We start from the raw sequence: 72,089 nt of genomic DNA, 5'->3' as shown, positions 1-72,089 counted from the left end.
CAATAGAGCTTTACTAATTGCTGTAACTTCCACAGTTGTCTAAAATTCTGGCAGGTCCTAAGAGAGCATTTCCACCAGATTCTGACCAGAATGGAATGAGAATATATCTTCTATGGCCTCACAGTTGTTCTGGTTCAACAGAACCACCCTTCTGGAACTCCACCACATGATAAGATGTCACTAAGTAAGAAACCTCTGCTTATAAACACTTCAACCTGGGAAGCAAGTAAAATCCAGAACAAGAATTAATTTTACACCTATTCATTTGGAATCAAGAAAGTTATTTCCTAATAATGGGATCATTATGATGAAAATGAACAAACAAACAAACAAACAAACAAAACTATTGATTCCATTGTGTGATTTCTAGAGTTTCAGTGACTCATTGCTCCCAGTTGCATCCTCATTCCTTTGTTAATGTCTAAACTGTCACATTTTAAAATAAGGTTAGACAATCGCAATGTCCTTCAGAAGGTGAATGGATAAATAAACTGTTGTATATCCAGACAAAGGAATATTATTCAGCACTAAAGATAAATGAGCTATCAAGCCATGAAAAGACATGGAGGAACTTTAAATACATATTACAAAGCGAAAAAGCTCCATGTGAAAAGGCTACATACTGTAGGATTCCAACTATATGACATTCTGGAAAAGGCAAAACTATGGAGAAAATAAAAAGATCAGTGGTTGCCTGTGGGGAAGTCAAGGGGAAGAAATAAATAGTTGGAGCACAGAGAATTTTTATGTAAGTGAACTTTTTCTGTATAATATTAAAGTGATAGATATATGGCATTTTATATTTGCCCAACCCATTGTATGCACACCAAGAGTGAACTCTAAGGTGAACTATAGACTTCAGCTGACTACGATGTATCAAGGTATGCTCCTCATTTAAAAATCTACCATTCTGGTGAGGAATGTTGATAATGGGGAAGGCTATACACGTTTGGAGGCAAAGGGTACGTTGGGAAATATCTGTACCTTCCTCTCAATTTAATGTAAACCTAAAACTTCTCTTTAAAAAAATCTTTAAAAATAAGGCTAGAAATATTATTCCTAATCTCTATGACAAAGTATAAATGACTAGTATCAGATTAGGTGTTCCGATGAGTAGGGCACGTGGTATGGAAAGAAAGAGAGAGGATTATTTGTGCAGAAGTGTGACTCTGCAGAGGGGTTGGGCATTAAAAGCAGAAATAAAGAACCTGATATATAACTCTCTAACCATCTCAAAGGCTCCTTCTATAGTCTAGACTAGGAGAAGTCATGACCTTGGCACATGTTAATTATTTTCATCAACCGCTTTTTCTCAAAGATTTCAACTATGTTTATTACTGTCTAGCATCCCAATGCTTGCTCATGATACTATCTAAATTTATGCATAAGCTTTTGCTTATATACTTTGTGATTCCTATTTTATCTAATGAATTTGATTTCAAGTGAAGCAAGAACAATGCCCTCTATCTTTTTATATTCTCCACACCGTAAAGGACAGTAGTTAAAAAAAAATGAATAAGTGCTTGTTGAATGACTTCCTGATATAATCAACAAACCAAACAAAGAAAGTAAAAACCAGAAACATATTTAGAGACTAATAAAAACCCTGTTCTGTATTTTAAAATTCAGAAATGTTAAAAAACTTGCCCTAGGTCACACCAGTAGTTGGTAATCATCAAGGACAAGAACCTAAATGTTCTAACTCCCAATCCAGTATCTTCCATTATATCATGAGCTGTCTCATGGGAGACTAACAAATTAGGTCTCAGGAATGTTATGCGCTCTATTGTCTTCATTTTTCTTTTAAATTTGGCACACGATTTTTGTTCATTGGACCATCTAAACTTTTACTTTTCATTGTTTAGAGGAATTGTCCCAGAACTATCAACAAAAATGACAGAGATATCTATTCGTGTGCTATTCATTCATCATGTAACACGGTGCAGTTATTTACATAGCACCGTGACACTAGTAAGGAAACACAGTGGAAAAAAAGAGAACGAGGAAAGGACAAAAAAGACATCTGGGATTTTTATGAGCCATTTTCTTTACAGTGTGCAGTACCCAATAAGCCTAATGTATACAGTAGGTGTATCTGTCATGGGCTATATGATGCTTTGGTGATAGTGCCTTTGCCATTATCGATAGAGCCATTACAAAACACACTCCCCCAGCTTCTGCTGAGATACGTACATTGGTACATTGCCAAACAGTTTCATGTGATGTAGAAATCTGCAACAGTTTTCTAGACATTACTATACTGACAAAAAAAAACAGTAGAAGCTTTTTGCTAAAGAAGCAAATAAATCCCCAGAAAAAGTGCCTCTAATTCAAATCCTTAAACTGACGTCTTGCACCAAGTTGCTAATAAAACGAATTCTACGGTGGATCTGCCTTCGTTTCATTAACACCATTCCACATACACAAACATACTCTTATATACAAACACAAGCACACACAATAAGCACAGGGGCATACACACTTTCAAAGCCTTAGAACTAGGATTTAAGACTGCTAAGCCAGTATCCAACTCAAAGCACTGCTCTCAGAAAACAAGGTCTTTTCTCTCTCATGTGACTTCTCAAAACACCAATAAAATGACTGAGCACATAGTCGGTGCTCTGCAAAGTGACTGAAATATTGATTGTTTTTTTAACTGTAAAAATCTCTGCACATTTTGTTGTATAGCCATAGAGAAATTCTATGGTCATCAAATGATGATCAATTTCTTCAAAGAAATGAGTTAGATATTGAAGGAAAGGAAGGTGATTTGGCAGTTACAGGATTTTTAGATTGCTACTTTGTCTTTTTTTTTTTTCAGACAGTGTGTAAGGTGGTAGAGTTGAAGGGAATGGATATTCTGTTTCATTACTGATAACTGTGTTTCTGTCCCATAAATCTGAGAGGAAACGAGCCAGCTCTAACACATGCTCCTCCTCCTGTCTCCTCCAGGACCATTCCTCCATCCAAACAAACACACTCAGGGGTCCAAGCTGGACTTCAATCAGAGTGAACCAGAACAAAGGCTTTCCCAATCTTCTAGGTGGCTAAAAAATAAATATTCATTAGAAATATATTTATAAACTCTAATGTCTAGAAGAATCATAAAGAAGAAAAGAAAGTAATGTTGATGATAGAAATATTTCCCCCTTTGACTCTGGTGCCCTCTTTACTCTTACAAAGATATTATATTATGCATGATCTATTTTGGATATGCTTTATGATTCTTCATGGAAATCTCTAGAGAGGTACTAGAAGTAACTATTGGAATTGATTTCTGTTAGCACCAAAATTGCTATTTATTTCCATCATTGACCCATCATAGGGACTGCAATATGATATTCAGGATGTTAAAAGCTGCTGGGTAAGTAGCTCACCCACTGGCCTGCTATGGGGTTAAGTTGCTATAATGATATTATTCCTTAAGGGTTTCTAGTAAGGATATAGTTCTTTTTTTCTTTTTTTTAATCTGGGTCAAGGCTAATGTGTTATCCTAGAAGGGTTCATATATTAGCTAGTTAACATATTAGCAGGGGTTATTGTCTCTGATTAAGCCATTACCACCCACTGTTCTGTAGCAAAGGAAAAAAACCCAGGAGAATAGGGCGCATGATGGACACATTCTGATAAAAGAGAGGCAAAATTAAAAGCATGAGACTAAGTTTGAGGCTAGTTAAAAATTTTGGTACCATGGTTTCCAGGCACTATATCATTGAGACCGGGCCTTCTAAAAAGCTAAATACTCAATTTATTATTTTTTTCAAGAGCCAGAATTTGCTTATATGTGGGATTTCATAGGTAGTTCAGCATGGGGCTTATGTAAAAAAGTATTATTGTTAAGGCACTTTATAGTCCTTTGCATGATTTAAAACTAGTGGTTAAACTTCCTCTTTATCAAAGAAACTGCTTCTTTTATCATAAACATACAAAAATAATTTGGGAAAATTTCTTTCAGTTTTCACTTAATTTCATATATATACATTCATATACACATACATATATTCTAGAATAATTTTCTATTTAAAATTAAACATCAGTTCTTCATGCTTCTTAATATTTTTGGGCCCTGGAAAAAATTCATCTCATAGACCTAAAGCTGTAAGATGATAATATTGAAATGCAAGTCACAAGCTTCAATTAGGTACAATCAGAAATCATGCGGTGACTTCATTAAGTATCATTAAGAATGATCAAAATATTGCTCTTAGGAAAAATACATCAAAAGCATTGCATTTACACATTGATTAAACAGGATCTGCAATTTCTAAAATCTGGTACGAGAAAAAAGAATGGAGTAAATTAAGTGCTCATATCCCACTTAGCAACAAGGGAGTGCTTAGCAACTGGCAAAGGAAGAAATAAAGGGAGATGGTGGAAAACAAAATATGATCAGCCTCTGAAACTGGGGGAGGAATCAAAAAATGACAATGTAACTAATTGGGGTTGGAGGAAAGGTTGCTGTCCCGGGAACAGTGGGCAAGACAGCATCAGCCTGCTTTGTGTAAGGTTTTTATTTTCATATTTAGCTTTAGGAAATTGAACTCATAATTAGGAATCAGGATCACAGGAAGGACTCTCATCAAATCCAAGATTGTGGCCACAGTCATTTTTGGTGACATGCGTGTACCTGTTTACAAATCTTTTCTTTTCTTTTTTGTTTTTTTGTATACTCAGATGCATAGCTTAGATCTCAGTTCCATAAGGTCTTAAGCCTTAAGGAGCTTAAAGAAGATTTGCTATTGTGTCCTTTTGAGAACTCTTTAACAGTATTATGATTCTAAGCCCACCCCCTGATCTCCTTTCTTTGCATTTGATCTGAATTCCCTGGGGAGTCTCATTCACCCCATGGCTTCAGTTCCTACTGTACACTGTTAATTCTCAACCCTTCTTATCCACTCAGAGACATCTCTTCCATGTGCATAAATCTGTGCCCTTGGATCTTCCACAGGCTACTCAAACCTACTATGACAGACCTCATTCTCCCCCTCCTCTTGCTCCCCGTCTCCGTTTGCCACCTTAGGAAGACCATTATTCAAGCAGAAACCCCATCCACGAACCACCCTGTATCTATCTTTTCACTACTCACTTCTGCTGATAGCTAAGTTTCTTGGTTCTTTCCCTGAAATATATGTCAGACTCACTCTTTTCACAATCTGAGATAAAACATTAATCTTTCTCCCCCATGAGCAAAATTCAAATTCTTAGCATCACGTGAAGGTTCTTCACAATCTGGCTAAGCTGACTTGTCCTTTTAACCTTGGTTCTGCCACTTCCTATTTGAACATAAGTTACATTCGGACCATTTCAAATGTGTCTTCATTCCTGGAATGTGCCATGTTTGCTGACACCGCTCATCCAAAACTCGTGGTGTGTGCTCTCTACTTGGTATGTCTTTTCCTTTTTCTAAAATGTGAAAACTCTCAACGTCTTAATGCTTACCTCTTCATCTCATTTCAGTACTGGGTAGATGGTAAAGTTCCATGCTAATTTTTGTTTATCAAAGAAAAATCCCAAGGGAACAGACATTTGGAATTTAATTTCAGATATTACAAGAATTTATCACTGGGAATAGTAAATAGTCAATAACTATATTTAATTGAGTTAAATATATGGACAAAGCTTCAGTATTCCCCAATTTAGAACCTAAAAAGGCAGAGTTGAAATCTTTTTTTTCTGTAAAGAAATAGTAAATATTTTAGGCTTTACAGGCCATGTAGTTTCAGTTGTAAAAACTATATACTTCCATTGTAGCATAAAAGCAGCTATAGACATTTCCTGCCTCCATCCTCCCCCCACCCAAATTGAGCATGTCTGTGATCTAATAAAACTTTATTTATAAACATTGAAATTTGAAATCACATAATTTTTAGATGTCATGAAATAGTATTCTACTTTTGTTTTTCAACCATTTAAAACTGTTGAAATAGCTCAAGAACCATAGAGAAACACTCAGCCAGCTGGATTCAGTTCCCAGGCTGTGGTTTGCTGAACTCTACTCTGCTCATCACCTGTTTCAGCTCCTTATTTGGCCAACACTTTATATGAATCTCATTTGGATTTTTGCCATCTACAGTTTGCTTAGTATATTTATCATTTAACATAATTCATATCAATGTCATTGCCTTATTCTGACAGTCATTTAAATTGCATCCCAACCAGAAAGTCTATAAGGCCACTGGTTCAGATATACCTCCTCTGTTGGTAGTGTGTTAACTATTGACTCCAACACTTGTTAAGATGTATCTATTGAATAGGCAAAGATCTTGGCCTCTTTTTGTCTAACAATTTTAGAACAAACACAGAGCCTCTGTGCGATCCAGTTTTTGACAGCCATTTACTCCTTAGACACATCCCATATTGTCATAATTAATTTTTCAGTAACTAGGAACTTGCTTCCCGATAATCCAAATTTTTTACCCTGAATTGCCACCAACTCATCTGTCAAATTAATTTATTCTCTTATCTAAAGCATTTTAATTTTTTTTTAAATATAGCATCATTTCTACTCTTACTAATATTACTAAAGCCATTTTACTAATCTTGCCTCTTCCTCCTCCCCATCATGAAATCATTAATGCATATAACCTTCTATGGTAATTCCTTTTCTCACACCCCCAGTATTACGTAGTTATTAAGATACATGATAATTCTGACCTTAGTGCATTCAGGCTGGTGTAACAAAATGCCATAGACTGGGTGGCCTACAAGCAGCAGAATTTTTTTTCCTGACAGCTCTGGAGGCTGGAAGTCTAAGATTAAGGTGCTGGCAGATTCGGTGTCTGGTGAGGGCCCGCTCCCTAGTTCATGGATGCCCGTCCTCCTTCTGTGTCCTCACATAGCAGAAGGATATGAGGGGACTGTTTTGGGCCTCTGATAAGGGCACTACTCTCATGCTCGAATCACTTCCCAAAGGTCCTACCGCTAAATACGGTCATACTGGCAGTTAGGTCTCAATATGTGAATTTAAGAGGATGCAACTATTCAATCCATAAAGAATATATATAATTATATTCAAAATAAGGACAATGACAAGAGAAAGAAAGAAGAGAAGGGGAAATAGAATGAAGAGAATAAAGGAGAAAAACAATAAAAGGGAGTAGAGATCAAAAAGAAAGAAAAAAACAAATAGGAAGATTACACCATATATTTTCAAAAATTAGAATTTATAAAACTCATAAATATTATCTCATATGAGCTGGGAAACTGGAAAAATTACTTTTTTTAGAATGACCTAGAGAATTTAATCAGTCAAAAAGAGAAAAAAGACTCAAATCAGATTTTTTAACCCTTTTTTTCTGAATCATACTCTGTGGGAAAATCTTATAGAAGATATTTCAAACTGACAGTTTCTCCTTCTCAGGTTCCATCTGTGTTCAGACTCTGGGCATCCAGGTCTTTTTATCTGGATAGAAATCAAATCCTAGTACAGCATCAGAATGTTCTAGCCTCTTGCAATGGCATTTAGATTCCTCTGCTGCTATTTCAAAAAACGTCCAAACCTATAAATATTAAACTACATTTTTGGGCCCTAACCTTGATGGAGGGCAGATACCATTTAATATTGCTAAAGGAAGAGAAAAGGTGCAGGTGTAGGCAAGGGAAAGAAACAAAAAATAAACCAAAAATGTCAAATCTGATTGATTAAAAACTACGTAGGCAAATCATCAAGGGCTGGTCCAGCATCACTGGAGAGCGAGGTCAGACAGGGCTGTTTTAAAATTATTTGGTATTTTCAGAAATTGATTACTTAGGGAGAGCATTAAGAAGTAGCTGTGCACATTCATTTAATGGGCCAGTGCCTCTTGTACAGAGCTGGAATCGTCACATTCAATCTCATCTACTCCTTGTTAAGTTGTGCTTTCTTCTGGAGCGGAGCATGTTTATTTATTACAGATGCTATAAGCATAAACTACAAACTAGAATAATAAATAATTTCTTAGATGGGATTTTGTGAGCACCACCTCCCCGCCCATCTTTCCATTCCCAACCCCCAATGTGACAGGCACCGCAATTTATGGGCCTATGAATGTCTGCGGGCCTGAAGAACAAGTCCTTTTCTGTCCTCAGGTGCATTTCCATGATTAAGCAGCAACTTATGTGGAGAGAACTGAGGGACACTGGGATGTTGTCCTGTTCCCCAAAAGTGCTCTTTAGTAGTCCACTCCTTAAAGAAACATTCCACTGGTTCTTTGAGTTAGGAATACCCTTTGCAAATATAAACAGTCTTAGGAGATGTGTCATACATTATTGCAAATACACACACACACACACACACACACACACACACACACACACACACACACACACAAAACGTGATGTAAATTCATTTTGTTGATTACTCCTAGCCTGACTGTCAACTAGAAACAGGCCCCAAAGAAAAAGTTTGCTGTAATAGAGAAAGAGAGGAATATTCTGGAGTATGGATTGTGAACCAATGAGCTGTATTTGGGTATGACACCTTATGTAATCTAAGTAAGGTGAGAAGAAAGCAAGTTTAGTGGACGTGCACACACACACTCTACTCACAATCAAAAGTTAACCTTCATCTATAATTTCCAATCTGATAACTGCCTAAAGATGTCCCCATTTATCCAGAGGTCATTTTAAAACTCCCATTATGATGTGGTGAGAGTCTCCACTAGAAATTCTGCTGGTTCATTACTACGCAGTTTCTCTTTGCATTCATCAACACTGAGAACTCACCATCCACATCCCTCCCTTCATATCTCTGTTCAACTCTTAATGTTTATCTCAAACTGCAATTCCATGAACTCTGTCCCTATTTCATTGACTAAAATTATCTTACTCTGATTTCATAATGATCATTTTTAATGCTTAGTTCTATTTTTGCAGTTGTGTTCTCAGATGTTTTTATTTTACTCAGATAGATTACAAAGTGTTTTGTAGTAAGAAGTACTCTATAATAATCCCAACATATGATTGTCTCCAAGACCAAATACCAAGTATAAAATCAAGAAATCACATATCCCCATTTTTAAAATAGCACTCCAAGGTAGAAGTTAGGTGAGGTGTGGGTACTGGAATCACTGCCATATTCCGCACACACAGTATGCAACTCACTACTCCTTTAAGAGTATAGCTCTGTAGATTTCATATATTTTTCCAAAGTGAATTTTTCTGGTAACTTTCTAAAAAAGTAAGAGAATCCCTTTAGGATATTTACTTCATAAGAGTAAAGATATGAAATGCATTCATGCCTGTAGTATCCAACAGTGAAAAATGCAATACTTCCTATGGTTGTATTTTTCAGTCATCCCACATGCATTTACTGTTGTCTAATTAGGTAATCTAAGAACCTAAAGTCCCCTTGTGTTCATCCTGCAATGACTGTAACCCAGTGTGTCTGACATCACCATATTTATCACCAGAAATAATTACCCCATGGCAAAAGCAGCAATGCAAATGCATCCCTGGACCCAACAGAACAACGAGGGAGATCCTAAAGGCAGCATTTCATATTCAGATCCAAGCGGGGTTCACAATTAACAAACACAGATTTTAATAAGCCTGATGAAAGGTAAGTAGATTTGATATGAAAGTCAAATATACTTGAGATCCCCCCTTCTCTAAGGGTCCCTCTCTAAATTAAGACTTTGCCAGGTGATTAAGAAGAATGCCAGCACTTCAAAGAGAAGCAGAGCCTTGTTCTCTGCTGCTCCACGGGTGACCAGCTCTCTTTCCCTTCGGTCCAGATGGAAGCTTTGTTCTCCTGAAGTTGGTCAGGTGCTGTGCCTGTCCAAAAAAGGGAGGCGAGCAAAGCTCAGGAGCCTGCACCTGCTTGAAAAGCAATGCCTTTCCTTCAGCTCCAAAGCCCCGAACATCAAATACCTCCCTTTGCCAAGCAGCTTGGCTATTCCCCAGGCGTTTTCAATCTAGTTGGGTAAAACAAAAATTGCATAATTTGTCATTATTTTCAAGGAATGAGATGTGCCTTCCACAATCCCTTTCGAGTTAAATACAATGATGCTGCGCTTCCTGTGAATGCCAATGTCTTCTTTCTCAGAAAGAATAGAAATAAAGAATGGGAAAAAGAAACACTCTGTTGATTGCCTGTAATTTGCTCTCATAGTTGTTATTTGTATTCTTTGTATACATTTTAGGGATAGGTAGCAGAAAAATTATTTCCCCAGGTCTTCAATAAAGAGAAGTCAAACCCTGTGGGAAAAGCCAGGACTGGAAGCCAGGACCTCTGAGTCAACCTTAAAATTCAAAACAAATGAATCACATCAATTTAGGCAAGTCACAAGTCATATAATCATTCGATTTCCTCATCTTTAAAATGCGAATTAGAGTGATCTTCCCTAAATACATACCATTTAATTATGAAACCAAAATGAAAAAAAAATGGTCAGAAAGTGCTTTAAAATGTTAAATATCCTCTATAAAAGTAATATAGTTTGAATGAGAAATAAAGGGTGGGGCAGGATACTTAGGAGTCCAGTCACCCTTTCTAAGGTGAAAGATTTCAAATCCAGGCAGAAAGGGGAGTGAAGACCAACTTAGAACCATCATTGAAAAGAAAGGGAATCTTAAATCTCGTCTATTAAGAGCAGAGAAAAACTCCTAAAAACCTCCACCATATTTTTTTTGTGTACAGTGCCTTTCTGCTGCCACTTGGTTACAACAATAGTGGAAAAAAGTGGGCCCATAAAGCAAGATTGATTGCTGAGAAGATGATCAATTGCTGCTGTGAAAGGAGAAAAAACTGATAAATGTTTTTTTTTCTCTCTCTTCACAACCTTTTGCTAAAGCTGTGCAAAATGTGTCATGCATAAAAAGTATGCAATTTTCATGTAATTAGAGGAACACAAGATGAAAATGAGTTCCATCAGAGCAATCAAGGATGGTAATGTGGTATGTATTTGTCAGTGCCTATTTGTCATGAAAGCAAAACCCAACAAGTTATATATTTTATTTTATATTCACTCTGAAAAAACATAAATGCCACTTTGCCATGGCCAAATCTATAAATTTCAATAACTTTTTTTTTCTGAAAATTGAAATTTTGGAACTGTGTATTAGAGCATTTTACCCTTTTAAAAAACAGAATGCTATTTTATGAAAAAACACTGAAATTACAGGACAGATTTATTCCGTGAAAGGTCAGATTTACAACAGGAGGTGATAGGTTTACAGTTTGCTATACAAGAAACACACTATAATTTATTTTCTCTAAAAATATACTTGCATCTTACAGTAGCATATGCTTCTGATCCCATCCCCATACCCTCAAAAACAACTGTATTAAGTTTTTATATTCTTCTTGGGCAAGAAGACATATATTTTCCTTCGTTCCTTCCTTCCTTCCTTCCTTCCTTCCTTCCTTCCTTCCTTCCTTCCTTCCTTCCTTTCCTTCCTTCCTCCTTTCCTTTCTTCCCTCCTGTTCATCTATTCACTTATTTATTATCTTATTTGAAAGTTTATTGAGCATCAAAATTATGCCAGTCATGCTAAGCTCTAATGAAATAGAAATAAAAAAGACATGATCCATAGTCTCAAGCTGATTTTACTGAGTGGGAACAGAGGCAAGTAAGCAATTAATAAAGTGGAATAGTATCACAATAGAGAAAGATTCAGGAGATTATGGAGAGCGTAAAGCATGTTTTGACTGATAAAGTTTATGAGAAGATTACTATTTAGTCCAGTACTGCCATTAGGAATTAGTCCAGGTGTGGGAAAAGGCAGTCCAGACAGAAGAACAAGGGTGAAAGCTGTGAAGACATTGACAGCTTGTCCCATCTGTGAAAGGGAAACTAATTATTTCTATGATGGAAAGTGTGAGGAGACAAGCGGTGAGGACAACGAAGTGAATTGTAGAAGGGAAAATGAGGAAGATCGTTATAGGCCAAGTTTAAAGGTTTGATCTCTGTCCTTGGTGAAATAGGAAAACTTTCAATGTTTAAAGCAGAGATATGGTATAATCAAATCCCTGTGTAGAGGGGACAATCTAGCAGCAGCATGAAGGATGAAACTAAGGTAAGACCAGTTAGAGAGATCTATTACACTAACACTGCTGAGAAATAGTCCACTATGGCCAGGTTTGAAAGTCCTCACAGAAGAATTTACGTGATGTAGAAATGGATTATAAATAAGGAAGAAGTCTGGGGAGGACTTTAGGTATCTAATGCAGACAACTGGGTGGATAATAATACCTTTTATGAAATCAGGGTACGCAGGTAAAAAGAGCAAATATATCTTTGAAGAAAGTGTTACAACTGGTACCTGTTTAATTTGAGATAGTGGTGGAATATTTAAGATCAATAATCATCATATGCACAATCTGCATAGCAGGGATTCAGACATTTTTCCCTTCTTGAAATATTGTGAGCTTGTAAGGTTATCAGATCTAAGTTAAAAATATATTCATTCATTCATTCATTCATTCATTCACTCATTTGGGCTCCTACACTATCTAGTTGAAACAGTTGTAAAGCACAAGAGATATCTCTGCAATTACAATTTTGGACTTGAACTCTACCTCTGCTAGCTATGAACTCTTTGACACAGGGCATTTGCAATAACCCCATTAATCATCATTTTCTTTATCTGTGAAATGAGAGTAATTATGAACCCTCTATAGAATTAATTATGAGGTTTAAGGGAGATGAAGCACACAGAGTAGTACAGTTATAAAATTAGTATTATTGAGATCTAAGTCACTAATATGTATATGAAATCAACAAATATGAAAAATATAAAAATATCTCCAGGATATTTGAGTTATCTATTATTTTTTTTATCTAGTGGCAACTCATGTTAAATAGGTAACTGCACCTAAAAACACTTTAAAATTATAATTTGATAGCACAATATAGCAAATAATCTTCACTGAACACTAACTACTGAGAAAATATGAGCTATCTTTATAAGAATGTTTGTGTGTAGTAATAATGATAATAAAAGTATTAACCCATGTTTATGTAGTGAGTGCTTTCCCATTTACTGAACATTATAACATAATATTGGCATATAATATTCTTTTCTTATAGTGTGCTTTTTTGGCTTTGGTATCAAAAACTCATTAAATAAGTTTAGAAATGTTTCATTCTTTTTTTTATTTTTTTAAAAGATTTTGAGAAGTATTACTATTAATTCTTCTTTAAATGTTTGGTAGAATTCGCCTGTGAAACCATTTGGTCCTGCACTTTTTTTTTTTAGGAGGTTTTTTGATTACTAATTTAATCTTCTTACTAATAATTGGTCTGTTCAAATTTTCTATATCTTCATGATTCAGACTTTGTAGGTAGTATGTTTCTAAGAGTTTAACTATTTCTTCTAGGTTATTCAATTTTTTGGCGTACAGTTGTTCTTCGTAGCTTTTTATAATCCTTTGTAATTCTGTGGTATCAGCAGAAACATCTTTTTCCTCTTTTATTTATAATTTTATTTCTTGGAGTCCTTTTTTTTTTTGGTAAGTCTAGCAAAGGTTTGCCTATTTTGTTTATCTCTTCAAAAACAAAAACAAAAACAAAAACCAATACTTAGTTTCATTGTTTTTTTGGTTTCCATTTCATTTATTTCTGTTCTGATCTTCGTTACTTTCTTCCTATAATTAATATTGGGCTTAGATTGTTCTTGTTTTTTTCTAGTTTCTTGAGATGCAAAGTTAGGTTATTTGAGATCTTTCTTTTTTCTTAATGAAGGTGTTTATTGTTATACACTTCTCTTCAGAACTGCTTTTGCTGCATCCTGTAATCTCTGGTATGTTGTATATTCAATTTCATTTGTCTCAAGAAATTTTTTATTTCTCTTTTGATTTCTTCTTTGACCCATTGGTTGTCCAGGAGATGGTCATTTAATCTCCACATATCTACAAATTATCCAGTTTTATTCTTATAATTGATTTCTAGTTTCATACCACTATAGATGGAAAAGATGCTTCATATGATTTTAATTTTTTAAAATTTCTTATAATTTTGTTTTGTGGCCTAACATATGATCAGTCTTGGCGAATATGATCTAGCTTTTTTTGAGTGTTAATAGCAGTTGCATTTCAACTGCATTTTCAGTAAAATTTATTTTACATTAGCATTTAAAATTGACTGTTAATTACTTCCTGATTGGTTTATAAGAATTTGTTTTAAAAATTGCAAATGTAACCCATGAAGTTTGGATACTGTTTAAATAATATACTGTGTATTGCTGTTGACATAGTGTTTGCCTATTGTAACAGCACTGACTCTGCTGTAGCTTCAGTGACCATATAAATGAAATAAATATTTTATTCTCTCTCTCTCTCTCTCTTTCTCTCTCTCTCTCTCTCTCACACACACACACACACACACACACACATACTCACACAAACAAAAACCAAACAAACAAACAATCAAACACAAAAAAATCCTTAGTTTCAAGATGCCCCATCATGACAAAATTTTGAAACCTTTTGTCCCAGTTTAGAGACATAAAAGAAAATGCAACTTAACAACAACAACAAAAAGGCTTGGGGGTGAATTGGGGGCTTTTAAAAAGGAATGAATACATGCTGAAATATAAAAGAAATTATCAAAGTTTTAGCATATAGGATGTGATTTTAAATAATATATATATCATTGCTTTTATTATTCCTGTTAAATATGATTTTATTCTTATTTTTAGCAACATGTGTATAGAAGTTATGACATTATGGTCATAACTAGATTCCTGGCTTCTTTCTACAAAATAGGAAAACATCACCAAACAGCAGCTGAGCAGATTCTATATAAAATATAATGGTGAGAACAGAAGGATGTACTCTACTGGACTGCATTCTTCTGTCAAAGATCAGTTGACTATAATCATATGGGTCTATTTATGGGCACTTCATTCTTTAACATGTATTTATTTATCTATACCTTCACCAATACCATATTGTTTTGATTACTGTACCTTTATAGTAAGTCTTGAAGTTAGGTAGTCAGTCATCTAAGTTTTTTCTTCTCTCAATAATATGTTGGCTATTGTGGGTCATTTGCTTCTTCATATAAACTTTAGAATCAGTTTGTCAATGTCCATAAAATAACTTGCTGGGATTTTGGTTGTGATTGCATTGACTCTACTGATCAGGTTGGGAAGAACTGACATCTTGACAATATTAAGTCTTCTTATCCATAAATATAAAATATCTCTCCATTTATTTAACTCTTCTACATGTTGTTTATCAGAATTTTGTAGTTTTCCTTACACAGATGTAGTTCATATTATGTTGGATTAATACCTTAGTATTTCATTTTGGAGGATGCTAATGTAAATGGTATTATATTTTAAATTTCACATTTCTCTTGTTCATTGTTGATGTAAAAGAAAGAGTTTACCTTGTGTATATGAACATTGTATCCTGTAACCTTGCCATAATTGCTTATTAGTTCCAAGAGTTTTTTTTTTGTTATATCTATCAGATTTACTGCATAAATGGTTACACCACCTGTGAGCAAAGACAGTTTTAGTTCTTCCTTCCCAATTTGTATGCCTTTTATTTCCTTTGCTTGACACATTGCGTTAGCTAGTACTTCCCATACGAAAAGGAGTATTTAGAGCAGACATCTCTACCTTGTTCCTGATCGTAGTGGGAAAGCTGTTTCTCACCATTTAGTATAATGTTAACTGTAGATTTTTAAAGATAGTCTTTTTAATTGAAGAATTTCTCCTCTATTCCTAATTTACTAAATCTGACTACATTCTTCTACCTGAACTGTAGACTCAGAGGAGGGGAAAACATGACTAGATTATTCTTAAAGCTAACGCACTTTGTATGAACTAAGAAATTTCCAGCAATTTGAGACCTGTGACAATGGGTTCTTGTTTTTAACTTCAGAGAAAGTTAATGAGTCCCTTTCCTTCCCAGCTCTGATCTCTTTACCTCACTTTGTCACAGAATACTTCCTTGATTACTGGCCTCTTGCTTGTTCTGAAATGCAAGGTCCTCTTGCTCCTTAGAAGCCTAACTGCTCACATAGTTAATGGCCACTGGCTCTTCCTGTTCCTCATAACTCTCCCTGAGTTACCCTGACTCCTTGCTCCTATGTGTTCATAATCCCTAGCAATGGAAAATCCCCTAACCATAGCCCCAATTTGTTGACATTCATCCCTTAACTTGAATTCTCTTGCTGATGTGACTCCAGATCCCATATGAAAGAAACAGACTATATCTGTATCGTTCTTCTTTCCTCCTCTAAGCTATAGTAAGTAAATGTCAGTGCAACTGAAAAAGTTTTAAACACTGGAGGGTGACTCAACAAAGAGTAAGCAGAAAGAATGAAGAATAGACTCGTGTGTGAGTGTTTGAACTTGAATTTTCAAGATTAAAAGCTCCGTGAATGTTTTTATGATAAATTATTTGTGAACAATTCCTCTTGATGAGACTTGGAAAATGAATAAATAGTAGGTAAGATTTGGGCTTCTTCCAGAAAGTCTCGACTGAAATAATCCCATCTCTTTTGATGTAAATTACAATAAAATGTATGTCCATTATTTATTGTTTAATGGTTAGATCACACTCAGTGGAGTTAGGTTTGATTTGGAGAGGGGACCAAGTGGAGTAATGTAAAGGGTAATATGGGATTTTTGAGGCTGTAACTGTACCCAGATACAGACAAAAGTTCCTAGGGGGCTCTCATTAACTCAGAGTGAATACCCCAAGCTCTGGTCTTTGGTCCATGAAAAGGTTTTAGGACCATAAAAAGCATATTTTTAAGAGAAATATTCTTATCTCGAGTTAGCAGGGTTTTGTTCCCCACCTCTATCCTTATCCCCTATTGATAAACAAACCTATACTACTGAGTTTATTTATTCCAAAATGGATAAGCATGTGCTCACCACCATCAAAACATTGCTGGTTTCACACTCTATTGACTCCCAGGCCATCTGTCCAGGTATTAAGTATTTTGATACTTCTCTCAGCCCACGTAAACTAGTGATCAAGGACAATCTTGTGACATCATCAGCCACAGAGACTCCTGATTGAGGTAATGAAGAAATACTTAAGGCACTATGTAAGAGAATCTGAGAACCACAATGGCTTAAAGCAATAAGAACACTTAGGTAAACCTAAATAAAGGCGGAAAATCTGAGTTTAGGAAAATCTGAGTTTAGGAAAATCTGAGAAATGTGATCCCTGAGTTTAGGAAAATCTGAGTTTAGGAAAATCTGAGAAATGTGATCCCAAAATATATAACTAAGGCACCTCTATTAGCTTTAATACTGGTTAAAAGAGGGTGATTAAAACATATGTAAACAGAGTCCCTGGTTTTTCAGTATGCTGCTAGATATCACCATAAAGTTAAAAACAGGTAAAAGTAGCCCCTCGCTTTTGAGGGTTTTCAATAAAATTGAAAGTCAAACAAGTACATGGCATAGGATATAAATGAATTCATGACAAAAAGAGAAACTATTCAGAAAGGATGAGAGAGAGAGGATGAAAAAAGTCTGACATTGAGGAAGGGCTCAAATGCCAGTTGCACTTAATAAAGTAGATCCATGATTTTCAGGCTTTTTCCAGGATTTGATTTATAACTTTACTATGAGTTTCACACACCCACAGGCCATAACATAAGTAAAAAGACTTTGATTTTTACATGGGAAATAATACTAACTTTACCCCTTTTTTCCCTACTCAAGAAATCATATGAGAATTGCAAGTGAGTAAAAATTATTTTGCAATGATTTAAAATTTTGAGGATTTAACTATTATTATCTATCATTTGTAGCATACCTCAAAGTTAAAGAATTCATACCAATTGAAAAAGGTTAAAACAGAGTTCTGAAGCTTTTAAGTTTTTAGGTTAAAAATAAAAAGGGTAAAACACTGAATAATCATGAAATATCACTAAGATTTTTTTTTTGAATTTAAAAAGAGGGTAGAAGATACAATCAGCTATAATATTCAGCAACCATTATCAAGAATATGTACTAGGCTTCTGGATATAATCTGAAGTGTAGTTTTAAGTATTCATAAAAATATGAATTTATAATACAATGTAATAAGCAGTTTGCAATCTAACTGATATAATTACATATCAATATTTATTCTTTTTCCTGTCTTCTTTATCTTCTTAATGACATTGTCTCAGCTAGACATTTAGAGAAATAGAAAACAAGCAAATTTTAGGTCATTGCTGACAACTGGAGATACAGAGAGTCAATGTCGGAACTTGAATATACCGAGCCGTATTATAACAGTTGGCCATATCTGAGGTGCTCTCTATTGAATCCAACTTACATGCCCCAATTTGGCCTCAGTGCTTGGGAAGCAACTTGGAATAATGAAGGGAGCATGAATTTGTGAGGCAGACAGATGCGAGGTAAAACATGTTTCATCCCCGGGTCATCTAGACAAGTTAATTATTCTCTCTGACTCACATTTTTTTTTGCTTCAAAGGGTAAGAGCATCTACTTTGGGTTAATATTTTACATGTGTCTTATATTTGTCTACTAAGGCTTTAGATCTGCTAATGCATTATATCCTGACAACATTGTTTAGAAATTAAATGATAATGTATAAACATCTATGTAATAAACTCTCAATACATTTTTGTTTTTTTTTTAACCTTCATGTGGCACTCACCTGACATTAACCCATCAATTTTATATGTCCCAGTTAAAGAGTTATGAAGGTTTATACAGAAGAAAAACTCTGTCCAGGACTGGAAATAGAAACATCATCTCACAATGCATGTACTTATGGGGAAATAGCAAATGTTTAGATTCACTTCTCCTTTACTTTGCTTAATGCACTTAAAACTCTCTTCACCCATACCTTCTATGACACACAGGCCTACAGTGCCATTTGAAGATAAATAAATATGTAAACAAACAAACAAACAAACAAATAAACAAACGAACGAGATTCCCAGAGCCAGCTTGGAGGAACGTTTGATAATCTGAACCATTACGGAGGTGAAATTTCATTACACAGATGGTGACATCCCGATGTCTATCATCAAAACACAGCGGGCAGAAACTATCAGCCAGGCCCATTCCCTTCTATAAAATTACACTTATATTAATGTCACTCCAGATTTCATTATGCGGAAAATGATATTGCACAGGTCTCCAGCACTAGAAGGACAGTGGGAGGTGGGGGTGTCAGGGTGGTGAGGGAAGAAAAAGGGGGTAGTAGTGGGAGGGTGGGAAAATAGACTGTCTGTGGAGAGGCTGTGGAAACAAATTCAGATGAAGGCTGCCTAGGACTGGCAGATAGACAAAAAAAAAAAAGTGTATAAATGTATACATAAATGTGTATTTTAAAAATCCTTGTAGATTCTACTGCCAATTCATGCTGCTTCTTGAATGACTCCCTGCCAGATGTCCTCTGCAAGCCCCTGATAGAACGTTTAAAAGGCCCTCCTCTGGGAAGATAGGAGATTTACAGTTAATTTTTATTAATGAAGTATGACAGGTATCTCTGTTCAGCCAACAAGATGTTACACCAATCCAAGAAAACACCCCTCTGTTTGGAGCAGGCGTCCCCACTCCATCTCTCACACACACACACACACACACACACACAATCAAACACTTAAGCATACACACAGATACCAGGGAATTAATAGTACAATAAATTAAGAAACAAAGGAAAACATCTACTTATTCATATACCTACACTCTGGATCAAAAGAGGGAAACATGAGGTAAGGTGTATAAATATCTAATCATTATGTCATGCACCTGAAACTAATATAATATTGTATGCCAATTGCAATTGGAAAATAAATTATTTTTTTAAAAAGAGAGCACAAAAAGATTACATGAGAGTCTTACCGGGTGGGATAGAGGTGCAAGGTAGCAAATGCTACTAATTTCTGCTGCTTTTTCCCATTACTTCCTCTCCATTCCTACTTCCCAATAAATTAAAACTTTTGGCAGTTAGGTTTTATGCCCTATTGTAACCCTGTTATACTGGCCCATTGATGTTTGCCACCCTTATCCTTGTAAGCCCACTGAAATGGTGTCATATCTTGAGCTCTGTGACTTGCTCATATTATCTCTTTCCTGGTAAGAGTCATCACACATATCTTCATTTGAATCCTACTCAACCTTAACGAACAGGTCATCTTTTATCTTCTCTAAGAAAATTTTTCCTCAAGTATTTTGATGTCTACTCTCTCTATTTGTATAATATTTATATAGAGTTCTACAGACTTTTGCATATAATTTTATTGTTTTTCTCAAGATACATGTGCTAGTCTGGTATCATTAAATGGAATATATCCTCCATTGGTTATAGCATCTTTTTTTATTTCTCATAATACTAGTCTCAGAGTAGGCAATAAATATTTAATGAGGAATGGCTGTAACAAGGAACCGATTAAGCAATAATGCTGTTCATTAAGTAAACTTTGGATGAATTTTTTTATTTTCAATGAATATATGTCATATATATGTTTTATATATATGAAATATATATATATGTAATTTCCCATTCATATTGTTTTGCAGTTTCAAGAACCAGAAAACTCTCATTTACCTCTTTTCTGAGACCCTTCCATGCCTCAAGGTTAAACAATGATAATGTCATTCTCTTACTGTAGGGACTCCTCAGCCATCCTTCCTGGGGTTCCTTCATCTCTTTTTTTAACACTTCTTTTACAGGAAATTGAATGAAATAACTTAACTTTTATAATATGGGCTGTAGAACTTTTCATAATACCCTGAGTATTTAAATGGATGCAATCTTAACTGGAGTTCTCAAAGTTTAGGGTACACGCAAATCAGTAACTGGAGTTTTTGTTGACTCTCAGACAGAAAACTCACAAAGATTTCAGTTTAGGATACTTGAGGGAATCTCTGGAATCACAATTTTGACACACCTGTGATTCTCTGCATGTATGATGCAAAGCATATTTTGAGAAAGATTAGAGATCAACTAAAGAGAAACTTAAAAATATGTAATTGAAGTTATGAAACAGCAAGTTGATAATCCAGTTTCTTCTGTTGTCTATAACTGTTCTTTACCTTCACTCAAAAAAGTTCTGAGTTTCAAATATGTGCCATTACATTTATATCTGTACTCCCCACCAAAAACTATAGTTACAAAATTACCTACTAGTTTAATCAGGATTTTTATTCACTAAGCCATAATATCTAGGCTTTGAACTTCTCTTATTTCATGTAAGGCCAGTATTATACAATCACTCCTGGGTGGAAGATTGAATTGATACAATGTATGCTTTATATAAAAAAATTTCGATTTAGAGTTACAGTCAGTTAATTCAATTAATTCGAACCCTACTCCTCAGTCGTAGAAAATCTATTTTAACTTAATTAAGGTAAAATGTAGATAACAAAATGCACACATGTTAAGTATACATGTTGGTGAATTTTGACAATTGTACACGTGTATTTAAATATCATCGCTATTAATGAACACTTCTATCAACCCCTAAATTTTTCTGTGCAGCTTCAAATTTACCCACTCCTCCTCCCTGAACACCTTTTGCCAGGCAAATATAGATCTCATTGCACTCAGTTTGCATTTTCTAGGAATTCGTATAAATGTAATCATGTAGGATACACATTTTTGTAACTGGCTTCTTTAATTCATCATGATATTTTAAAAGTCTAACTATGTTGTTTCATATATCAGTGGTTTGTTGTGCTATTGCTGAATAGTATTCCATTAGGTGGACATGTAACATTTGTTTATGTGTTCACCTATGTTTGGGCATTTGGGTTGGGAGCTTATTATAAGTAAAAATACTATGAATATTTTGAGAACTAATCTTTCATTTGACACCTACATCAGAATTACTTAAGAGTATATGATAAAAATCATATACATACAGGACCAGAATCCCAGGGATTTGTCCTAGGAATATCCATGCTTAACAAAGCTCCTGAGTGATAATTGTGCAGCTTACTCATCTTTCTTGTTTGGACTCAAAGTCTGCCTCGGCTACTACAGACAGCCAGAGTTCTACATCATAGATCCGGCCTCCAACCAGATCATATAAGGAGCCCAGAGTGTAGAAAACAGTAAGGACCATGAAATTTTTATGAATGGTTAATATTTCAAATATACAGAATGAAAGTAGAAACTGAGGGGATAGCAATGGTGGAAAATAAAGAAAAGAAATAAAATCAATAAGAGAGAACTCAAAATTTCCTGAGCGTTTATCTGGTAAAAGATCATTGATAGATAACCAAGCTTTAGTATAAATACTTAGATAAAAGCGAAGAGAACAAAACTTAACTGAAAGTGATATCAGCAGGGGCAAATTTTACTCCACTGAATTTTGTAGAATTTCCCTATGACAATACTTCAAACACTAAGTAATTCTTTCATCATTTTCTTCAATACATGTTCATTTTCTTCAATATGTGTTCATTTTCTATTCAGTTTTCTCATAAAGGAAAATAAAAGTAGAGAAGCTAAAAACAAAAATAAAGAAAGAAATAAAATCACTACAGAACTTTTTGCTTCAGTGCTGCAGAACTTTGTGCTCCATCACTGCACCTGCCTTTAGAGTTTCCTCCACTCACTGGGGAGAACACAGGGGAGCATGTTTGTCTGCCCGATGTGGAATCAAACACTCAGTCTCTCCTTGGAGAGGCTTTGTTGGCAGTCACACATGGATCCGCTCCAGAACCGGCAGATTTTTGGCCCCTGGAGAGATGCGAGATTGCAAAGGGCAGGGAAGATTGGCAAAAATATTGACTTTGATATTTTATCATTCCACATTTTTAAAGAGTAAAAATGCACTGATAACTGCACCTTTCTAATCAGATGTTACCAGAGGTTCCCAGTATTGCATACACAATAGAGACTGCAATACCAACAAAGCCCCAAACGGACTGATTTATATTAGAGCAAAGTAATCAGCAGCAATTCTGCTTCTCTCTCTGCTTGATTTCTCTGTTCCTCTGTTTGGGTATCACTTTGTAGTTTCCTATTATAGGATTTCTCAACTTGTGCTTATTTCCGGGTACTATTTTGACCTCATTTATCCTTTCAGAGTGTATATAGCTTCCCTGACTATTGAGTCTAAATGGTGACAAGCAGCACCCCAACTTTTTTCCCCACCACCACTTGTTCTGAAAGCAGAGATTTATTTTGCCTAAGGAGAAATGTTGAATATTATTCAGTGATTTGGAGGATGCATTTATCTGGGAATGGTATCCAACCTTCAGCTTGTTGTCACGGAAGTAGGATTAGGGACTTGGCTTTAGATGAACAATTTTAATTCTGTTTCTGTGCACTATCCTCTTGGGAATGGTGGAAGTGGGCTTAAGTGTCCCCTTTTGAGTCAAGCATAGCAACTCATTAGTTTATAGTATTCCTGTTGCAGACTATCTTTAACATGATTAGAAAAACAAGGTTGCTTCACACATACACATACACATACATGCAACAGAAAAAGAACACTACAATAATGAGAAAAGCAAGGTAAGACCAGGCATAAAAAAATGTTAACAGCTTAGTCATATACAAGACACTTTCTTTTACAGACTCTTTAAATTCATTCTTATCTAAGTTTCGCAAAAACAAAACAAACAAACAAACAAAACAAACAGACAAAAACAATCACAAAATACTTTATGAGTGAGATTTGTCAAGAGATATTATCTTTACCCTAGAGAAGAAATGCAAAGCAGAAAGTTGTATTTCTAAGATCATAACACATCCCGGTGCCAGAGATGACATTTCACTTCATCATGGACCCAAAAAAAGCACTAGCCCTGGACCAGGCCCCTAGCAAAATATGACAAAATAAATGTGGAACCCAATGGTCATGATGGTGACCTGATAGAATTGAATTTGACAAAACTTTGAGAACCAGCACTTTAGGAAGCTTGCAAAATTGTACATAGTCACTTTGCGTTCTTTCCTCTGTAGTTTCCCCAAGTTTTTCACAGATCTCACACAGTCATCATCTGGTTTCATTGCATTTTTATCTCCCATTTATTAAAATCTGTTCTCAAAGCTACCATCCGGAGAGAATTGGGAGACACCAATCCTACCGAAGTGATACCCTCAGGCGAACTTGCATTTGTACAGGGAACAATGATGGTAGGGTTTCAGCCATAGCAACTGGCTATAGAGGAACATCTTAGAACAAGGAAGCTATCTAGGATCCGTCAAATCATACCTTATCATCTGTTCTTCATAAAATGTGTAGTTCCTGGGGTGAGAGTATAAATGGAGACCCACATAACATATGTTTAAATATTAAAAATTTTTATGTCAAGCCAACAAACTATTAAATTATATTTGAACCTCCTACTTAGAAAAAGATGTCATTGCAACAACCAGAAAGGATAAATTTGAATTTAGAATTCTTTTCCTCTTCAGTGTTCTGGACCACAAACATAACAGTGTAGGAAAAGCTGACCACCACTTCCTCTTCTTTTCACTGTCTCTGTCTAGCAAAGCAGGTATTCACATGTGTGGACACTCGAGACTGCATATCAAACTCTATCTGCACATGTTGTAAATTGTTTCCCCTTAACTATCCTTTGGCTCTAGGAGTGAGTACACTGGCCACTTCTTCAGAGGCAAGACTAGGGAAGAGGTCTGCACGGGCCTTAGAAGTGAGCTTGTAGTTGTTTTAGCGGAGAATTCCAAGGTCCCAGATACTTGGGATATGGTCTAGAAGAGGAATCGGGGCTCCATATGAGCACATCTGCACAGGCTCTTGAATGCCACCCACTGTGTGGAAGCTCATGTGGTAGGAGGGTTAGGAAGAGTTCTCCAATGCCGGGTCCAGGCTCATGGTGTCTCTTGCTTGAGACTATTGTGGAACTGCTCATCAACACTTGTTGGATCAGCCTATGCAGAGAGCAAATTTCCTGCAAGGTTCAGGAAAGAGAAGATATGATGGATATTCTGAGAGTCTAAAAAGATAAGTTATACCAAACTGGAAAGAAATATTGGTGTGATAAAAAGTCTTTTCCATACACCAATGCTAAATCTCATTCATATTTTAGAAAGTGAGACCGAAAAGATTGAAGAAGAATTTGAGATTCTCTCAAAGACTCTATTGGGGAAATTTAGAAGCAACACTGACTGCTGGAGAGGGGAGAGAATGTGATAGTGGTCTTCAGGGAAGGTGGTACTTCTACAACAGATGGGCTGACTGAATTTTTTTAAATGATGATTTGGCAGAAGTTTTCAATGTAATTTAGGAAAGAGAGAAAACAACATAAAGACAATTAATGCTGTTCTTTAAGACTGGAGAAATGACATCAAAAATAGAGTTAATAGCGGTCCTAAGTTAAAAACATAAAATATTTATGAAAGTTTTATTGAAAGACTTGCCATCAAAATTGGAGGAATGAAGCCAGGTTTCAAATCCACATTGTATTGGGTCAGCTGTTGGATATGAAGTTCCTTGAAAGGAAAGGGTCAGTAAATTAAATAAAACCCATGGCTTTTATTAGTTTTCTCGCTTCTTCTTACCTATTTTACTACTTTAAATGCCTGCTGATGGTTATCCCTACTTTCTAAATATAAAGTTTCTATCCATCCTCTCAAAAACATTTTGTAAATGTGAAGTTAAACATGTAATTATTAAACACATGTAGCTGCTCCTCATCAGTTGAAATTCCTACTCCTTAAAGCAACAAATAAAATGATCCCCAGTATCTGGCTTCAATCAATTTTTCTAGGTTCATTTCCTGACTGCCTCCCCTAAATAATTCACACAAAATTCTCCTCTAATATGGCATGTTCTTTTAAGCCTTCGTGCCTCTGCATATTCTATTCTTTCTACCTGGATAACTTCTTCCTGCTGTACTTGCCCTTGATGAACTTCTATTTATCTATTAATTCTTATTTTTAAAAGTCACCTTCTCTTGAACATTTTTCAGCTCCCCAAGGGAGAGTTAGTTATTTCTTCCTTTAGGTTTCCCCACACTTTGCGCACATCCCCAGTAGGGCAGTGTGCCTGACAGGTAGGTCTCACCTTCGGTATTTTTCTGTAAGTGAAGCCAGCTACCTCCTTATAAATATCAAAAGACTGCTGAAGTTACATACATCCCATGCCAACAAAATAACATCTAGAAGAAGAAAATATTATGTTTCTTGTCTCTTTTTTTAAGAGTAAAGATTTTTTTTTTCCTTAGAAGCTTCCCAACAGAGCTATCTATTATGTCATATGCTCACCTCTAAACCTAGCAAATGTAATAGAATTACCATGGTTAGTTAAATCACTTGGAATAGTGTTATCTTCCCTGATGGGGTAGGTGGCTGAACAAAAGTGGAATTCTTTTGAGAAAGTAGGATAAGAAAATGAGTATTGGGTTTAGTAACCAACAGTATTTGTTCCAGTAGTGAAATGGCTTGATCTGAATGGGATTCACTAGTCTTATAGCCTGTCATATACATGCACTGTCATTATAAAATACAAAATTAAAACAACAACAACAACAACAACAAAGACTATTGGAGGATTCTTTAGTGAGAAGACGAGCACTTCTTCCTAGATAAACTTGTCTTCCAAAATGTGGTTTGAGTTCTGAAAAATCATGTTATTTGCTACTGTTTCTTTCCCTGTAGCAACATTTGAATTTTGAGACCATGATTTAGAGCTGTCAGTTTAAAGTTCGAATGATTATTTTTAAAGGGTAACTCTCAAAAATCGTTGCTTTCTGCTCCTCTGTAGTGATAAAAGCCAAAAGAAGGCTAATTCAACTCAGGGAAAAGACAAGTGTTTTGTTAAGTTGGAAATTGAAATTTTAAGTTAGCTATCTTAAAACACCTTAATTTCATAGAAACAGGTAGGGGATAAAAGTGCTATGGTGCTATGCAAAAATATTAGAAATAAATTTTGGTATGTTAAATTTGGGACTTAAGGAATTCCCCACGGAGGTTCCTATATAACCACAATCAATGATGAAAATTACCTGCAGTCTATTATCACATTCACAGACAAGACCACCTAGATCTTGGATTCCTGATGACCAAGTGTTTGTGTTATACCATTGGTCGAAGAATTCTTATGCCAGCTGAAGTTCCTTATTAAGCCAAAGACTATAGAAAAGTCTTGGGGAAGATAAGGCAAAAAATACCAGCTAAGGTGTTACGATATGCAGTATAAATGAAGGATATTGCTTTTATCTATTTCTATTTATTATTGCTGTTCTTTATATGTTTGCATGTGTTCTATTTTGTCATTTTTTACTCCACAAAAGATGTTGCATTCATGACTAAATTTACTATGTAGTCCATAGCTTATAGATGATCTGGTAACATCTGGGTAGGATTATGATGGAATTAGATGAGAAATATACAACATATGGAGACTATGGATTCCAAGACAAACAGCATTTCAAGAAGCCTGTGATATTCTCTGTGAATAAAGTAAACAGAGCTGCCTTTGAATTGCCTCCCTGCTGGAAGGCAATGATTGTGTTTATGTTTGTCCTCATGGATCGTGTCGGACAGGGTTATCCTTGAAACCATATATGTAGGAAGATGGCAGCCAATGATATGGGAATAGAGTATCCGAGAAAGAACCAGTACACTAGACAGCTGGAAGAGCTGAATAGCAGATGCAGACTGGAATTGTCTCAGGCATATTAGTACATATTAGTCAGCCAAGCTATGCCTAGTATCTCTTTCTTTATGAACCTGCCCTATCCACAGACCAGTGCTTGTGAAATAAGTACTAAAGTATTATTCAAGCATAAATGGCCATTGAGTTAATTAGGATCAGATGTCCTTGTGATTTAAAGGTAACTGGGCCAGATTCTGTAATATGAACAATAGCATGATCAGTCATAAATGACTCTACCGAATAGGGTTAATGGTAATCAAATAAGCAAATCAGACTAACTTCTTCTGCAATTTGTACTGAAAACATGGAGAATTTTGAATATGTGAGAAATGTGTAAAAACAGAAGAGAAATGAATGTACAATGAGAAAAGTAAAGTTCCTTTGCCCACCTTAACTCAGGGGTGGTACGACAAAGGTTGGGGACTGCTGATTTAGAGGATACATACACTTATGCATATCTGTTTGTGTGTATATTCATGTATATATTAATACTTATGTCATTTAGCAAGTAGCTATGGAAAAGAATACTTGCTTTCATTACATGCTGTCAGGAGTTTTAGGGTATATACCAAGAGAAATTATGTCCTCTGATCTCAATTCCTCAGTCTGTTTGGATCATACATACCAACAAGAATAAAAATCAAGGCAAATCTAGATTAGTGCAGCATGAATTTGAAGTCTTTGAATTACACAATTAGGAATTCTATGATTGGAAGAACATTTAGAGTTCATCTCAATGGATATACATAGAATCAATAATTGGAATAGTGAATGAAAAAACCAATGAATCTAATAAGAGCCCTACAAAATGCTTACATGCTATTATTGCCTTAAATTATTTACTTTTTCATGCATATTTATTAACACATCTGTACTCTTCACTCAGTGTTTGCATCATGCCTTATGTTTGGGACATAGTTAAAATGTTCTTTGTACATCTTTATTGAATCTACTCTGTCAGAAGATATCTGTGCCAAATGGAGAGAAATAGGTATTCATTTTTTCATCAATCAGTCAGTAAAGATTTATTGAATGTTGAAAGAGTTATAAAGGTGCAAGATAGTATAGGATAAAATGTATATTCATGAATAAACAACAAAGGAATTGCCCCCCTCCCCCCAAATCTGTACATTCAGAAAAAAGAATCTGTAATACAAACGTCTTTTAGAGCAGTGGTTCCCAACCTTTTTGGCACCAGGGACTGGTGCTCCTATGAGAATTTAATGCCTGATGACCTGAGGTAGAGCTGAGGCTGTGATGCTAGCACTGGGGAGAGGGTGCAAATACAGAAGAAGCTTTGCTTGCTCCCCCGCTGCTCACCTCCTGCTGTGCAGCCCAGTTTCTAACAGGCCACTGACTGGTACTGGTACATGGCCCGGAAGTTGGGGACCCTGTAGAGAATTATGAGGTCTTACAGATAGTTATTTTTGTTGTTGATAGGGTCCTCCTGGTATGGGCAAAGAATTGTATTTCCACAAAGTATATCTATCTAATTTTACAGACTTTAATATCTTCCTCTTAATATTCACCTTCCTAAAACACCCAAAGGGCAGATATGACTGAATAATTGCTTAATTATCAATCATACTCCCTTCCATGGATTCCATTTTACTTTTCTCTTTTTTCTGTCCCTCTGAATCTTTCTCCTTCAGCTCCCTCTGAAAGGTAAGAAGAATTACTAAAATTCTCTCACTGTGTTACTAGACCTAAACTCCTTGAAGCCAAGAACTAATTTTTTGTTTTTGTTTTTTGTTTTCAGTACTGAGATCTCTGCACCTATCTCAAGGTGGCCTTCATTTAGGAGCTTGTTGTGTATATTTTGTAAATGTAGGAAATGACTATGTATGCTTTGCTTTTAGTCTTGATTTCTATGTTGAGCTTCGGACTGGTGTATGGATCAATGCTCAGCATGAATATCTTCAGGCTTCTCAATCAAGATTTCTAAAACACATGTTGTCACATGAATGGACCTAGAGGGTATTATGCTAAGTGAAGTAAATCAGACAGAAAAAGACATATACCATATGATTTCACTTAATGGCGGAATCTAAAGAACGAAATAAATGAACAAACAACACAGAAACAAACTCATAGATACAGAGAATAAACTGATGGTTTCCAGACGGGAGAGGGGTTGTTTGAGGTCGGGGGACTGAGTGAAAAGATGAAGATATTAAGAAGTACAAATTAGTTGTTACAAAATAGTCACCAGGATGTAAAGTACAGCATAGGGAATATAGTCAGTAATATTATAATAGCTATGTATGGTGCCAGGTAGGTACCAGACTTATTGCGGGGATCACTTTGTAAAGTATATAAATGTCTAACCACTATGCTATACACCTGAAACTAATGTAATATTGAATGTCAGCTGTAATTATAAAATAAAAAAAATTAAAAACGATTTCTGAAACACACATACACTATACAAAATAAATCATCTTCAAATCAAGATAAACCTAAACATCGTTCATTATTGCAAGTACCCTGATAACTGAGTTTCTGGACTGTTGAAACCAGAGATCCAGAACATCAGAGTAAAATCACACAAATAGAGCTCCCAGTGGCTTATCTTAATACCACAGAGTTTCCTAGGAGAGCTAACGCAATGAGTGATCCTTTTAGTCAGTACATTTAGATGATCTACCCTGGCTAATTCTAGTTCCTTCTCTCCTCTTCATAACAGGCTTATTAAAATTGTTGTTTTTCAAATAAATACTCTACAAACTTTTTATTTTTTAAGTCAAAATCTGTTGCTATTTAATGCATTGCTCGTTGACCTGGGATTGGAAATCATTAAAAGAAAAAATCATTTAGAGAGTTTTCAAGATTTCAAGCAAGAAAACATGCACTATTTTTCTGATATGGCATTGTCCATCAGCAAATAGTTTGGAACTAAACTTTGAATTTTTTGGCCCAAAGAAAACAGAACACTGCAGAAACAAATAAGATGTGTCACAATAATTTACGATTTACCATCCCTCTCCCAGATCTCTTGTTGCCCTTAGCAATCCCTGAAGCAGAAACAAACAAAACAAATCCTTTCAGCATATCTTCATGAAACTGTCTGGGATGTGACAAAACTTTGAGAAACAGTTTTGTGATAATGGTTTTGCACTTTATTGGTACTTCTCCAGAGGAGGTGGTGAATGGCTGCTTTCAAATACATAGAGCTATCAAAGGCTAAAGTCAATAAAAACCACTGGAGAATAATTGGGGAGGGAAGAAAAAGGGAGAAAAAAAGAGCATAAAAGGAATGAAAAGAAAAGAAGGACCTATAAATATCAAAGCCTAAGGAGTATATTTCGTGGGAATAGATGATGCAAAACAAAATTGGGAATAGTTATTGGAGGACCAAGGGAGGCAAATAAAACAATGAGATATATGATGCCTGTCCTCTTGCCTCAAGTCTAGCTCATCAAACAGTTTTTCATTCCATTTTGTATATGAGTTTCATCTGACTACTGCCAGCAGAAATCGCTTGGATTTTTCTGACTTTTTTTCACTGTCAAAGGAAATAATAAGTTGATGAGATTCAAAGGCGGCTAATATAACGTCCTTTTCAAGAATGAGAAAAAATACAAATTGAGTTTTGTGTTGATGAATAAAGCATTTCTATTTTTTATGTTCTTTGAAAATAATAGTAGCATTAATGATAATAAACAATAAAGTACTTTATTATACTAAAGACAAAAGCTTGTCTGAGTCAGAAGGCCAGAATTTGTTGAAAAAAATTGTACTTACTTTTAATGTTTAACATACCGTGGACTATATTATGCACTTAAAAGAACTTAGAACTAATTTTTCATCTCTGGGAGTACCTGAGTGATAAATTACTAAAAAAATATCTTAGGGAATTAGCAGGACTGATTACATGAGTTAACTTGGGCACCTCTGCTGTACAAATGCCCACAGAGAGGGGAGGCAACTTCTCTCTGGAAGTAATACCTCGCAAGGTGTGGGTAGGCAAGTTATTGAATCAGAAAAGTCAAGGAACCTGTTTATGATTTCCGAAGCAGGTTGGCTTAGCATAGACATGCCAGGGAAAGAAGATGCCAGCCAACATAGGCAGACAGTCACTCAGAGACCCGGCCAGGACACTGCTTTAAAGTCAAACTCTAGTAGCCTAGAATCAATGAAGGGTAAAAAGAGTCTACACAAATGCCAAAGATAGTGATTCTGTCCTCAGGGATCAGAGAAGAATAATCATGAGCCAGAGAAAGTGAATGCATTGGAGATGGCAGGATAGAAACAACCTAGTAACCCAGAGAGATCAGGTGCACTAGAGATATGAGAGTAGAATTTTAGAAGAAATAGAATTAAGTGATTTCATGTTTAGAGTCATTTCTTGGCTCTGCTATCAACCATTTCTGCGACTTTTAACAAGTTCTGTAAGTGTCTAGTATCTGGTTTCCTCATTACTAACATGAGAGGATAGAACTAAATGTTTTCAAAGTACTGCCCCACTCGAGACACCATTATATTCTATTCATGATAGTGTTTGCCATTACATGGTGCTCTGCATCTCTGAAATGTATTTATGTGATAGTGTTTGCTTTTTTCAAACATTCCTATGTAGTAGCTCATATAGAAAACACTGTAGCTCATTTTAAAGACAAGAAAATGAAGGCTTAGAGAAAGATGACTTTCTTAAGGTTGCTTAGCTAATTAGCATCAGGGCAAAGACTAGAAATGTTGGTCAGCTATAACTATATCACATTATTTTCAGCAAAAATTTTTAAGCTTTATGTAAGGAAAACAATAATCCTGCATTTTCTTCAATTGCTTTATATGAACAGGGGTTAAAAACTAACTGAAAAATATAGAAAAGTCAGGATTGAAAAAAGAGAAAGCCTATACATTTGTATACTGAAAGAAAATGTAAGCAAAGTTAAACAACCAATTCTTCAGCAAATTTGAACCGAAGATGAACAATGAGCAAGGTCTTATATTAGGTATTGTGGGAAACAGCAATTTTTTTTTTTGGTCCAGCTAGAGTTTCTATCATCTAATAAGAACATCGAATATGTCTAAAAGAAATCCTGTTATAAACCTGAAATATAATGAATGGTTTAAAGTATAATGTTTTGAAATTTCAGAAAAGGATCAAATCAAGTCAAGTTCTGGACAGGTTAGGGAAAATCCCAAAACTTGGCATTCGAGTTTGGAAATAAAGTGGACCATCACACTTTGAGAATTTTTAAGGGTTAAAAATCTGTCAAATTAAGTAATGCATGTTGGTTAATGCAGGAAATTAGAAATGAGTGAAAAGATAATTAGAGCTCTCTGAAGCTCATTGTAAAGTGGTAGCCACATAAAAATACATCACATCACTTTGTTCACATTTTTCCCTGCCTCCCTTTCTCTTTTTCCTCACCTTTATTCCTTTTCTTAATTTCTGTTTTCAATGGACCCAAGATAAGATAATAATAACCTGTGTTTAATGATGCAGAACTTCATAAAGAAAAAAGTGTGAGAGCGTAGGTTTAGTGAAACAAGGTATATTATACTATAAAGGGTTCTCAAAGAATTCTTATATTAATACAAAACATTATGGGTTCATAGAACTAAGTAAATTCATCAGCATAAGTATAATTCTTCCTCAGCTGATAATGTGTAGAGAAGTCTCAAAACTTAATATTTTAGATATGTATAATTATATTAACAATCATTTGTAAACTTAGTTGTAAATCTAAATTTTATATGAGAAAATATGTGAAGAGGGTAGCATAGTTATTCTTATATCAATTTATATGTTTTGATTTAAAAAATTAAATTAAATGAAAATGTTTGCAATATAAGGATGTACTGCAATTGATATGTCATTTTATTACACTACATGCATTGAAAAGAACAGGGAATTAGGGTCAGCACTCTTAGATTCAGATTCCTGCTCTGGCAAGAGTTAGTCCTTTAAACTGAGTAAGTCATGTCATTTTCTGGACCTCAGTCAAATGAGCAAGTTAGATGAGTCACAACTTGCAAATTATGTACTACAAAGCAAGAGTCCAGAAAGATGCTCTTTGAAAAAAGAAAAAAAAAGTACTGTGATAAAATATATTGGAGAAACAGTCCAACATTTCCAACTTGTAGATTCTCAAGATGTAGCACATATTAAAGGCTCAGGAAAGTCCCATAGTAAAGAAATCTGTTTACTTTCATTTCAACATTTTCCAAATGTAAGATATTTTGAGATTTGTTTTTCTATTGAAGGTGTATATCGTACTGACATAGTTTTCTCTGAATCTAATTTTTGGGGATGCAGAAATATCTTTAGAGCCTTAACATCCTAGGATTCTAATGTATAAGGTGGTCTCACCAGAAGGATTGAACTGGAATTTGAGATCTCATACACTATCTTCCACCCAGAACCAGCGTGAGTGGATAGAGCCAGGCAGGGAATTCCATGAAACAGAGAACTCGAGAAGGGAGAACAAAGACATGTGTGGCCTCCTGCCATGGAAGTGGTGAAATCAAGTTTTGGTGAATGAAGAAATATGGAGTATGACATGAAGTTCTAGATTCAGACTTGAAGAAGAGCTTCTGATGTATCAACTGATCATTTAGATCAGGGTTTTTCAATTTTGGCACTATTGACATTTCGGGCTGGAGAGATACAGTTGCAGAGATACAGTCTTCTGCATTTCGGAGTATTCAGTAGCATCTAGTGGCTGTTAGTCACTAGAAGTTATAGTAATGAGAAGGCAAACTGGAGGACAGTCCCATGTGCCCTACGTGGGCACGAAGAACACATACAATACATATATGGAGAAAATGTGAAAGCAGGAAGTAGGAAAGGAAAAATGGAGTGAAAGAGAAGGAGAGATGAAGAGAAAGAGGGAATGGGGAGAAAAAGTATAGAGAAAAAAAGAAGGGGAGAGGAAAGAAAGGAAACAGGCTTAGAATTATTTCAACTCTACAGTGGAGGAGTTGAAGGATAAGGTTGCCTGACGTCTTTCCTAGATCATCTGTAGGCAGTGTAAGCTTTGAAGACAAAAAGACCTGATTTTATTCATAATTTATATCTTCTTATGTCATTTTCAGTAGTTCAGTTAACCTCTCTGAGCTTCCTCTTTTTGTCTGTAAAATGTAAATTACAATTTTGCTGGCTTATTTAACATGCTAGAGAAAATGTATGTATTAAGCTTAGTACTTTGCTGAGAATTTAATAAATGGCAGTTGCTTTTATTATTGCTATTTTTAAATTAGGACTTAATTGTGTACTTTTTTTTCCACTTAACTTCATAGGTCTATTATTCTTACTTTTTATTAGTCAGTCTGTGACAGGTTATGTTGCAATAATAAGCAACTTTAAAATCTCAGAGGCTTAACTGACACTCTATTTCATGTCTATTTTCTGTCAGTGAGGTCTCTGCTCTAATCTATCTCTGCTCACAGACATGAGCTGATGGAGTTTCCATACTCTGGAAAGGCAATTGGTACCATGGTAGGAAGAGAATCGTGTAGCTTCTATTAAACAAGTCCTCTAAAAGGGATACACATTACTGCTGCTCACGTTTCTTTGGTTAAAGCAAGACACAAGGCCACATGACCAACTTGGAGGTGGCAGTGAAATGCAACTCAGTCACATGCTCAGAAAAGGAGATGTTATGAAAACTATCAAAAACACATCCTACCAACCAAGTTTATGACTCTCATTCCTTCCCAACCAAGTTTCTTCATTGATAAAATAAGTTGTTATGAAAAGTACAGTGGTTAACACATGTCGAGCATTTAGAACAATGTTTAGTATATGGTAGCCATGCAGTCATTGCTAGCTATTGAAATCTATTGCTTTTGGAAACTCTTTTACGACTCGAGCCATGATCTGTGCTGTCTTGACACCCCATCTGCACATTGCCTAGTGCTTTGCAGCAACTAGTTACTCAATAAATATCTGTTGAGTTGAATTGAATAGTGTTCCAGCAACATGGCTGGGACCACCCACCAGCTGGCAGACTGAGCACATGTAAGTCTATCAGTTTCATTTCCCCTGCCAAATACCAATGCGCTCCACTAAGCATCCCTTAGCTGCGATTCTCCGTTTTGGCAACCTAATTGACCTTAATGTAAATGCTCCCAGCCACATAAAACATGTTGTGAAGTACACAACAGCAGTCACAGTTGACTGCCAGCTGCCATCACACTATGTGGATGCACTTTATTCCTCCACAAATCCGCCTGAATATAACAAATAACAATGCCTTTCTTAGAACTCCCAACCGTCAGCACACATGATATTAGTGGCACATTTTAATGACTACTGCAAAAGAAAAGAAAAAAAGATACACAGCTTTAAAATGAGGGCCTACATCCTTGTACTGTGTACACTGCTGGATTTCAGCCTAGGAGAGGGTCCCCACCTATCTAGAGCCTAACTGGATTCTGCTCCTTTGCATTACCTGCACAATTAAATATGAGGCCACTGGGGAAAATGTGCATTAGGAAAAAAGTGAGTTCTCGTCTCCTCTCTGCCACCATCCTGCTGAGGGACTCTGAGCATCCTACTTATTTTTCTGGGTATTAGTTTATACATCTATCAAATGTTTGCAGGATCTTTTCTCAAAAGCTGATGAAAGAAATCAATAGAATAAAAAATATGGAAATTCTATAAGTAGGTAAAAGTTATTCTGTAGCTATCAGAAAATAGCAGTAAAAATATTTTATTTTTGATATTCTCATTTTGACTTTTCCATGTATGATTTCAATCAGTGTTCTCCTGTAGGATTGTACAATTTTTCCTAAAGGTCATGTCAAATGAGCAGCAGCAAGTCAAAGAAGGAAAAGAGCACTCTGATCTCAGCCACGTCCCGGACAGATGCTCTTCACTGGATTTGTACTTAATGCCAAGATCTTGACAATCATAGTCAGATAGGATCACCTTAACGCATTAGATTTCTCTAACCTGGAATTTATGAAAATGATAAAAATCGATTGAGAACCACTGAACTCAATAGCTTAGAACTAAATGGAATGTATGAAGTGTTAAGAAGTGTGTACATCTAAATGCAAAGGCTCTGCAGAGGGACTCTGTGGTGGATGCTAGTTATGCTTTACTAGGGACTTCAGGGAAATCTTTAACCTGGAGGTCATGGGAAACAATCTTATCTTTGGGCCAGTTGGGGTCCCCTTGCCACTGGGTTTCTGACCCTTTTTGTGTCTATTACACCCTGCTTTTACCTCATGCTAGTCTCCACAATAAATCAATCCTCTTGTTTCTGGGCTTTTGCTACATAAATACCTCAGTTATTCTTTAAAATATGATCCACTTTTTTGAAGCTCCCACATTCACATGTGGATGCATGTTCTTTTCAATTTATTTATAAGAAAGTATTCGCTTCTAAACTTTTGCAAAATGTTGGCTAACTATTTTACTTCTTGTATTAATGTTTCTTTCCTTTCCCCACAGGTGCTCAATCTAAATTGTCCATTAGATGTAAAATTATGTTGTAAAGTTAATGACATCACTGTCTCCAAGAGACAGCTACACCTCCAAGTTCACTGCCTCATTATTTACAATAGCCAAGACATGGAAACAACCTAAATGTCCATGGCGGATGAATGGAGAAAGAAAACATTATATGTGTGTGTGTGTGCGTGTGTAATAGTATATATATTATATATCATATAATATATATATTATAGTATTAATATAGTAAAATATTATTCCACCATAAAAATAAAGAAATTAAAAAAGAAAGGAATCCTGCCATTTGTGACAATGTAGATGGAACTTGAGGGCATTATGCTAAGTGAAATAAGCCAGACAGACAAAAGACAAATACTATATGATCTCACTTATATGTAGAATATATACAAAACTAAACAAAACAAAACAAACTCATAGAAACAGAGAACAGATGAGTAGTTGCCAGGGGCAGGGGTTGGGGGGCTGGAGGAAAGAGGTAAAAGTGGTCAAAAGGTTCAAGCTTCCAATTATAAGATAAATAAGTTTCAAGATCTAATGCACAGCATGGTGACTACAGTTAAGAATACTGCATTATATATTTAAAAGTTGCTAAGAGAGTAAATCTTTTTGAATTTTTATTTTTTTATTATTAGTTTCAAATATACAGTACATTGGTTAGGCATTTATATAATTTATGAAACAATCCCCCTGATTACTCTATCTTCTCTCTGGAAGTTCTCATCATAAGAAAAAAAATTGTAACAACATGAGGTAATGGATGTTAACTAAATTTATCATGGTAATTATTCACAATATACTTATCATATTATTATCTTGTATACCTTAAACTAATACAAGGTTATATGTCAATTCTATTTTAGTAAAACTGAGGAAAATAGAATGATGAATTACCTTAGCAGAAATAGAAAAATTGAAATGGTGCTTTTGCTTCTGTGCTAAGTGTGATGCTTATAATAATAAATGCTCACTTTGTCTTGGATCTTTGGGCACAGCAGTGACATAATTTTGACCGTATTATTTTTTCCAAGTTCAGGGGAAGCATTAATTCTGTTAGGATTATTCTGATAATAAGAAGTGTAGGTTCATTCTTTTGTCTTTTTGCTTATTGACAGTGACAATTTATCCAGAAGGAGTCAAGAAACTCTATAGTTTTAAAAGGAATGGCTACATGGACAGACAGTTGTGTGATGGAAAGATGATCAGAACAAAAGCTTTGTTTACAAAAGGAAAATTTGTCCCCATACGGACAATCCTATTGTGCATTCTGTCATGGACATGACAATAGGTTTCTTTCAAGATATTACTGCATATTCATAAAATAGATTACTATTAAAGAACTTAGAGTATTTACTGTTCACATAAAATACTAGAGAAAGCTATTGGTGTACTTCAGCTGAGAATGATACCCAAGATTTGGAAATAAAATTAGGAATGTAGTCCCTTATTTTATTGGTTACATTTCTAGAGCTCAATTGCTGCATGTACTCAGTGGCCTCTGCAACAGGCAGTGGGGATATACAACATCCCTCTAATTGGGAAAATTCTGTTGGCCAGAGCTGATTAAGAATGTAGGCTTTGCATGGGTCAGAAATCATCTATTTCTATTAATTTTTGTGAGGCTTACCACTGTACATGTATTGCAATTTCCTGTTCTTTGAGAAACATATTTTACTAGACAAAAAAATGCCAATCAATCAATTATTTTAATGCAAAGGAAAATAACTTCCATGACATCGAAGCCTAAATTCTTGGTAGACCTCTGCAAAGTGGTTGGTGAAATTTATGGGCACAGCTGGTTTGCAGTTGTAAAATCCTATATTTTTTAATGCAAAATGGCATCTGTGCCTGCTAATTGGATACTTAGGCACACACACATAAATTGCCTGGGAATTAGAAAGGTGTATATCTTAAGTCCTGCCCACATCTTGCCATTTGAGAATCATTACTGGGATTCATTTTTCCTCCTTGTTATTCTTGTAGAAGGGGTGGGAAAAGCCTTCTCCTTGTTATAAATATTGCCCGTTGAGAATACATATTTCCTCCTAATCCAGCTTTAATCCTTTCAAGCTCTGAACTAAGAAACCACTGTCTGTTGTGGTAGCTGCCACTCTAAATAACTTGGAGCTCTGTGATCATTGCCACCTGTCTGGTGAGAAAAGAAAAAGCAAACTTGTAATGCCACAGGCAACCTTGTCTTAGGAGTTGAATTCGAATGTTATACTGAGGCCATAGAAAAGCAGTCAGGATAAAGCCTTGCCTAGCCTGTGTTTGAACATTTTAGTACTTTTGGTAGTATTCTCTAGTTTGCAATGCAATGGCAACAATAGAATCTAGGAATATTCTGCTACAAGTTTCATGCAAAAGTTTATTAAATTTGCTCTCATAATTATTGTGCGCCCTAGAAAAGAAGACTCGAGCTCCGAAGTCTATACTTCTCCCAGCTGAGCAGATTGCTTTATCGTTCTTCCGTGCACTGATAATTTCCATTAGAAAGCTTGCCAACCTGGTATTGACAATTACAAACCATAATCAGGTGAAAAAGGCTCACCCACTCTGATCTGCAATGAAGCCGATACCAGCTATCTGGGAAGAAAAGAAACACAAGAAAGTAAACTCTGAACTATTGGTGTATCTGCCCTTTTTATGTGAGCACTGCAAAGTGTGAAACATGAATGAAAAGAAAGAATGATTTTCAGAGATTTAATCCTTTTAGAATAGAAGGCTTTGGTTGAGGTTTAAGGAGCCTTTTCACCTCAAGGTCACAGCTTGAATCTCGTCTGGATTTATGTATAGTGTTCACATTCAATTAGTTTTGAGATCTTTCTGCAGTATTGCCCCTTGCATTGCATATATTGTTTATGCACATTTGTCCTACTCATTCCTGTCTGCATTTCTGGTTAATATTTCCTAATCTTTTAAATTGGCTGATTGGGTTATGATGGATGGGTTTATCCTCCTTCTTTTCTCTACCTAGATATAATTAAGTTGGAATCAGACTTCCTGGCCCTTGATACTCCATAGAAAAAACAAAAAACAAAAACTGCTTCTAGAATAGGTTAGTGCTTGGTGGACTTTCGCACTTCAAAATACTGGGTCCGTCTTTAAGATATTTTCAGCCTATGTAGAAGGACAATCTTTTTTTATCTTTTTATTGAATATTTAAAACATAGATATATGAAGAATATTACTTATGCACATATATATGTGTATACATATATATGTGCGTATATATACATATATAAATAAACAGATGACTTAAATATACTTATTTTAAGTATAAGAGTATTTTTATTAACAAATATTAATTATGAACTTATTACATAAAAGTCACTGCTGGGAACTATAGGTGATAAAAAATTCTAGATTTTCCCTCAATTAACTTTTTTGATAGGAAGAAATGTATTTGTGAAAAACAAAAATTAAAGTGCAAAGTAACTTGATGACAAACAAGTAATATATAATAAATTCTTCAGAAATGCATAGTGACAGAGGAATAATATTACTATCTGGGTTGAATAAGGAAGACTTCATACAGGAGATAGGGCATGAAGAATATACAGCACAAGAATAAGGTAGGCAGAGACATTAAGTCATAGGGCATTCTTGAAAGTTGGAAGTTGAAATATGTGTGGGGTGCGCTGTGGAGAAGGTGAATTGATTGGCATGGAGCACAATACCTTGAGAGGTTTGGAAACATATTGAAGCTTTACTCTTTTTTCCTTTCATATATCCTTCTCCTCCTTGTCTTCATCCCCTTGCTCCCCCAACTAATAAAAGGCAGCAGACCTAGGGCTGCAACCTTGTCCTGCAGAATCCACAATCCCTTAGCCCTGAAATGCTGGGCTGACCTTCAAAGGCTGCAAGATGAGAGCCCCAGCTGAGATTTCAGCAGAAGAGAACCAAGCTTCAAGTCTAAGAGTGCTCAACTGTTGTTTGGGGCTTTAACATTTTCTTTCCTTTTCTCTTAGAGCCATCAATCGCCTTCTACAGACATTGAATTCACTTACAAAGTTAAAACAGGGAAATAAAGTGAGATGCAATGATCAGGAAATTCCATTTTTTTTCCTCCCTTTTATCATTTTGTTGAATGTGTGCAGAAGTATATGAGGTTATTCATTTGTACCCAAACAGGAATTTAAGATTTGCCATATTGGATCAGCCTATTGGTCCATCAGTATAGTATTCTCACTGCCTCCGGCGCCAGATGATACATGAAGCACCAGAGGAGAGCGAACTTCCCCCACATATATACACAAGGCAGAGAGTCAATTGTGCAGTGTAAAAGTTGGAGTGAAAGTCTTAGCTGCTCAGAATGGGACTGTATGAATGGAATATATATTTAAAGATATCTAAATAGGGCAGAAGCTGCATCTATTGAGGAGCAATTTAGGCAGTTTTCACCTTTAGAAATTGTGTCCAATTTCTTCCTGTTTATATTCAATTGTAAGGACTATTATTTATCTCACAATAATAAATTAAAATAGTAGAATCAAAAAGAACCATTCCAAAAAGGCGAAGACGACACTTTACGATAACTGACACATTGCTGCTTTCTCTCTGGGTGAAAGCATAAATGCAGTCAAAACTAGAATTTAATGTAATGCCTCAGGATCTGAACCCCCTTCCATTAGTAATTATTAAAATGGGCTCAGAGTCTGTTTGATTACTTAGCTTATTCACTCATTCACTCCACAGAAAAAAGACTAGATTATATTGTGTAGAAATTTCTATGCAACGTGAAAAGGGCTACAAGAAAAGACTCCTAGGCTCAGTAAAGTAGAGGAGCTAAAGTGCCATCATTCACAATGCAGGTGAGAGTATGGTGTGTCACAGGTGTGACCAGCTGAAATAATGCAATATTCAGAGAAGGGAGGGACCAATTCTAGATGAAATGAGATAGAAAAACACTATGCTGATTCTTTCTTCCTGGAGAACAACTTATAAAATAATTAATCTGACATTCCTCAGAAGCCAGGATTTGTAGAATAAAAAAAAATATTCTTAGATTTAGCAATAAATTACAGGTTCGGAATTGTCCTCAGCTATAGGTAAGATACAGCTTCCTGATCTGAATAGTAATTTTGCAAAATTATTTCTAATTTCATCAGGGATTTTCAACCTGAAACCCCAGACCAGACCTGTTGATAATGTTATAATAATGATGGTGGGGCCAGCTATGTTTTTTAGGGCTCAGTAGAAAATGAAACCGCAAGGCCCCCAGTTCAAAAAGCAGAGAAAAAGTGCCCATTTAACATACTAAAATATAAAGATATTTCTGTGATTCCATGATCTCTCATTTAACCTGTCATGGTGCGGTTTTTTTTGTTTATTGTTTTCATTGTTTGCTATTTAATATTTATTAGCATTTAAATTATCAGCATGACATTTACTACTCATCTTTATATTGTACAATGCCAGTTTTAAAAACAAATATATAGGCACTTAACTTGTATGCGAAATCACCAAAACTGCACAATTCATATTCTGAGCTTATATATCCATATATATTTAGTTCTCACCTGAATATTGAACATATCATACAAAACTTACCTGTTTGCATTTCTCTGTTGATATGTACACACTCTACTCATATTCTCTAACTTCTGCTTAATGTTAAGAAAGAAAAAAACGAAAAAAAAAGAGAACTATGGTTTACTCTATCTTTCCCTAAGACACTATTTTTGATGTAAGAGGTTAGTTAATACACAGGGAAGAAACTTGACTAAGAAAAGATAAAATAGGGATCCTAGATTTTTCATCATTCTTAGACTGCAATTGTCTTTGTTCTGCATTCAAAGCAAGTTCTAGTTCGAATAGAAAATATTTCCTCTTGTGGAAAGTGTGCCCTCACTTAGTCATAGATGTAACACACATACCTTGTACTTTTGAGTCTTACTGAACTCTAATTTACTTTGGGTCTGTCAGAATTCTGTGCTCTTGGTGCTTGTGAATTTTAAATGCAAATGACTGGCAAGGAATGTTGGCAATAATACATATTTCAAGTATCTCCTCTGCTCATATTCATCCCCTATTGTCCCTCTGAACTTCACTTGTAAAATACAAGTTCAAAGATAAAATTATTAAGAATTTAAAATGGTAACTATAGAGCATAAAACCAAAATTGGAGCCCTCTAAAGACAGATCTGTGTCTGTCCAAGCCCATGAAACTGGTTTGGTAATGATACCAATAATATGCGTAACAGTTATTGTATGAGGCTACGTGATAAAGCTGCTTTCTATATATCACATCTTTAATTTTCACAACAGCTCTATTTTTTATATGAAGAAATTGAGGTTCTGAGTTATTAAGCAATGAGCTTCTAGGTCTTTAATACTCAAAGGATGGTTCTCTTGACGGACCAGCATCATCATCATCTGAAGTTTGTTGGAAATGCAGAATCCTGGGTCTCACACAGATCTGCTGGGCTACAATCTGCATTTTAATGAGATTCTCCAGGTGGTCTGTGTGCATATTAATGTTAGAGAAGCACTGTCTGGGTCACTCTGATGACAAGTGAAAGGGGCCACAATTTATATCAAGTTCTATCTGGCTTCAGAACTCAAACGTGAAGCTATTACCCTACTGCCTTATGTAATCCAAATTTCTGATAACGGGCCCCCGTATTAAAAGAAAAAACTAAACTCTGAGTTCACTGCAATCTGCACCACTGACAATAACCACTAGTCTAGAAAATCCTGCCATGCCTTCCAGTTTTACAAACTATGGTGACATTTATAAATCAAATTTTTATGGAACACAAAAATAAAGTTGAGGAATGCATAGGAAGAGATATATTCCTAAGGTTAATGTAAAAGGCTTTAAGAGAAGATAGTTTTCTAGCGGGATGATTTAGCTTGTTCAAAAGTTGAGAAAGATATTTGCAAAGGACGTTTTCAAAATGTGAAGTGCTACAGTAGATGAGCATGAACTGTTAGTTTCCTATCTTCATAGAGCACTAAGAACATCTGAGATGAATAGACAGCCCTCTTCTTAGATAAAATTAATCCATATGTAGAGAAGGGAATTTTGCTGGGGGAAGTTATTTTACCTCTATTCAATGATATTTTATGCAAATAAATATTGTATGCATATATGATAAGTGCAGAGCACTTATGGTTGGTGCTAGAGACGATAATAGAGATGTAAGGCACAAACCTCCATCAGTGAGCCTCTGCTCTAGAAGATGTTTAGTTGTTTAACAAATGCTCTGTAATGTGTAAGAGCTTTAGCAATATCAGTTCATATAATTGTCATAATACTACAATCAGGAATGTACTATTTTCATTGTCTGCATCTTACAAATGAGGAAACTAAGGCACAAAGAGGTCAAGTACCTAGTTCAAGTTCACATAGTGATGAGGCCTGGATTTGAATGCAAGCCATCTGGTTCTAGAATTCAGTGCTCTTAATGGCTACTCTAGGCTACCTCTAAGATATATTCATAATTTTATTTATGGGATAAAATAAAACTATAAGAGCACAGTTAAGTAGGAGGAAGGATATGTTTGACACAAAATTTTAACTAGATTCACTAAAAACCTACTATGACAAAAATCTGAAATGCCAGGGATTAAAGAGTGAGCTAGTTTGTTTTCTAAACAGAGACAAAATTATGTAATGAAACATTTTCTCTTGAAATAAAATAATATAAACTATGGGAATGATCTTATTTCCTGTTTTTTTGTTTGGATGTGTGTGTGTATCCATGTGTGTACGTGTAATGTCTATGTCTTTATAGTTTACCACCCCATAAAATTTTTTTCAACAATTTCAATTGATAGGACTGACAGTTAACTCCTAGTTCTTTATTATGAACTCTACTAAGTAGATCTAGAGAAGAGATATTTAGTTCTCTAAAATCCATTTTAGAAGTTGTTCTGTCTAATTACACGAATTCCAAATCTATAGCTGTAAAAAAAAAAAAAAAAGTGCATTTTCTTATTAGAACCCAGGTATTGGGTATATGACTGAATTCTTGTGCTGATTTTCAAGGAAGAGTCTAGAGATTGATAAAGTAGGCATCAATGGTGCAACTTGCTGCACTTTGAAAGTACATGCAAACCTAATAATTCCACAGAATAGTGAAACAGAGACTAAGTGAATAGGGAAATAAAATATTCAAGGAAACCATCTTATTTCAGCTTATCTTTCTGGTAAGTAGAAGGACTCTGATTTATCATCTATTATGGGTGAAATAGCGTACCAGGAAAAATCACGTTCACCTGAAACCTCAAAATGAGACCTTATTTAGATATAGACATTTTGTTTATGTAATTAATTAAGATAAGGTTATACTGGATTAGAATGGGCCTGAAGTCCAATGGTTAATGGCCTCACTAATGTGACACAGACATACACAGAAGCAGAGTTTGGAGCAATGCCTCTTCTAACCAAGAAATGCCAAGGATTGCCAGCAACCCCAAGAAATTAGGATATGGCCATGGACAATATTCTCCACCTGAGCTCCCAAGGAAAGACTAACTCTGCTGACATCTTAATTTTAAATGTCTAGCCTCCGAAAATGTGAGAAAATAAATTTCTGTTTAATTAAGCCACATAGTTTGTAGTGTTTCATCATGGCAGTTCTAGGAAATTAAACCACTCTCACATAGTTGGTTACCATTGAGCATTGGTGATATTGTACTGCTAAATATAATTGAATTTTTCTTTGCCTCCTATCTAAGAAAAGTATATTTCATGAATTCAGTGGTTAATTTTATACTATTCAGTCTATTTCACATGGAAAAATGTATCATGTATAGTATAATAAAAAAGACAAGTAAGCAAAACAAAACAAAACTCTAAATTATGGGCTGATTCATTAATTAAACTATAGGCCCCCAAATAAAAAATATGTATACATATTTATTTTAAAAAATCAAAATAATTCTACTAGGGCTATCACCTATTTTATAAAAATGGCATGTGAAAGTATCATTTAGTTACATGAATGGATGAATTTCAGAGGATTTTATAAAATGCACACTGGAGATCTTGATTATACATAAAATCCTAAAATATTTGTAATTGCTTTGAGTTTATTATTGTTATTATATGTCTATTTTCCTATCATGATTAGCACTGAAATTTTCAAAATGTTAAGTATCTCTATGCTGTTTTCAGGAAGAGTAGTTCATATGAACAGGAAGAGGGCAGGTACCTAAAGAAGTTGATATCCACCCCTGAGTTATTCAAGAAGGAGCTGAAGAAGGTTTATGTGCACTTGCAATGAATAAGTAGGGACAGACAAAGTCTCTAGAGCTGGTGGCACAGAAAGAAAGTCTGTGTATGTGTATGGGATGTGTCTGTGTGTGTGCGTGCACGCGCGCGTGTGCGCGTGTGTGTTGTGGGCCTGACAAAGGACCCAAGGTCTTAATTCTATCTGGATTCTCTTACATACACATCACCAAATGTCATGCTGTATGCCGGTGAAGGAATAATTTTTTTATCTCCCTTGCCTTCTTCTTCTGTTCTCTCTTCACTTCCTTTCCTATTCACTATCCTATTTTTTAAATATATATTTTTTCTATTTCTCTCTGTCTAACTCTATCTTTACCATTCCTGGCAACTTCATAAATTTTATCTTTGGCAAAACAACAAAAACAACAAACCAGAGTTCCCAGGACAGAGACTAAGTTGATTGCTAAATTTTGAAGGAAAGATCTAGAATTTATTTGTTCATTTGTGTATCCTCAAAGAGTTCACCTTGATGTAGTGTCTATGTGTTTGTGTGTTCAGAGATAGAGAAATGGGTAGGTAGATAAGAGAGATAGAAGATGGATGGGTGGATGGATGGATGGATGGGTAGGTAGGTAGACAGACGGACAGACAGACAGACAGACAGACAGATAGACAGAGGTAGCCCAGGAGCCAGGGAAAGTTAAAGTCAAATGTATTGAATGAGCCATATATGTTTAGAGTTCTATTATAGACCTAAACTGCCCAGAAATCATCTACTGAATATCTTTGTAAAAGCATAGTAATGTTCCCTCCTTCAAACTGACCTACTGTAACATTTTTATTTTCTTATTCTTATGAAGAAAGAAAAACTTAATCATAGTCTTTTTTTTTTGCAAATATAATTGTAAATACATAACAAATATCTAACTGTTCTAGAAAATTCATGAAACCACACTAGACAACAGAAAAACTACCAGTGAAAACAATGTTCTTCTCTCCTCTTGTTACATGGAGGCCTGCAGTCACCTTCCCAGCTGTAATTCTCTCCGACACCAGGGATATTAAGAATGTGAAGAAAATGCTTGAGTAGATTATAAATAATAGTGTGAGACACAGTGAATTATATTTTCTAATAATTGGTTTTACATTATAGGACCGAGGGGAAAAAAATAGCATGAAAGCAGAAAGAATGCAGGGAATCAAGGATTTCTCATGTCTTTTTAGGAGTGGGAGTGTGAACAGGGAGGAAACTAAAGAAATACAGAGAAAGAAAGTAGAGGCAGAGAGAGGGAGAGAGAAAGAAAAAGAGGGGGAAGAAGAAAGGAAGGAAGGAGGAGAGGGAGGGAGGGGAGAAAGAGAGTAAAGGGGAGGAAAGAAAGAGGAAGGGGGAACAAAAAAAGAGACCAAGTTAATTTGGGGGTGGTTACTCATGCCATGACAAATGTATGAGTAAAACGAGCTAAAAACAAAGAAATGCAGTTGGACCTGTAGAGATAAGGGCGTGTCTGTCACTGAGGGGTGAGTAATAGCAAATGTAACTTCTTGAAAATGAAGAGAAAATTATATGTGTTTATTGCATATTCGCTATCTTTATATCTGCTTGTTTTATGTAAAATGACTCTAGTGCAAACTCATAGGTACTGTAGACTCAGAGAAATCTAGGATCTGCCCTTAATTAGCCTCATTATACTATTGCCCAAACTTCTGTGAAGCAGTTTTGCCTCCTTGCCTACTTCACATGAATTTGGTGGATTATCTAATAAGATACTACATTAGAAAGCATTTTTTAAAAAAATATAAAACACAGTTCCTCTTGGGATTGCAACACATCTTGAGAGACAGCTGCTTGGGAGGATATTCCGTTTTTAACAAAAGAGAAAAGGCATTACTTTTTTATGGAGGCATTGCGAAGTGAAGTGTTAAAGGAGGAACATAAAAAATTTAAGGCCTGAAAACACACTACAAAGGAGAAAAAGAGTGTTTTTGTGAGTGAAGTTTAGAAATTGTTTATCTAGATTGTTTCCATAGTTAAACTGACTGAACAAGGACTTTGCTGATTGCACTTTACCTTGATACTACCAGCAACTGGAGTGCAGAATAAACAGAGATGGACATAGTCTAATTGTATCCTATAGGGACAAATATTCACTTCATTGACTCTTAAGGTTAAAAGAAATGGGGAGAGAGTAAGCAAAAGAAAGAACAAGGATCAAGAAGGAGAGAATAAAGGTAAATAAAGACGTTCAGGTAGAAGGAAAAGGAGGCGCACAAGAAAAAATGGGCAGAGAGACCAAGATGAGGTGGAAAGATATAGTTATGCCAGAAAGAATAGGGAATAAAGACAGAGTGAAATAAAACTGAAGGATTGATTCAGCATTCTTATGTATACCTATTCTGAGAACAGTTAAACATCAAACTTGACTTATCTTTGATTTTGCTTCTAGCCGAGACTACTGTTCACAGACTTTCTTCCATTTCCAATAGTCCACAATACCATTGAAAAGTTATTACAGACATACCTTGTAGATATTGTTTGATTCCAGACCATTGCAATAAAGTGAGTACCACAATAAAGTGGGTCACACAATTTTTTTGGTTTCCCAATGCATATTAAAAAAAAAAATCCCTTCTTATATACACACCTATCCATACATTTTAATAGTTCAAAGCCATGCACCTTGGGTGACCTCCCCATATATATTTTTTAGATTATTTGTGACTACATTCACTACAGTTTATCCCTATTGCCTTTCCATTTCTCTGTCTTTTGCTAAAACTGTTTTTTTAAAGGTTTAAGAATAGGAAAAATGCAGAACCAGTGTTTAATATGCTCAAAGAGAGCAAAACTTTCTAACCACTTCTTGTAATGCTGAATATTCTATGGAGAGAGAGCTTTCAATCCTAAAACAATGCATGGTGTTCTGGAAGTGCTGGTGTTACCAGGTGACACAATGCCATGTATCTGGGCTTCAAAAATCCCTTCCCACCTTTACTGGAACACCTGGTACCTTTCCCAATCTGTATTTCAATTCCAAGTCTTGACATTATCTAGTCTGACTTGAGTATGAACAATCAACCAGTGGCATCCAAGCTTTATCTGTCCTCAGTCTCCTCAGGAATTTGACCTGTTCTTCATGTAAATTCCCCCAATGTATGTGTAACTGGAGTATTGTCCTAACCTGGAATGTTCCATATTAGAAAATAAAAATACGAATGTCTCCTCCTCTGACCTAGTGTTCAGAGCAAAACTATAATTCTGAGGCTGCTTCCTGAATAGTCCAAAGGAGAGGAGTTTCTGTCTGATACTCTGTAAACAGAACACATACCACAGAAAGTCATTATTTCCATAAGGATAAAAGGGCATCTCTTGAAGCTTGTGCCGATTGTCTTCTAATAAGGGAAGTAGTGATGGCCTGTTATTAGAGATAGGTGGTTGACAACAGGCAAGACTTCCTCTGCCCTTGCAGAGACTGTAGTGGCATGGATATAAATGTTATCAGTCTCAGAGACAGCAGCATGAAGAAAATGGCAAAAGATGCAGATTGTGGTGGCGAAGGTCACTGGACAACAGTTTTTCTAGTCAATGAAATTGATAGAGATTACAAGATGGAAGGAATTTTGAGTGAGGTACTCATCATGGTTCTGGTTGGCCATCAAAGTGACCTTTCTCTGATGGTAATTGAGAAGAATATTTGTCAGGTGGTATTTCTTTGAGGCCCAAAGTTCCATAAAAGGGGATCAAAATCATTTGTGTCATTGTTTCCTGGGTCTCAGTTCTTCTATAGCATGACATGGGGTCAATTTTCCACTTCTGTTTTATCTCAGACTTTGGAACTGATTCACTTTTTAGGCTGAGGAAGCTGACGAAGCCTAAAGTAGCCTCAGTAGCTTATGAACTCAGCAGCTCAAAAACAAGTACATCTTATTCATGATCCCTTTACTCATATGAACTAAATTTTTGCAATATAATTACAACTAAATTGTTACATTAAACCTTAGTTCCACTAGCACAAACCTTGGTTTACCTCTTTAGAAAGACACCGTGTTTGTGAATCCCAGTCTTCATAAGTGGGTACAGATTATTTACAACTGTGTATTCCTATTTGTAAATGTTACTCTGCTTAGATATCCTTCTATTGTCCACTGCCTGTATGCATTCATTTATTCATTCAAAAATGTCTATGGAGTTTCTACTATTTGTTAGCTACTGTGTTGGGGTTAGAAAGATAAGAACGGAACAGAAGTTAGCCAGATCCCACAGAACTTCCATCTTCTCTACTGAATTTTCCTTGATCTCCATCTCCAGACTGTTTTTGGTAGGTCAGCTGAGATGCCTGTGATAACAACCTTCCCAGGATCCTCTGACCAAACTTCCCGCAACAGTGCCCTCTACCTAATAGATCATAGAATGAATTTAGCGGCACGAATAACATGGATGATCTCACTACATCCTCACAGATTTTGTCAGTCAGCGGAATTATTTTCTCCAGTGCCTATTGCCCATACACACTTGTTTTGTTTTTGCTTTCCAATACAACAAAGCCACAGTCAAATCTCTGCCTTATTCCAAATAAACCATTTGTGAGGAAGCTGATGCTAAAGAGTTTCCCATCATTTTCCTTAAAGATCTTGGCATTTGACAGAGAGGACAAAAACAAACAAGCAAACAAACAAACAAACAAACAAACAAACAAACTCAGTTACTGGGCAGTAAAACTCTCCACAAACTGAATATGCACATTGTTCATGGATCAGCAAACACCCCAGTTTCACTGTAATTGAAAAAAATGTTTGGCACATTGCTATTAAAAAACCTTTCCCTTCATGAATGTTTAAACAAATTAACTCAAACAAGAGGCAGTGATATGCATATCAAAAACAATTCTTAAACTTGAAGCCAACTAAAGCAAGGGGAAATCAGTGTGCTGGCAGGTATTCTTTCTGAATTTCACTAATAGTTTCCTTAGCACCCTTCCCCCCTTTTCCAAGCAAGCAGATTTGCTTTTATATTGGAGGCTCTTATAGCTCTGGTCATTGCTAAAGCATTCTTGGTTTACTAAACACCAAGGACAATTTGCCTGACCGTGGTCAATTTAACCTGGGACATTCTGTCTCACTAATTAGTCTAAGGCTCTCTCACTGGCCATTAATGGTGTTCCACAGATGCCTATTAGAGGACGCATTTGAAGTGTATATCCAGTGAGATCAGTTCCACTGGCATAATGACAAAGATACTAGTATCGGCTCTGCATCTAGCTAAGTCTGTGGCTTTGAGCAAGTTGCCTTAGTTTTCTCATCTGTAAAATGGAGTAAGATGGCATCTAAATTCAGTGATTCTGAGAAGCATTCTGAGAAGATTCTGAGAAGGTCTGTTTTTATCTCCATTATCTAATTTGGTACGTGCGGACATGGTCTAAAGGACTCGGATGTCACACATCAAAATAAGATATATGTGCACAGTATAGAATTTTCTCAGACACTTTACTAATTGAAGAAATTCTATATTCTTATTTTCAGTGAGTGTACGTCCTCTGGGATCACAGTTAGAGCCTTTCCATTTGTATTTTCCTTACAATCCAGGAAACGTTTGGATAGAACTTTATCCCCCACCCCCTGAGATTTGGAAGCTATAGAAAGCTCTGCCGCACTGCACACCGGGTCTTCTCATTGCTTTAGAACCTCCGTATTAGAGGGGTCTCCTTCCAGGAAATGTATGCTGAGGCTGCTGTCATGATGGGGCTCACTAAATCCAGTTTAGATGAAGAAAAAGAAAAGGAACAAAAAAGGAAAGAAGGAACAAAGGAAAGAGGGATAGAAAGGAAGGAAGGAAAGAGAGAGGGAGAGAGAAAGAAGGAAGGAAGAAGGAGGAAGGAAAAGAGATTGAAGGAAGGAAGGATTAGAGAAAAGAATGATAGAAAGGTGGAAAAAAAGAAAGGAAAAAAATCCTCACTTCTGGAACTTTGAGGAAGGTGTTTGAGTTAACAGTTTATACAATCACGATTACGTCGAGATTACCTCTCTCTGCTCTATAAATAGAATAAAATAAATGACTTTTGAAACCCTTTAACTTTCTACCTCTATTTCTCCCCCTTAGTCCTGATTTCCCGTGAGTTATGATTTGATCTTATTAGTTAAAATTATTTTCCCTAATACCTCTTAACTACCTTCTTACTAAGTAGGGGAGAGATTTCTGACTCACTGTGATTCACCAAATAGTTCTGAGAGATGGCTAAGTCTATCCCTACAATGGGCAGACGAGGAAAAGGAAATAGGTGGTATCTGGCACAGTCATATCCTCTCTCCCCTCTACACACATACCACTGCCCCTCCCCCTCCGCCACTGACCCACCTCTCCATCTTCAAATGTTTGCTGTTTCCCATAAAATGTAAGGACAAGTCAAGGCATAGGGCATGTTCAGAAAGAAAGAACGCTGTTCAGGTGAAAGCAGGTAATCAATCCTATGTTAGCATTGAATTAGAGGAGAAAAATGAGAGTCGTATTAAAAAGTTGGAACGGAGTAAAAAGAATGGAAACTGGAAATGAAATAAACACTTTAAATGTACAGAAAATGAGCTATAGGGCTTTTCCCTTAAATGTACGACAAATTCAACTTTAAGGTTAGCTGACTATAGAAACTCTGTATTAATGTAGATTTTTGGATGAAGTTGTCCTATCTCTGGTAAATTCCATTTCTGCTTTGAAATCTCTCTCTGTCTCTCTGTCTCTCTGTCTCTCTGTCTCTCTCTCTCCTTCCCTCCTTCCTCTCTCTCTCTCTCTCTCCCCTCTCTCTCTCTCTTTCTCTCTCTCTCTCTCTCCCCCTCTTCCTTATTATTGTACAAAGCACACAATTTCAGAGAGAACAACGACTCTAACTATGCTGATTTTATTAAAGTCATGACAACGAAGGGCAAATTCCCATACTGTTAACTTTAAAAAGTTACAAAAATTGCTTTTCTTCCTCATTTCTGTTTGATTAACCCTTCCCTCTCAGAAATAAGTATCATAAATAAATACAGATTCAATCTCCAGAATCAAACGCCGAGGCAAAATATATAGTTTAGGTGAATAGAAGAAAAGATAGACATAAAAAAAGACCTCTCTGCTGATCAGACCTTTCATTTCTAAGCAGAAATAATTACTGTGATGGTCAATGGGGAGATCTGAGCAATTTACAGAGGTATAACAGCGGTTCCTATCAACATGGTTTTATATTCAGGGCAAGGCATAGAACTCTAGGTCCTGAAGCATTGCCTATAATCTTTATTTCATTTTTAGATGTTATGCTGTAATAAAATGTAAAAAGGGAATACATAAAAAGTTATAGAGGTGGGAAAAAACATGGTTTGAAGTTGTATGGCATTTCTTGACAGGGCATGTTCCTAAGGATATGCAGAGAATAACAAATGCCATTTGAAATAAGTACACTAGAGATCTGAAACTAGATTGAAAACCCAAGTCAATTTTCCTGAGTGTCATTTGATTAGCTTTCTTATATAGAACGGAGGTTTAAACAATGCTGGGATTCTGAGCGCAGAGGCGCTTGGGAGCACAGTGAGAAACAGGTGCCTCCCACCAATTTCATTCCGATGGCTTTACAGCATTATCTTTTCACATTCTTCCTGTGTTTTTGCAATAATCCATAAATGAAGCAATGTCAGGAAAAATGTGATTGATTGTGGTGAAGCACGCATGCACACTCACGTGCAGTAAGTTATTTTTCTATTCCCTTTTCAATTTGTCCCAGAGTTGCTTCAGGCAAATACCTGTAGCCTATTGTGAGTTTTGGGTAGGAAGATAGAAACAAAGTTTTTTAGCTTGAGGGGGAATCTGCACAGGTAACAAACAACTCAATTTGGCCTAGTGGCTATTTTCATCTAGAGAGGAATTTCTCCTGTTTGGCCATGATGTTTTTATTCTGGTTTCTTCAGACAGATTAGAAAGGAGGCCTAGGTAGTATGAAACAATCAAATTTAGGATGGAATTCCTTTGTTATTCCCTAACCCTTTCGTTTCTTTTGTTTAACGTACACTGAACAGTACAGAAAATTTGTGCATTATAATGACTATACTAGCCTCTAATTCAGGTATAAATTGTTGATTTTATCATTAATTTAGTAGGTTCTAACTTCTGTAATATATACTCAGAAAGTGTTGTTTCCATTACTCTGGTTTCCTCCCCAAGAAAAATTTACCTCTCCTTTCATGTAACCTTTTGCCCTCTAAAGTTATACATGTGTCCTTGCCTCATAACAACTATATTCCTCTCCTGCCTTCGAAAGTTCTTGCACCTTTTGCAGTTTCGTCAGTATTTGATTAATTTGTTCCTGTCCCTATGAACCCTGTTCTGGAGGGGCTGCTCTTGGTTTTCCAATCTTACAGCATGCACAACCTGATGGTGTGTGTCCCATCTCAATACTTGAGTTCTGCCAGCCTAGAAATGTGAAATGTGGACCAACTTCAACTGTTTTAATAACCAACAACCTATTTCCTATCTCAGTCTTCTATAAAGTGTTTAAACTGCTGACACTCGTGGGGGCATAATCTTTAGTGGAACAAGATACTTTCTGAAACATCTGGTTGTAATCCAATAAATGGCTGGATTTGTTTTTTCAGTCTAAGACTTTCATCTTTGTTCTAGTGTCATTGCCCCGTAAGAAGCCTCTAATAAGGCCCGAGGATGTCATACATGTATTTAGAACACCCAAGTTTTTCTTGGAATATGTCAGATCTCAGGCACTCCCTTCCCTTCCTCCCTTCTTTTGCTCTGGGTATGGCAGATGCTCTTGATCTCTGACCAATACTAGTACTCTTGATCGAAATGCTATCACCTCATTAACACTGAATAAATAAGCATTTCAAAGGGGTTGCAGGGTGCTTACTTTAGCCCAATGTATGGAGAAGGCAATTGGTGATAGAATATTAACTTAGATGGACCTATATGAAAATGACTGAGTTACAAACTCAAATGCAGCCTTTGTAGGAAGGGTGGATTTCTGAGCCTAAAGTGGCAAATTGATGTAAGTGAAAAATAGAGTATTTGGATGATCCTGGAGGAAAACATCCATAGCAAAATAATTTATTTGATAAATGTGGCTACTGAATAGATCCCAAAATAATTTTTCAATTTTCCATTTTATTTTGATTATGTACTAAACCAAAATGTAATGAGAGGGCATTTATCTAGCTATCGGATAAAGTCACCATGAATATTCTTCGTAATAGCACAACTGGCCTTATTCATGCAGACCATGCCATAATTCCCAATTAAACCCTAAAAATACCAAAAGTAAGTGTCCATACTGCTTGCTTAGAGATGCTTAATTCTATTAACATTTCTTTTAAATGCAGCGTCTGCACTTCTTTTCTTTCTTCTGATACCTTAATTTCATTTCATTGTTGCAATTCCTAGATTAATCTCTCTATTACCTACATCGGATTATACTTTATGACTCTCTGGGGAAATAAAATAAACACATTCATACACACAGTTCTTCAGCATCCATTGATAGCATTTCAGACAGGGAGAATTTTTTATTGAAAATCAGTCTTGGGCCGGTCTCCCTCATCTACCCTTCAGATGACACCTCTCAGTCTATTGTTCGATATAGATTGTAAGACTCAGGGGAAGGGAATGTTGCTGAGTTCAAGAGATTTCTGGAGTTTAGTTAAGCTATAGATAAACTCTTCATAGATTATCGTTAACCCGCAGACAATCTCTTTTGCTCGTGTTGTTTTGTTTATAACAAAATGATGCCACCTTCTTCATTCTTGCTCTAGCAAGCAAGAAGAATTGTTAAGGATTTCTTCACTAATTATTCTGTCTTTTGACAACAATTCTGAATTGTTCTTCTGAAATGCTGATCCACTGGGCTGGCCCCTGAACTGTTGCCCGAGAGTGTGCAATAAAACCAGAATCAGGGATAGTGTTAGATGGCAGTTTGGATGGGGAAACGACACGTCTAATAATGAACAGGAATGGCTAGTAATTAGCTGAAATGACAATAATTAACAGAAATGACAAGTCTAATAAATTTTCACTTAAGTGTTGTCATATGGCACTTTGGGTTTTTAGCTTTCCATTTAAATATTAATCTCAATGGAGTTTATTTTAGATGAAAAGTCATATCAAGACTGGAGATAGGAGTAATTCTATACACACACTCCATCAAATTCTGTTTTATCAATGTCATTTATGTTATGATCAGTAGCGAATGGATTAAGACCTCATATTGTTCCCCTAAAAATATATTCCTTTTGTGTATATCTAATTTATGCAGCTCAAAAATATTCAGCCACAGAGATCAGAGGAAAAGTGGTTGTTTTTAATTTTCTTTGATATCTTCAAAGATAAGAAGGTCTCACCCCTCCCATTTTTCCCCTTCTTCAGCAACAGACAAAGAAGGTTAAATCTTATTAGCATGTCCTATATAGCTAGTCGTAACCTAAGTGACCTGTCATGGCACTAAATGCCTACTAGAACTTTCTCTGTACTTGCAAGATGGAAATTTTATGCATCAATGCTTTTATGCATGCATCTGATTTGGGAAGTTCACTGCTTTATGGATATGAACATTGTGATCATGTAAATTGATCTACATAATGGGATTTTGTGTGTGTGCGTGCATATATCTATATGGATATGGATGTATGCAAGTGTATTCTAAAAGGAAATATAATACATGAAATGTTAACTTTAATGATATGAAATGCATTAAATTCAAACTATCTTGCATGTGTATACAGATGCATTATGTCTCTATCATTGTGCTCTGCAGGGATTTAAGGCAGAAAAAAAAAATCATCATATACTCTGTTGTGCCATGCTAAATGAGAGTGCAACATAGCACTATTCTAGGCAATAAATAAGATTCAAGGAAACCAAGACTTATGAAGCTTTTAAGGACAGCCCTTAGCAAAACTGCAATAAAAATGAAATTTTATTCAGGGGTATACAGCTTCTCCTTTCAGGTACACTGGCTAAGCTCCTTTTGTCTCTAAACTATCATTTTGTGAAAACCAAGAGTTCTAAATTGCAGGGTTCTGATAACCAAAAAGTACTTTAAGTTCTCAGTTTTCTTATTCCCAAAATTCATTCACCATTGAATGAATTACTTCAAGGTCTAATAGATTTAGTCAGATAAGCTAGCTGAGCTAAAGCATTAATTCCTTAAAGACTTATATTTCTCTGAAAATATAATGTCTTAACCCAAGTCAAAACTCAAATTATTTTTAATGAAGCTTATTTTGGTAACCCTAATCCTTGAAATTAATTTCAGGCCTATGACACTCTAAGAGAGTTATATAATATATATACTGATACATATATTTATATATAATATACATATATATTTATCACCTTCAGAAGAGTGTCTTGTGTGCTTCTAAAGCAATCTGGTTATTCATTTTTCAAAGCTGGATTCAAATTGCCCACCTTCCTATTTGTCATCATTGACACTTAGTAGATACTGAATTCATATTTAATAACTATGCTGATGTAGCAGATATTGATAATCTCCACATAGGGGCTCAATAGATTCATTTGAACAACATGTCCACTTGCCACATAAAGAAAAAATAATATAACATACAGGGTGAAATAAAAAATTAAAGCATAAATGAGCAGGCTATTCCAGACCTAATTATTCAAATAGCAGCAGAATTATACAACCAGTAATTCAGTGAATTCCATCTTAAAAATCCAGTTGTCATTTGATCAAGAATAATTTTACATAATCAGTCAATTTGTTCATTTGACAAATATTTATTTCATATTTATTAATTATAGAGAAGCCAAGGATAAAAAAGAATAGTCTGTGTGCTTAATTTTCTTCTCTACGCTATATAAATCAACAGCAATAAAAAAAAAAAAAACAGAATCTAAATCCAATGGCATAGCTGTCTTTTGTTTGTGGTATTGACCCAATAATTATATAGATCATATTTGAATTCAAACTGTATTTAGGGCAGTGCTGATGTATTGGATTTGATAGTGTCCCCCTCCTCTAAATTTATGTCCACCAAATCCTCAAAATGTTCTTGGCACACAAATCCAATGACCGGTGCCCTTATAAAAAGGTCATGTAAAGGCACACAGAAAAGAAGATCATGTGAAGATGCAGATAGAGATTGGAGTGATGCAGCTACAAGCTAAGGAACACTAAGAATTGTCAGAAGACAATCGAAGTTAGGAAGAGGCAAGGAAGGATTCTTCCATAGAAGCTTCAAAGAAGCATGGCCCTGCTGATACCTTAATTTTGGAATTCTAGCCTCCAGACCTATGAGGAGATACATTTCTGTTGTCTAAAGCCACCCAATTAGTGGTAACTCTTTATGGCAGTCCTAGGAAATTAATGCTGTTGAAATGTTTGTTTTTGATAAATGAAGATTACATCCTCTTGCCTAACAAATATCTGGGCCAGAGACTTGAAATAGGCAGGGTTTTAGCTTAAGTCAAATTTTTGATCAACTTAGTTAATGTATTTATCAAGAAATATATACATATGCAATAAGTTCATTATAAATACAATTAATTTTTCTGTTTAGAGTTGTTTAGGTGTTGATCAAGTCCGTTAGCAGAGGCTAGGTTGTGTTGCAGTAAAAAAAAAATCCAAGTTTTGAAAAAAATGGCTATTTCTTGCTCATAATACATATTCATTCTGTGAGGACAGGATACTCTTCTCTGCTTTAGCCTCACTCTGGAATGCTCTCTAAAAAGGAAAAAGGTCTGGGCGGTCTAGAATAGGCAATTAGATATCTTACTTCCACTGACAATCTGCTGGAAATAAGTGGACACATTACTCAATTAACAAGAATCCAAGAAGAGCCATCTCACCACGAGCCAAAGGTAGAAAGCAGGAAAAACATGGTGAACAGCACACATGACCACAGCCTCATGCCCAGTGTTCCATTTTATTCTTGAAATTATCCCTTTTACTTCTTCATACTTCTACATTATAGGACAACGTGGTACTCAAGTTGTTGGTTGATGCACAGATGGATGGTATTTGTCAAGCTGACTAATTAAGAAGCATATTTTCAATCTCTAGATATGATAGGTTTCTATTCTGCATTTGGTCTTATGATCTAGCTGTTTTAAAGCTGAATTATTTGGGGTAATATAGTGCCATTATGAGAAATATCAACAGGAATTCAGGATAGCATAAAGAAATGTGATATACAATGTAATAAACCTGTTTTTCTCTCATTTTCTGCATTTATTATTTCACATTTAGAATTTTTGCAATTGTAGTTGTTTAAAGATGAGAAAATGAGATGCATATCTAAAAACAGAAACAATATTATTATGGAGACACATGAGAACATTAAATAGAGTTCCTATAGCCAAGAAAAAGCAAAAAGTTGATTTGATGGCCTTCCTTAATTCATGACTGTCTATGAATTGAGTTTTTCTGAAGGAGATTCTGTACAGCGTGCTTTAAAAATGATTCCATCTCATTTTAACTACAACACAGCATAGAGAAATATCTTTACATGAGTGCTTCCAAATTGACTCAAGGATGGCCATTCAAGTAAAGGCCCTAATAAGAAAGTTGCAACAACATCACAAGTGGAGCGCATCAGAGACTGGGCAACTTGGTTGACAGAAATCTCACCAATCTCTAGGCAGGAATTCTATACCTCCACTTACTGACTTGTGTACCAGAACCTCCACTGCTAGTGTTCTTTTCCTAATTCATAAGTTTTTTTTCCTACCCCCAAGTCCCCTTCTATTATATAAACTAACATCTTTCCCTAAATTTACGTTAAATGCTGGTTTTTACTTGGTCAGTGAATTCTTAGTTAAGATGATAGCTGTTAAATAAGTAACACTTAGTTACAGGAACGTAAAGTACAGCATAGGGAATATAGCCAATAACATTGTTATTACTACGTATAGTGCCAGGTGGATACAAGAATAATCGGGGGGGCGGGAATCACTTCATAAACTATATAAATGTCTAACCACTACACTATATACCTGTAACTAAAGAACGAAATACTCAATGTCAACTGTAATTAAAAAATGAATGAATGAATGAATGAATGAATGAATGTAACACTTTTAAGTTTAAAATATGACACCTTTCAGGAAAAAAAGTTAAATTGAAGCCTGAAGACTTCTAAGGAATAAACATATAATATGAGAATGATAAGTAGAGAGAGTCAGATTTTATGTGCATTTCCCTCTCACATTATATTGCATGGCTGTCATCTTTTGCACTTGTAGGTACAATCCGGCCTTTCATTCTTCTTATAGAATATGCTTTGAGGACCTCACAGACTCATCACATAATGAGATAAAGTTGAAAATGCTTTTTATCTTGATTTTTGCTGTTCAGCAATGAATGGCCAGAAAACATTGAGAGCTGAAAACATTTTTGACAACACAACTTATATGTTGACTCTTTTGCTGTGATCCTAACTAAAGAAAGAAAATATTGTGAGCATTTTCTTTTCTTCTTTCCTTCCTTCTTTCTTTTCTTCCTGTTTTTTTTTTTTTTTTTTCATTTTAATATGGACCTGGACCTGGAATATTTATAGTTTTGTTAAGACCATAAAAAAACCTGGTCTATTAGAGCGCATGAAGAGTACTTCTGTAAGGACAGGCACATTTCACTAATATCTGTATTTCTGAGATATTGCCACATCTCTCTGTTTGAGGAAATACACAATATCATTTTAAATATAAAGAAGCATTGCTATTGTTTGGTCACTATCAAAATAACACATATACTTATGGCGGTATCAAGGGAAAGTGGAATGGCGAGGCAGGGTTTAGAGGTCAGGTCTCTGGGAACCACTTTTTTCTGTGTCATTTACTGCTAAAATGACCTTTGTCAAATCATTACAGTTCCCTAGAGCTCACTTTCCACCTTTTTCAATGGCTAGATGTAATGAAATTGCTTTTAAAATAACTTAACTAAATATCACTTACAGGATATTTTATTCTCTTCACTCACTCCTATATCAGGAAGTAGGGAACAGGGACAATATATTAGAGATATTTAGAATTATATTTAGGACATATATTAGGCCAAAATTTTTCACTTGTCTTCTTTATTCTGAATTCATCTATTTGAATGCTTACATATATGAGCCTCTACACTCTTTTGTAATTTCTGACTCTATTTCAGATGGGTGAAAAATTCTATTGTTCTCATTAGATTTTAAGGTCAGTATGGTAAAAGTATATATTTCTAGGGGTATAAATTTCCATCAGCATCCTATCACTATACCACAGTAGTCTAATTCAAGAAGAAGAAGGAGAAAAAGGAGGAGGGGTGATTGATAGGGGCAGATGGAGGGGAAGGAGGAGGAAAGGGATTGAAGAAGTAGCAAAAGAAGAAGAAACGTGCTGTCTCAAGAACACCTGAAGCCCAATATAAAAGCTCAATGATAAAAATAGCGTTTTTAAATGTTTAGGAGAAAATTCTACAAACTCTGAGTATCCCATTTAACTTAACCCAAATTCTACAAATTTTGCTTATCTGTTTTTCTAGCTTAGTGGAAATTAAATTCAGAAAATTCTAAGAACATTTTCAGAAATATGAAATGAGACATGACTAACCTCAATCCAGAAAAACAAAATGTGAATGTATAGTGTGGGAGAGAGGGGTGATTAAATAATTTTAAAATATAGCCAGAGAAGATTGTGAATTTTAATAAAATATATTTTTGTTTTGTGAATTTATTAATAGAAATAGATTTTCCACTATATCTAAAGCATATACAAATCATTATGAGAAAATACAAATAGTGATAAGACATGATCTAGTTACCCAAAGGAATTCAACTGGGCGATAAACTTGGACACGATATAAGTGTAATGGCTCATTTGGAGATATGCAGAGTGTATACACGCATCAGGAGTACCGATGCAATCAGACTTGAGGTTCTTAATTCAAACACAGGTTTTATGCTCTGGGCTGCTTTTTCAATCAGGGCCAACTATAGATCTTACTTGAGTGTGGCAATGGGAAAGTCAATGATATGTAGGGGATAGGATATGGGCGTATCAGAGTCTCATTGGTCTTAGTGATAAGGACTACTCAAACATGACATGTAGGCTCAATACAAGCAGAGCAAGTACATTGTTAGTAGGAGTGCTGTGCAGAACTTCTCAGAGATTGCTGCTTACTATTCTGGACAAATAAATTATGGAGAGGTCATGGGATTCTAGTTTGATGTAGTTCCATAAGTGGAAGGATTCCAAGGGCTCATCTCTGGGCATCAGTGAGCAGAGGTGTTATTTGCTGAGTTCCTGATTTCTGAACACAATGAATCCATGTGTGATGGGTGTGTGGAAGAGACGTATAGTATTGTAATAGCTAGCTATGAAAAAACTTGGCGCCCATTTAATCAGGTAAGGATTTTTAGAAGCAAAACCTCTATTATAATGTCATTTGACAATTATATTGAATATTTGAAAACAACAGTTGAATTTTAAAATCATGAACATGTGAAGGGGGCTTTTTCAAAATAGAAAAGGACAGATACATCTATAAAGAGGCCTCTTTAGGTTCCGATATCTACTTGGAATTCTTAGGGGGACAAAACTTATGGCATAAAAGAGTACCTAGGAGAAATAAATCAAGAAAACATGAACATTGGACCAGTTTATCCTTAGTGTCTAGCCTTACCACGGTACAAAGATCATGAACAGTTCCAGTAAAAAGTCATTGAGTAGATGATTAGTAATTGGAAAGGAAATGCCATAGGTGAATAAGGTCCACCAAAAAGTGTAAATTCAGTATTTAGGAAGGGTACTTTAGTAGATAGAATTAGGATTTGGATTTATTAAAAGCAAGCAAAAAATAAGAAAATAAAATCTCTCAATAAAACTGTTCCTAATCTTCTTTGTCTAGAATTTATAATATTGTTACTAAAATAGATAATATAGCTCGGACCCTTTAGAGTCTATGTTCGGTGAGTGTCTCAAGATGCCAAGAACTAATAATAATAAATAAAGGAGAAATCTGTGAGAAAAACATCTCCTAATTTGGGATGAAGAGAAAATCAGTGGTCGTTATAGTTGTGAGTCACTGCACACTCTGAGATGTGGTTTCGGCATAAAGATTTTTTGTTTTCTTGCTTTTTGCTTGTGCGTATACACACACATACACATATATGCACAGTTATGGCATAAAATCTTAGGTGATTTCACCCTCGTTTAGAATATTCACAGCAGAGTTAGTCTGGAATCAGTCTTATTGCCCATGATATGTCCTAGACATCATGAGGCCAGTAAAATCCAACATCTATCTAGTCAGACAAATCCTTCTCTTTTTTTTTTTTTTGCATTACCTAAGAACTCTAAAAGGATTACACTATAAATAATGGTGACAGAGGCAATTTGAGATTGCTTAATTAGAAAAGATTTAACAAATTCCCTACTATTGTGCCTTCTTAGACTTTATAATATTTTCACTTACATTTGAGACATGTGTGACTGTTTCTTTCTGTTTGGTCAATTTTCCAGAGAAGAAGAGGCAAAGCACTATTTCAGTATTTTGTTGTTTCTTTTTCTTTTTCTTTTGTTGTTTACTTCATAAGAGTCACTGTGTGTGCAAGCCCAAATAGAGTAAAACCAGGCTGTCCAAAGGTGCAGAAGCTGAATGGCAGGCTGGCCTCCTTCACCAATTGAATCACTCACTCCAAGCACAAGTGATTCAATTTTGTGCCTCAGCAAAACTGCAGATTACTACATGCTATAGACCAGTGGGTTTCAACCTTGGCTGCAAATTAGAATTCCATTGGGAGATACTTTTAAATACCGATGTTCAGGCCCCCACCTGCGATGTAAAACCAGATCATTTCTAGTTGTGTCTCTGATGTGTGTGTGTGTGTGTGTGTGTGTGTGTATGTGTACATCTGTGTAGCATGTGTGTATACATGTGCATATGATGTGTGTATGTGAATGTGTATGTACGTGTATGGGACAGGGGTGCTTGGCATCCCAGGTGATTCTAATATGCATGAGAGAATCAGGGTTGAGAATCAGAGTCATGGGATGCATTCATCTTCCTTCATAGGTCCTTACATAATGTAAAATCTGAGACTACCCCAGTATGAATAAGGAGTATACTATAATTTAATAAGAAATAAAGAGTGTGGAGATCATATTCTCCAAGAAAATAATGTTGCATAATAAATATTCTTTAATGAATAAATGACATCTTTACTTCTACACAGAGATAGACCGAGTAGGGACTTGAAGTAAGGTCAGTTTTTTCCTAAAATGTTTACCTGGGTCCCTTCCAATACATGAAGAAACAAATAATCATCATTCTCAAGTTCTACACTAGATACGTGCAATGAATAATTTTATTCTGAAAATTTTTCAAAACTGAAATTATAAATTATGTACCTTAGCCTGAGAAATATTTCAGTAATGTGTCCAAAATCACATACATTTAAAACACAGTTTTTCGCAGAACACTTACACTTAACTACATATTTATCTTATATTTATCCTTAAATATACAATATATGAAGTGTGCAAAACTTCTGATTTTTATTTTTGCTTACTCACTAAAGATTTGTGAGAAAATCTTTGCCCACATGGCAACAAAAGAGAATCTGCCCCAGGTAAATGTGGATATCTTGCCTTCTAGGACCTTCTGTGTCTTCCTGTGTCCAGTCTTCTAAGCTTCTGTTCCATGAAAGTTTTCTTGGGCAGCTAGCACCTTGCTTCAAGATCATTATCACCTCTGGGGATTTACTGCAAGTCTCAGTTTCCGGGATTCATTAAGCACCTCAAAACGGCTTCTTAATTTATTCATCTAAGTACGGCTTCTCTCTCTAACCTCAGAGTTCTTGTGTGGCTGTTCTTTGTCAGATTTGATATTCTTTGCTGAACAATATCCATGAAGAGAATTATATTTGTTAGAGAGAATCACCCCTCCATTCTACATCAGTTGAACATGGATTCTGCCATGGAGCGTACCACATCACTTACTTTGCAAACACAATTTTATATCCCTCTAGGAGCAGTGGTTTTCCACTTGCCCTCAGTGGAGACTGCAAAGGTCTCAGTTTCACTTGGAAGTCAAACAACACATTTTAAGATCATCAAGTGATCAACCAATCATTTTAATATTTAGAAGCATTATTTCCACATCACTAGATAAGTGAAGGAATAACAGGTCACAAAAGAGTAAATACTTTGCAAATGACCCTTTGCTTACTTTGCCTTAAATACAAATGATCTTGTATGTGCAGACTTCATTTAGTAGGAAAGTCACCTCTAACTCTATCACATCCCTCCAAAAGAGCAAATCTGAGACAGAGTGCTGGCTGCCAGACGGCCACTTCCATTACTGTCTCCTCAGGCCACAGGGACAATATATCTATGTAACCAGTTCACGTGTTTATATAAACACTTTAAAACACCCAATCAATCATTTCTTTCTAGCCAGCACTTCTCTTAGGGAAGTATATGCCCCTGACCTAGTAGACTCGATGTAACACCTTTCTTTCATGAGCTCAGGGTTTAATGGGCCAAACACAACAATGCCACAGATGAACAATTTCAAAGAGTTCTCATTATAACCAGGATCTTCGTTACAGAGATTCAGAGGACATATGTCAGAACACACCTCCTGTCTTTAAAGGGTTTTGTTTTTGTTTTTGTTTTTGTTTTTTAACAAAGCTCTCCAAACAATGAAGCACCCAAGGCTGACAGCTCTCTCTAAAAGTCAAAACAAGTTTTCAGTCTCTTTCTAACTGTAAAACTCTGTGTGGGTAGAAATTTACAAGTTTCTATCTTCCAGAAAGTTAACTTCGGTAATAGTACATTCTATCAAAATCTGTACAATAAGCTAGATCATCATCTACGGTCTGGAAGAGTAAGATCAGAGACTTTCTGGGCATATATATCATTTTAACTAAACTGATATCTAAGTAATATTTTATAAGATGTGGTGCTTTTAAATGCTTTTCTTTTCTCAGTTGTTCTATGCACATATGCCACCTCTGCCCCCTTCTCTTCTTATTTCTTGCAGATTTGTTTATAATTAGTTTCCTTATTTTATACTGAAAACCACAAGTGAGAACTGGGATTAGTGAGGTATGCTTTAAGACCAAGAAGCTCTAGTAGGAAATACAATCTGTTCTCCATAGACACAATATCTGTGGAAATGAAGCAAAAATTATTTTCCAAATCAACACCAAACACAGCACAGCCTATATGAGGGAAGCAGACACACATTATCGCAAAGGATAAGGAGCATAAAACCACTGATCCTGCAGTTGCAGGGTCATAAAATCCTGTTTTCTATTTGAAGAACATTTAATAGGGGACATTTTGAATGCCTCATCTCTGAGAAAGCCTGGTACAAGGGGCTGAATAATTACATTTTGCAAAATATAGGGAGTCATCGTGTCAGAGAAAGCAGATGGTCTCCCCACCACTCCAATACCCCAAACCCGAACAAGCTCAATGAGTTTTGACAATTTGACAGTTGATAGAGAGAAAGGCATTTTCACTCTTAATTTTAAATAGAAACAAGGACTTTAAAGTGAACACAGAGCTCTTCCATGAACTGAAGTGTAAATTCCCATCGGCTGATCACCACTGGGGTTAAGAGGATGGGACTCGACTGGACACCCAGAGTGTGCCATATCTACTGGTACTAAATAGAGCTGAACAAAATATTCTAAACGGATCATAGAGTTTAGGCTCATTACAAGCAGTATATCACTTTTGTGAAGAGAGTAGTCGGAGAATGATATTTGAAGTATGAATTCTTTGGTGCACAGGAAAAGGTGTCCTAACATATTATTAAAATTACCACCTGGAATATGCATCAAATCAAAGATGTGATTCTTTATTTAAGTTAGACACACAAGAAGCATATTTGAGATCCTTATCAATTATAGACAACTGTTCAGGATTTTTTTAAAAATACCTTCTTTTGACAATTAGTGTTATTCTTAGAGGTATTGTTCAACATTCAACTAAAAAATTAGAACTATAATCCAGAGAATTTAGGTTGAAATTCTTGCTCCATGTAAGAAAAAAAAATTAGAAATTGATTGTGCTATACTGGAAAGGACATAGGATGAGGAAACATGATGTTTGATTTGTTCTTCTGGATTTGCCACTTAGATTTAAACATATGTGTCTCAATGCTCTATTATAGAAAGGGAAAAATACCTGTCTTGCCCGCAGATATTGAAATAATGAAAATCAAATGATGTTATAAAAATTTTTAGCAAAAGCACAAAATTGCTGTTCAATGTAAAATTTACTCAGACATAATTCTAGGCTTTTAGTTTTTATCTTTCACCTGCTTTCTAGGGAAAGTCATTCATGTTATGTAGCTTCAGCCACCACAAATATACTGAGAACTCCCATGGCCATTTCTAAGAAAGACCTATTGTCTATTATATTATAATAACTGTGCATTGTGTCAGATGGGTACTACACTTATTAGAGTGAGCCTTCTCCTCTTTCCTACCTTTTAACAATATCTTGGGGAATTTCTATTACTTTCTAGCTATTTCAGATATTAAAATTGGTCGGTCCACATGAAAACTCCATCTCTTATCTGATTCTAAACCCTTCCCTCTGTATCGCTGGTTCAAGGACTGGCTGGCACCTTTCATTTCCTTGACTTTGTCTTTTTCTTAAGTTTTAGGTCCCCAATTAGGGACAGGACAAAGGAATGAAAGGTAGGGGTAAATGTCCCTTTCCTTACTGGGATTATTTTAACCCCTTTTTGCTGACGTCTGTTGCTTTTCTGCCTCACTCTCACTTGCCATTGGTGATGACATCTGTGTGGAAGGTGTAAATACGCTGCTCACACTGCTGGGACCCATTCATGCAAGAGTAGGGCCCACGGCCTTTTGAACACTCAGGACTCTGTCCAGTCCAAATGCTCTACCTGCCTTCAGTTACTGCTTGCTTCTTACAGCTTGGGGACATTCACTCAGAGGGTATCTCTGTCGAGCAGACTTTGAGCAAGATGCCTCAGCTCTAGCTTCCAGAGTGTTCTACAGTGTCCACTTAACCAGAGGTATCTCATCTTTGCCAAGCCAACTGGTGTGAGTCAAGGTCTCCACTTTCTTTCCCCACCAGCCTCCTCTCTCCAGTCTGCTTTTCTACCAGTGGGGTGAAGAAATTAGCAATTTCACTATATGTAGACATTCAAACTAGAAAGGAGACCCAGTCTTCCTTTCTTACTAGTATCTCTCATCCTTACTAGAGATTTTCTTCGGGCTCCATGCACATGCTTGAACAAGACACTCTTCACAAAAGCAGTGACTTTCTCTCATCACGGTGCTCACTTCCATAGCTTGGATAAGATGCAGACAGTTGGGGTAGATATGCATTTGAGTAGGTAGGCTACACTAACTTTTAATAATAAACCCTGAAGAAGCTCCAACCTCAGTTTTTAGTGGCTTTTTTTTAGACTGCAGATTTCTTTGTACATTTTTGTTTTCAGGTGTATAAAATACTTATATCTCACATCAGTTCTTTGGGGTCTGCACTCTATGCACTGCTCCAATTTCCATCAAACAGCTAAGAAAAGTCCATTAAATTACACTATAATGCACAGCCAGTCAGGGGTCTTCACCTCTCTGAGGAATGACATTCTAGTTATTCTTCTCTCTTTATGCTCTAATTATACATATTTGTTTTTATTCTAGGCATACGCTTTTTGGCCTCAAGCCCTCTCTTCTGGGCTATATTGTTCCCAGAAACATCTACCTACCATTGTTACCATGTCACCTTAACCACACTGTCTAGCTACAGTCACAGTGAGGTGAGATGCTCATAGGCAGTTAGGGATTAATGATCAACAAACACCCCACTTACTTTTGTTCACTTGTAAGTTTTCAGGTCAAAAGACATTCTTTAAGGTGTTTATCTTTGTAATTTAGTTACTTTCTCCCTTTGTTCTGTAATAACTCTGATCATACTTGAAAATACTTATTCCCTGACTATGTTCTCTGTTAAATTATATGGTTCTTGAGGACAGTGGTCAATCTTATGGATGTATCTTGTTCACTCACATAGCCTTAATACCTAATGCATTTCCCTAACAGCTACTATTAAGTGAATTGATAAATGTACAGAGAATGGAAATACTGTCATTAATTTTTACTAGATTTAGCAAGTGATTGTTCAACACTTTACTTGAATCTACCCTTAGAGCTATCGAGAACCTTATTGACTCTGTCCTCTTCCACCTCTATTGATTTGTCTGCATATTCTTGGTCTCTATCCATGTCAGAATTTGTTTTAGATTGCTACTGTATCTTCATCTCTATCTAAACTGGAGAGATTAGTGAAAATGTATATTTTAAAAATCAACAAAAGTAAATTTTACATGACTTTAAACTAGATATCCTTGAAGTCAAAAAATTTTAATGAAATAGAGCCTTGAGCTACTAATGTCTTCTACATCTTAATTTTAACATCTCCTACAGTGCATTCGTAAGTGCGCTTCCCAGGACAGTTAAATGGTCAAATCAGTCAATCACTGCCTCTAAGAAAAATTTTAGATTTTAAGATTTCTTCATATATATGTTTATTTAGTTTTTAATTTTTACTACAATAAAATAGTTTCTTTTTTTAATTGCTTCCAACTTAAAACCAGGAGGTTGTACAAAACCCTGGCCCTAGGCGTACAGACAGAAATATGGAGAGTGCTCAGCCACCTGCCATCTGGTTTCCCATCATATTAGGCTTACTCTTTGGACCTCACCCATTGATGAAACCTCTGGCAGAGTCGGCGCTCTTTGTCTCTCCACTGTTCAGTCAAATTCCTCTGCTTTCTTTGCAATTCCCCTGGTATTTTTACTCAACTAACTTGATTGTTAATAGTAAAAAGCCAAACTCTATTACTGGGAGATTCTCAGAGGCCTAGTACATCATCCTCCTTATTTTATGGACTAGAGGCCCAAGGTCCTCAGGACAATGTGCTTCTCCCATAGGTCATGACTAGTCAGGGAATGAGGTGAGGCTGGAATACAGTGCTCCTCATCCCCAGAGAGGGCTCTTTCTACTATAAAATATGTGCATATTGAGTCAAGCATTTGGGGAATAATCTACTGTATTTCTTATCTAACTAAATTACAGATTAGTGTAGAAGGATTCGAACTATTTCATTATGGATGGTCAAATTCTACTAAGCACTAAATCAGTTGTAGCAATGCACAGATATAAGCAAACTGAGGACCAGAAATGAGAAAAATATCCAATTATAAAAATCTTTGTAGACAGCGCAACTGGATAATTTCAGGTAAAATTAGACAAAATTAAAAAATAAAATAAATCTTTTATCCCATTCAAGTTTTTTTTTTTTCTTTTTTTGTCTGTTGTGTTTTTGGGTTTGATTTAACTTCAAATGTTCAATTCCCCTGCCCTCACCTGGTCTTCAGAGAAGCCATCAGAATGAAGCAGCAGGCTTCTCCCTGTCTCCCTTGCAGTTGCAGTGCCACAAAGGTAAATCATCCTCAAACTGTCAGAGCAATCCCTCCTCCCAAAAATAGTAGGGCATATTTCTCTGAAGTTTTGTGGAAGTGGTCAGCTGCTGTCACTAAGGATTAACTGGTCTCCAAATAACCAGAAGCATAAATCAAAGTGGGAGCAGAAGAGACAGATCCTCCCCACCAAGTCTAGGGAGGAAAGGGAAATGTGTCCCGTACTTTCTTTCATCTACTCAGCCACACCCACACATGGAGAGTCGGCTGCATTAGTACAGTCATCTTCAAAGGCAAAGGACAGCAAAGCAAGAGGGGGAAAAATCCTAATGACTAATTGGCAAACCATCTGTCTATATGTGTTATCTCTCTATGTTACCTTCACAATTTTCCTTTTTAAGTTCTCATTGATCTAAGCCCAAAGACATTAAAGTGAGTAATATATTCCAGTCTACTCATCAACAAAGTCATCCTAGTGTATCAGGGCTGGGCGAGCCAGTAGCCCAAATTCCTGGCTTATCAATAAAGGAAACTGAGGCCCAAAAGTTTAAGTGACTTGGCTAGGATCCGGGAGCTCCTCAAAAACACAGCCAGGGCTAGAAATTTCGTATTCTGATTCCTTCCACATTCAGCGTTCTTGCTAGGATAATATGTCATTAAAAAATTATCATCTTCCATTTCTGTATGCTATTTTATGCCTTTTATAGCTGCTTTCTCACCTTCCTAACATTAGAGCAGGAGCCTGGGATTTTATCTTCTTCTATCAAAAGTTGCAATTGGAAAATGTTTTACATCTGTCTTTCACCACTTAAGATGAATGAGAATCCTCACACCACCTTCCCTGAGGGTATGTTCATGTTCAGCCATGTATTCTGAGTTGTGGAATGGAAGATTTTTGTCTCTGTTAAAGGATATGGCATCAGGGCAGATTGTGGGATGGGATGGCATGTTTTTTGACACTCTGATCTCTGAGCTACTAATATCTACCATTAGGAATACAGATTGCACACATCACTTTACCTTCCAGGAAACTGTGTGAGGAATTGGCTAATAATTGTACGATGGGAAAGTTTGGTTTTGTAAGATGATAATCTCCCAGAAAATCTCTGTGGTTCAGAACTTTATTCACCAGTGTAATGTAGAGTATTCCTACTTTTTCAGAGGAGAGAGTAAACAAACAGTTTCTCTCTTTTTCTCTCTCACTCTTTTAAAAAATCTAAATAAATGTATCTTTAGTGTCATTGCTGTTGTCTCCATTTCAGGGTCTCTCTACTCTGCCTCAGACCTCCTGGGGACTCAGAAGAGAGAACATCTGTTTGTCTGTTTTGCTCCCTTTTTTCAGAACCTGCTAAATAGGGAAGAAGCTAAATTTTTAATGTTCCCGAAGCTCTATGTATGAAACGATGATATTGGGTGGCAATTGAAGAAGAGTTTTAAGACAGGCAATTTTATACCAACTTACATAATGCATGCCAAAGTGTGAGGCTGTTATGGAATCGCATCTGCAATTGTGAGCTGCATAATACAGCAATAGTATTTGAATATTATCAGA

The sequence above is a fragment of the Pteropus medius genome, unplaced genomic scaffold (assembly GCF_902729225.1).
Source record: "Pteropus medius unplaced genomic scaffold, Ma_sr-lr_union100, whole genome shotgun sequence".
Taxonomy (NCBI): Eukaryota; Metazoa; Chordata; class Mammalia; order Chiroptera; family Pteropodidae; genus Pteropus; species Pteropus medius.
Note: the sequence above shows the minus strand (reverse complement) of the source record.